Raw genomic sequence first — 72,089 nt, forward strand, 5'->3', positions numbered from 1 at the left:
AAGTACTTTTTTTTTTTTTTAAATTTTTTTTTTTTTTTTTTAATTTGACAGAGAGAGATCGCAAGTAGACAGAGAGGCAGGCAGAGAGAGAGAGAGGGAAGCAGGCTCACCGCCGAGCAGAGAGCCCGATGCGGGACTCGATCCCAGGACCCTGAGATCATGACCTGAGCCGAAGGCAGTGGCTTAACCCACTGAGCCACCCAGGCGCCCTTACTAGTAAGTACTTTCTTTTTTTTTTTTTTTAATATACTAATAATATTTATTTTTTTTTTCAGCGTAACAGTATTCATTCTTTTTGCACAACACCCAGTGCTCCATGCAAAACGTGCCCTCCCCATTACCCACCACCTGTTCCCCCAACCTCCCACCCCTGACCCTTCAAAACCCTCAGGTTGTTTTTCAGAGTCCATAGTCTCTTATGGTTAAGCCATCCTTTTTTATAATGTTTAGCAGATTTGCATATGTGAAACACATTATAGATACTTCTTTTAATGTAAATACTGTATTTGCTTAGGATCCAGCCAATAGAAGATATTTTAACATGGCTGTATATGCAAATAAAATCACTTGCTGCTAAGTTTTATTTTTCCTGGGGCCTGCTTGCTTGACTTGTAATTCTGTATCCCTGCCAGAGGGTGACTTTCTGAAGGGAATTTCTGTCTCTTGTTTCATGGAAAGATTGAGGTAGCAAAATAGTTTGTAATAAGAAAGAAGTCAACCTTTGCCCTGAACACAAAATAAACCTTCAGCTTACTTTCCAAAGCTCAGCAAAACTTGGGTACATTGTTTAAAAGTGTGTGTATAGGTGAAACTCCATAACTCTTAACTCTGTCAGGGTCTGGAGACAATCAGTGTGAAAAATGAGTAGAAAACCTATTCTAAAAGAAATTTTTAGCCTCTTTAGGTGTAAGAATGAATACATGAGCAGTGTCTGAACTCCTCTTTAGATTAAATAAGATTCTTCCAATTTCTTCTGTATTTAATGAGACCAAAATAACTCAGAATGTAATGCCAACTTCTCCTTTCAACCCCAAGATCTATTGAAAAAATGTTACATTCTTTTAAATTTGTTTACTAAACAAGCTTAAATTGAACTGAAATATTCACATCTATTCTTACTTAGCTACTATTAGAAAAATATGTCCAAAGGTAAAAAGAATTATTTTATTATGATATAGAAATAATTTTCCATTTCTCAAATGTAGGTATCATGTAAGCAAATATAACATCTGAGCATAATAGCAAATGGGCAGAAAAATAATATATATGGATTATATCCTTATCACACACATAGAACTATATACAAGGTATAAAGACATATGGGATTAATCTAAATTAATGCTTAATTAAAGCTGAATAATTGAGTTATTTCTTTTTTTTAAATATTTTATTTATTTGACAGAGAGAGATCACAAGTAAATAGAAAGGCAGGCAGAGAAAGAGAGAGAGGGAAGCAGGCTCCCTGCTGAGCAGAGAGCCCGATGCGGGACTCGATCCCAGGACCCTGAGATCACGACCTGAGCTGAAGGCAGCGGCTTAACCCACTGAGCCACCCAGGCGCCCCTTGAGTTATTTCTTAAATACAAAATTCCTCATCATTTGATATATTTTTTCCATGTATGTGACAGTGATTTAACTTATTAAAAAATAGGTCAGTTTCTATAGTTAGAACTTTATATAGAAACAGAAAGAAAAAAAAAACAATCACTGATTGGGAATGGAATGTCATAAGAAAAGTAGGGATATTTTAATGTAAAGAAGTAGATCATAGGTGGGGCACCTGGGTGGCTCAGGGGGTTAAGCCTCTGCTTTGGCTCAGGTTATAATCCCAGTGTCCTGGGATCAAGCATCTCATCTGGCTCTCTGCTCAGCGGGGAACCTGCTTCCTTTCTCTCTGCCTGCCTCTCTGCCTACTTGTGATTTCTGTCTGTCAAATAAATAAATAAAATCCTTAAAAAAATAATAATAATTAAAAAATTTTTAAAAAGAAGTAGATCTTAGGAAGAATAAAAATGTAAACAGGTGAAAAATTAATACAATTTTCATCAATTCACAGATTTTTTTAAATTTTAAGCGAATTTCTAATTACTAAGTTCTGATTTTTTTCTGTGTCATTTCTAAAGTTTCATGTATAAAATCTTAGTATATTCTCATTTGGAGATGACTTCTTTCACTCACTGTACTTGTAGATACACCCATCTTTTTGCATGATTAGTTTGTTCATTTTTATTGCTGGTAGTTTTCTGTATTATGATTGAATTATACTATGTCCATTTAGATGCTGATACTTATAAGAGTTTGTGTGGGATTTATATTACTTATTAGCAGTGTTTACAGAACTCATAAAGGTATGGGGTTTTTGTTTTCTTTACATGCAATTTTCCATTACAAAATCAATATTGGTGATAAATTATACAGCCATTTAGATTTTTAAATTTTGTTTTTGAGTCAGTTTTGGTAATTTATGTCTTGTAAGTAGTTTGTCAGCTTCCTATAGATTGCTGAATCTATTGACATTGTTTATTGCAGTCTTTCATTATCTTGGTAATGTCTATTGGATCTATAAATCTCTCCTTCTAATTTTGATATTAGTAAGTTGTGTCTTGGTTTTTTTCTTGATGATCCTAACTGCAGATATATAAATGTTTTTAATATTTTCAGAGAACTACATTTTGGTTTTAATGATTTTTTTTCTTTGTGTTTTCTGTTTCTCTTTCATTTTCTCTTATTTTAATTTTTTTCTCCTTTCTACTTATTTGGATTTAATTGGCTTATATTCTAGCAAAAAGTTAGAAAAGCAATGGATTTTTGAATTATTGATTTAAAATCTTTCTTATTTTCTGATAGGAGTATTTAAAACAAAACATGTAATTCTAAACACGGTTGTAACTGCCTCCGCAGACTTTGATATGTTGGGTTTTAATTTAACTCAGTTCAAGATATTTTCTAATTAACCATGTGATTTCTTCCTTGATCTATGATTTATTTAGTTTTCTGTTCAAATTTTAAAATATTTGCAATTTTCAAAATGTCTTTCTGTAACTAACTTCTGATTTAATCTTGTAGTCTGAGCAGATTCTCTATATATACAATTGAATATTTTTGGAATTATCAGGACTTTTCAATTTTGTTGAAAGGTCTGTGTTCACTTAGGAAGAATGTGTATTACACTGTCATTGGATGGGTATATTAGTTTCTTAGGGCAGTTGTAATAAATTACCACAAACTGGGTGACAAAACAACAGATTTATTTTCTCACTATTGAGGAGATCAGAACTCTAAAACCAGTTGTTGACAGGAATTGTTCTTGATGGAGAGGCTCTGAGGGAGAATCCATTCCATGACCCTCTTCTAGTCAAAAACTAGACCACCAAAACTAAACCACCAAAAGTGGTTGCCAACACTCTTTGGAATTCTTTGGCTTGTAGAAGCAGCTTTGCATCTCGTGGCCCTGTCTTTATATCATCTTATTCTTTGTGTCTTCTCCTTACAGTTCTTATAAGAACAGTGTCATTGGCTTTAGGCTCGCCCCTGATCCAGGATGATATCAGCTCAAAACCCTTATCTTCATTACATCTGCAGAAGCTCTTATTCCAAATAATTTTACATTTTGAGGTTCTAAGTGGACACGAATTTTATGGTGGGGGGGACACTTTACCACCTGCTGTACTGGGTGGGTGTTTCATAAAGGCAAGTTAGGTTCAGTGGGTGGATGCTATAGTTCATGTTTTCTCTCCCTTTCCTTATTCTTGTCTACTTAATTTTATCAGTATTAAGCTATTGAAAGGAGTATTCATATCTCCAACCACAATTATCGAGTTAATTCTTCTGTCAGTTCTTTCAGTTTTGCTTCATGCGTTTTGAACATTAAGGAGTATAATGTCTTCTGCATGAATTGATCCTGTTTTCATTATGGAATAGCCTTCTCTATTCCTGGTATTATTTCTTGTCTTAAAGTCTATTTTCTGATGTTTATTTCACCACTCAGATTTCTTTTGATTAGTATGTGCATGGTATTCCTTTTTGTTATTTTACTTTTGACTCCTCTTTGTCTTCTTTATTTAAGATGTATCTCTTTTTAGATGACAAAGAGTTCTGTCTTGTCTTTATCGGACCTTACAAGACCTACCTTTCAATTGAAGTATTTAGATTATTTACTTTTCCATCTTAGTCTTTGTTTTCTGTTTGTCTCATTTATTATTTAGTTCTTGTTTCCTCTTTGTCTTCATTCATTATTTCTGTCATTTCTGGATCTCTCTGGTGTTTTCCCCCCGGATGTTTATGGATTATGTCTGTTAATTTGTTTGCTTGTTTTTAACACCCTGTGTTTTTTTTTTAATTGGTGTATTGCCATTGTGTACTTTATATTGTTGAACGTATGGTTTGTTGTTTTCCTTTAAAGAGTTTTAGACTTTGTTTTTGTATTTAGTTTGGTTATTTGTGAGTAAACTTGATCCCTTTAACATTTTTTAAGCTATTAAAAGATGATGCTCTGTTATAACCTTTACACTGGACTAATTTAGTCCCACAGTTAAGGCATGGCCTTCCTGTGGATTCAGCTGCAGTCATCTTGTGTTCAGTGAGGTTTCTCAATGCTGGCTAGTGAGAATTTGGACACTCATCGGCTTTTAGTCTGTTCTGCTAATTTTTCAACTTATAGCTCTCCTACAATTGTTCTTTCCTTGAAAGTTGCTCTTCATTCAGCATAATGGAATTTTACTTTACATATGTACAGATTGATACTGATTCAAGAAGGCTCCTATGCATATCATAGAGGTCTTTCCCTGAAGGAGCCTCCTTAGCAGTATACAGCCTTATAAATTCTACACTTTGAGTGTTACGGTCTTTAATATTTAAATATTTTCCTTTCTCCCCATACCTTCTGCCAGTTATTCTCTTCATTACCAGCTGATGGCTTTGTTTTTTAGATTATTGAGAAAATTCAAACAATAAAAAGTTAACTTTGGTAAGCTTTTATCACCACAATTGTCTGCCCTCAGGCATTGAAGGACATACCCACTGTCTTCCCTATTCTTACCTTGAACAAATGGTCAATGCTATTCACAATGATTTATGCCTGCACGTGTGTAGTAGGAGTCGTCTACTTTCACCTGTTCAAGGACATTGCTCCATTAATTCTTCCATCTTTCTCTTGGTTCAACAGTGCCTCTTCCCTCCAAGCATACAAATATCGTACATTTAAAAAAAAGTTACCCATGCTCCTCTCATCAGCCCCAAAATGTCTCCAGCAATTGCACCCATTTCTCTGCTTCTCTGTGGAGGTAAATTCGTCAAGGGGTAATCTATATTCTCATCTACTTCCTCCTCTCTCATTTTCCTTTGAATTTAGTCTAATCAAACTTTTGTATTTACCATCCCATTGAAACAGTTTTTGCTAAGTCACCAGTAACCTCAAATTGCCACAACAAATCTAATCCAGGCTAGTGTAGTCTAATCCCTGGCCTCATGGTACTCATCAGTTATCAGAATTTGCAGTAAATAATTGATCAGCCTATTTTTTCTTGATATACTTCCTTTACTTGGCCCCCAAGGCATTATTCTATAAACTTTTACTCTACCTTACCATCTGTTCCTACTGGGTCCTCTTTGCTGATCTCTTCTCTCAGACTTTCACTCTTGGAAGGCTTGATGGCTTATTTCTTGGCCTTCTTCCCTATATTTACTCTCTAAATTGTGTCACCCTATTTCATAGCTGTAAATTCTATTTAAAAGCTGATAGCTCCCAAATTTATATCTCAAAGCCAGACAACTCTCTAATTTCCAGGCTTTCTTGAGGCTGACTATCCAAAAGATTCATTTGGATGTATAATAAACATCTCATAATTAATATGTTTAAAACCAATGTCCTGATGTTGTTCCCAGGCCTCCTTCTCTCATCTTATCATCTCAAAAATTGTAATTCAATACTCCTAGCTCCTAGGACCAGAAGCCTTGGAAGTAGCTTTGACTTTCCTCTTTTCCTCATTACCTACTCAATCCATCTACAAATTCTGATGGTTCTACATTCAGAGTACACCTCAAGTCTATTTATTCTTCTCCTTGTGCCGTTACTACTACTCTGGACCAAGCTACCACAATTTCTGCTAGCCCACTCAACTAGACCCTACTTGTTTCCATGCCCCTTTGTCTTATTCTTCCTTTGCTGCTATTTTCCATATTGTAACCAGAGATGCACCTTATAAACGAAGTCATCTTTCTGTTCTATCAGTCCAGTGTCTTCCCTCCTTACTCAGATTAAAAGCCCAATTTGGTATACTTGTTACTCTCATTCTTTACTCTTGTTACTTCTCATCGATTTTGCCCCTCAATCAACAAACTTGCCTCCTTGGTGTTTATCAAACGTATGCTCCCCTTGGAGCACCTGATGCTCAGGGACCCCTGAAGGAAGAAACCGAGGTAGATGGATAACATAACTCGGCTAATAAAATACCCCAAGTTTAAGGTGGAATAAGGACTAAAACCTAATCTCTTTCTATAGTTTTTTTTTCCCTCTAGATAGCTAAAATTTAATATTCAGTAGAAACATGCTGTGTATTGAGACAGACATGGGGTTTATTTTTTGACTTTCTCACTAATTCTACCTTGCAACCATTTTTTTAAAAAAATACTATCAGTATGGTTTTAGTATTTTCAGAAAAATTTCTTATGTAATCATGGATGCTATTGAAGATCTTTCAATAGATTTCTCTTGATTGTAGGGAGAAATTTTAAGTGTGCTAGTTTCTTATTAAAATAATCAGCAACAATAAGACAATCTGGCTGTTGAAATTTTTGCTCAGAAAACTACTCAAAAAGAAAACATGTGTAGTTGATTAACCACATGGGATTGAATTATAAAGAAACACATTCAGCAGGACTAGTATAATTTTGGCACATAAGCTATGAGATGTTTTATTCTTTAACTTCTATAGAGAGTTAGCAGTGAAGTTCTGTCCATTTGGATGGTACCACAATTATTTCATTGAGCAGTTCTTCCTAATTCCATATCACAAGCTGAAAAGAACAAATTGCATTTCAGTAAGAAGGAAATAGCTACACTCTTCCTCAATTCTGCCATAATTCAATTTCCTCTGCTGGCTGCTCCAGTCCACTCCTGACTGATGGTAGGCAGCAGCATATGGCAATACTGAGAGAATTTATAAAATAACTCTGCTAATGGTAACAAACAAATAAACAATCAGGAAGACTCAACAGTCAGGGAGAATTAATAAAGCTGGCCAATGCTTGGTTAATAGAGCTTCTCACAGTGAACAAAGCCAAGTGTCTGCACACATCTTGGTTGAGCTTTCTCTCTTCAGCCAGAGCGTATTAATTTCCAGGCTGCACTGACTTGAATATGGTTAGAAATAGAAATATTTGTTATGAAGGCCTCCATATTTCTTGTGCTCTGAGTGATTTCCCAAAAGTCGAACTTCCAAAAACCAAACAGGTTAACTGTGATAATCTTTGCAAAATTCAAAATCTAATTCTTTCTTCCTTTTTTTTTTTTTAAAGATTTTATTTATTTATTTAAGAGAGAGAGAGACAGAGAAAGCAAGAGTAGGCTCTCTGCTTACAGGCAAGTCTGACATGGGGCTCAATCCCAGGACCCTGAGATCATGATCTGAGCTGGAGACAGCCACCTTAACTGACTGAGCCACCCAGGCTCCCTAATTATTTCTTATTGCAATACAACAAACAAACAACAACAACAAAACCATACGAACCTTGCTAAAATATGTAGAGATGGAATGACTAGAATGTACCTTCTATATGTTATTCACATTGAATCATTTTAAACTTCTAATGGTTTGATGTACAGTAAAAATAAGTGTATCTTTTAAAAATTAATTTGCTTATATCAAACCAGTTGCTAAGTCCCTTTCTGTCTCTTTTAGTGACAAGTACTCTTTTAACAATTCTTTTTCAATTTCTGTTATAATACTTAATAAAAAGATTAGAATTTTCCTAATCAAAAAAATACAAGAAAATAAAGGAAAAATACCATTATTTTAGAAGAACAGATTTTTCTCCTTTGCTTATATGCCTTCACATTTAACTTTGTCTAATTCTTCTAGACTTTACAGGTAAGGAAATTGCTTATCATTTTGTCCCAAATTAGAATTTTCAGTCCAAATACACCAAGTAGGTCTATTTCCTTTTCTAAATTGTGATGCTTATTCTCATGCGGTTCTTTGCAATTTGGAATTGTTTCTTCTGTTTTTTTTCAGTTTTTTGGTTTGTTTCTTTGGGGTTTTTTGTTTGTGTTTGTTTTTTTTAGTTTTTAATGTAGTTTGAGTCTCCTAAAAATTATCAGAGTTTCAGATTTTATACTTCGGTGACTATCCTCATGCTCTTTTTTGTTTGTAAGACATAAACTTTCCTCCTCATCATCAGTTGTTCCCAAACTTAGCTTCCAATGCTGGTCACCCAGGGGAATTTAAAACAACAACAACAACAACCACAAACTAAAATTGAATTCTAGATAAGTAGTAGTAGACTTTAGACAGTGAGCATTGGAGACTTTGAGCCTAAAGTCCAGATAACAGCATTTATTTTGAAGTCTATAGGTGACTCAAGGGTTAAAGCACAGGAGGGTTAAAACCCCTGACTGGGAGGTTGCACCTGGAGATTAACATCCCTTTCCGTGTCCCTGATGAGGAATCTTCAGAGTTTGTGTCTTTTTAAGCTTCTCCCAATAAAAGACATAAAACCCAATGCTTCCTGGCTTTCAGCTTGGACTTCAAGTTAGTTTTTCCCTAATTCCCTTGCAGCTAGGGAGTGGTGTCACCGTTAAGGAAAACAGAGAAAATTCACCAGCATTCAAAGGGATCATTGGACAAATGTTCCAGAGTTTCGATCTTAGCTCATCTGGAGCTTTGAGCTGAGCCATTTGAAGCTTGGAAGGTATTTAATCCTGGGGGGCACTCCATCTCCATTATCTCCTTTACAAATCATACTTTAGACTCCTCCATTCAACAACATTCTCCTGTACTCTTATCTTCATATTGACTTGTATTTCATTATCACCAGGATAAACTGTAAGGCTGTTTTGAGGTGAGAAAGACCTGTGTGTGATTTTTTTTTCTTTTTTTCTGAAATGCACTTTCTAGCATTGTAGAAGAGATAGCAGTACCAATTTCCTGGATTGCTTCAAGGACTTAGCAGTGCCTGTGAGATGCTTGGTCTAGGCTTTAATACCTAAAGACTATTATCCTTTCTGATCTGCATACTCATGCATCCCCAAGAATGCCTCCCCAAGGAGGTCCTTTGTTAACTAATTTCCCCAACCTTTTGTTCCCCCCATAGGCTCTTCATAGCCCCAGCTGCCACTAAATCGTATTCTTCTCTGAAATTGCAGTATCCCTGTGGTCTTCCTAAGTGGAGATACTCAAGTTCCCACGTCTTCTCTATTATTTTTATATTACATCTCCTTGAATAACTATAAAGCATAATAGAAAGTTTATATATTACAAAACAATGCAAGTGAAATCGCTAAACATGGATTGACCACTTACTCTTTCTCTGGGTGCTGTTCTATGGAAAGAGATGTTGCTTGCAGTCTAGAAATTGGCCCACGGACTGAAGTGCTGGAAATGGTCAGCACTCAGATGCAGCTGGTGGTTCCAGTGTTACTGATTATATTCTGCCTAAAACCTAAACATGCTTCTGTTCCACGTCTAGGTTTAAGTGGATTTCCTGGCCAGCCAGATAAACCCTTACTGATACTGCGGATTTATGTACTAATAGGATTTACCACTTACCCCAAATTAAAACAAACAAACACACACAACTGATTCATTCTCAGATCAATAAAGCTCTTATGGGTTGAAAAGGCATGTTTTACCTCATGATATATCCACACAGAAAGGTGGGCCAAAGGGCAGCTGAGGATGCTCAGGGCACATCTTCTCTCTAGGGAGTAATTCTGCAGTGAAGAGAAAAGCTGACTGTACACTGAGTCAGAATCCTTACAATTAGATTTGGTATGCACATTACCTGACTATGAGGACTCAAGTCAGTTAGCGCCCGAGGCTAGACCGTGCTCACCTGTAAGCATTCATGTAATGGATGCCTTGTGCCCTAAATACCATTAAACACTAGAAATGATAGATATAAGCTTAAGGACTTTATGATTTAACTGGAAGGAGATCTTCAGACATGACAAAGGACAAGATAAAATGACATATTTTCATTCTACTTATTGGGTTACAGACTAAGTATTACTGAAAATCTAGGAAGAGAGCAAAATCGTGGCTAGCAGCTATAGGCAGAGACGACCCACAGATCACTGCAAAAGATTGTTGGGAGAATTAAATTGAACAAAGGGTTGCTATGGATTTTAAAGTGGAGATGTTCAAAATGAAGCGTAAGATATTTGTGTAAAGGTAGTTATGTAAGGAGGGCATGTATTGCATGGAGCACTGGGTGTGATGCATTAACAGTGAATCTTGGAACACTGAAAAAAATAAAATTAAATTAAAGAAAAAATAAAGGTAGTTATGTGATTAAATGCTGCTATTTGATGAAACCAGAAATTTATTGCTGAGATTTTTATGTTCAATCCACAGTTATTTCCTTTGATTGAAAATATATAAGAGTAAATTCACCAATGAGTTAGTCTGACTTTTGCTATCTGGTATAATCACCTAGAAAGCAGGTGGCCTTTATGGAGCTTTATGGCTTCTTCTGGTGTTATGTGATGTGCTTTTTCACTGCCTATTGCCACCAATCCATTCAGATTCTGTTTCTTTGGTATAAAAACTTTTATCTTTTCCATTAAACAGCAAAGGTCACTTGACAACAAAATTTTGGACAATGCCCAAATACAGTTCTGGGCAAATTACCAACATTATGGGCAAGGTTCTGAGGGTCTGTAGATCCTCCATAAATGGTCAAAGTCGGATCCGTGATGGAACTGATGATAGTTTGCATTTACATAGGATCTTCCAGGCTATCAATTCACAGACTTTGCCAACTTTGCCTGTCATGAAGGTGAAGAACAAACCTGAAACACAGCAACCGTGTGCTGGTACATAGGGATTTGATAAGACTGAAGTGTTACATTTAATTGAAAATGTAGGCGAATGTTAAGTAAGAAGAGTGCAATTATGTGAACTGGAAGAGTGCCAGGCCTCTTTCTCTGTCCTGGGGGCATTATGGACTCCCAAGAAGTGACCAGATTGTCAGTGCTAAGGCTTACGTGTGAAGGACACCACAGGAGCGACTGGTCACTGGGGAGCATTATAAAGTGAGAGTGGGGATTTTATTTCTTGCAGTGAAATGGCCCTCATCTCGATGACAATACAATCTTAGGGTGGAGTGACCTAGAGGAAAGATCTTTGCATAAGCACTTTTTCTATTTTATCCTTTTGTTAGAAATCTCAGAACCGCATATGAATGTTGGCTTAAATTGTACAAAGTGAAGTATCCCCCAAATAAAAATAATATAATGGAGGATGAAGGACAGAATTCTGGAGTACTAACCACTTCAAATGAACTACACATATTGCCAACTCACTGCATATATTTTAAAGGCTAATTACTCAGGAGAGAGGATAGATAAGTTCACTTTATATTTTGGAGCTGAAGAAAATACATATGAAAGCGTCAGGGAAAAGAGTAAGGCTACAAAGGAATACTTTCATGTAGACCGTAATCCCACAGGCAGTTTTATTGTTAATATTTTGGTGGCATTTTCCCATTTTAACCTTTATTTTTACATATTAATGTTTCCTTTCTCAGCTCTTTGATATGGCAGCTTGACACGAGTTCACATGTTCTGAGTGAAAAATGATTGCGCTGATCTAGTCTTGTATTTTATTTCCATTTCATTCATAAAAAAGCAATGGAAGCAAGAAATGAACTGACTGGTGAGTGGCTGTGGTATGTCACGAACCCTCTGCTAGGCCTAGGTACCTTTCTACTCTGCATGTTCCTTTTAAAATGACCGTGTTGTATTGGGAGGCATTTTCGACTTATGGAAAGATCTTTACATTCTCGGGTATACTTTCAAGATACAGCTTTTCCTCTCCCAACTTCTTGTCTTTATGCTAGAGTCCTGATCTAAGTCCTTCATCAACAGTCTTCTTATTTCTTACGTATGCTTTATTGCCGTTGCAGCCCTAACCCCCATTTTGACTATATTTGGATGTAAGGTGTTTAGGAGGTCCGTCAGGTTATATGAAGTCATAAGGGTGGGGTCCTACTTCAGTAGGACAAGTGCATACTCAGAGGAACAGCCATGTAGGGGTAAAGAGGTCATCTGCAAGCCGGGAAGAGAGTTCTTGCTAGAAACTGATCCCTGCCAGAATCTTGACCTTGGACTTTCCAGCCTCCATAAATTATGAGAAAATAAATGCCTATTGTTTAAGCCACAGGCTGTGGTATTGTGTTATGGCAGTTCGAGCAGACCAGGACACTTGTGTCACACATATTCCTTCCCCACCGTATCCTCAACCCCACCTGTGGCCATTTACAAAATCAGAGATTGCTTTGTTCTGGAAAATGGCTAATTAAAAGCAAAAATCTCAATCAAGGGGTGAACTCAGAATTTTCACGACAGTGTTTACTTCTCAGCTGAACTTAAATGACCACAAAACTTCTCAACATTTTTCTGTGCATGGGGTCATAGGATTTCAGTGTTGGGAAAGAGATAACCCATACTGTGACAGAAATTGGGGTATGTTGCATTATGCATCCCCACTCCCAGAAGATTCCCTTGTGGATCTTGGCCTGCCTTGATGTGGGAGGCATATAGCCTACCTCTCTGTCCCCTCTTAACATCTTGCTTTGTCATTCACTTGTTTGATCAGTGAAACATGAGCGGAAGTCGCAGCATGCAGTTTTTAGAGAAATTTTAATAGCCACTGTTGGTTTTGCCAGTTTTTTCATTCATTTCTCTATGGCAATTACAAGACATGCTTGAGAATTGGAGCTACATGATTCCAACTCCCAGCCATCGGGTTCCCCCCAGCTGCTCAGTCTCTCTGAGACTCTCTCATTGCATATGAAAGAGGAGCCATTTCTGCTTTGCTATGCTGAAATTATTAACACAGAGAATCATAATCATAATCAAATTATTTTTTTAAAACCCTAAGTTGTGATTGGTAAATTGTAAATTTAGCCAAGTTTGCCTGTCAAAGAGTTTTTGTAAAAACCCTTTGTGCCTAATGTGAAGATGTGTCTTTCCTGGGGAGTTTTGCAATTGCAAAAATTGCAAGAAAATTGCAATCTTTGAGATACTCCAAGGGCATATATATAGCTATTTCTTTAATTGATTTTATTTTTTTACATAAAAAGTTCAGGAAAAATTGGGTAATGTAAAGTGATTTTAAGCAGTAAATCAATCTTATCAACAGAGCACCAGACCTATAAGAAACAAAAACAAAACCAAAAACAAACAGAGCACCAGGCTGAGGGAAAGCACAAGGCAGCCTGCTTTGGAATATTTACATGATAACAAGTTAAACCTTGTAGGAGAACTTAAACCATGGGTACAAGAGCCCTTCCTGTGATCTAGCACAAGGAGTCTAAAAGCAAAATGAAAAACAAACAAAACCAGGAAAAAACGAACCAATCGTTTTCAATATATTCATGTATACATTAAAATATAATACAGATCGTCAGCGTGAGTGGTCACGGGAGGGGATGAGCGTGGGTTTGGGCACTGACAGCCACTCCCAGTCAGGGAGGAGACACGGGTTTGGGAATGGGGTTAGGGATCTTAGCAGGATTCTTCCCTAAGCCCTTCTCTCTGATGGCCTCCAACCACACTCCCACAGCTCACAAGCATGGATCAGTTGTTGTACATGGAGTTCGTTTCCATGGTTTTCAATAGAAATATGCAGGTCTCAATTCCGCAGGGCGATGTGTCACCGGTAGCACAGCCCTGATGGAGGGTGGGTGGGTCAGTGGGCCCACAGTGTCTCTTCTCCTGAGTGTATCCTACCTGTTCACCTGTCCTCCTACCCTGGCCCCATGAGTCACTCTAATTCGGTATCTTCTTTGGTTTTGTAAACAGCCCCAGTCTTCTGCATGTACTTTTTAACATACTTGTTGGTTTTGTGTTTCACATTCTCTTTTCACTCTGGGTCCTCAGGTTCTTACAGTATTTCAGCTCCTTATTCATAATACCCTGAGTCAGCTTGTGAACAAGGTGTTTGAAGACTTCAGTTGTAATTCTTTCCATTTTGCAGTCAGGTTTCCGGTAAGGGTGCATGCCCTGGACAATGAACTGGAGCATCTCTTCTCTGAATACTTCTTTGCTTTTCTTAGCCAGCTCACTACAGGTGTCTGCTTCTGCTACCTTAGGCTTTTTTGAGGTCTTCATGGGGTTTTCATGATATGTCAGGGTTCTTAGGTCTATCTCAGCTTCATGCTCAAGGCTGGCATCCTCTCCTGGGCTTTTCCAAGTAGGAGGGTCCCACTGAGTCTGCCTTGTGATCTCATGGTAGTAATAAATATTCCCTTTTGGATCTTGGCCTGTCTTCTAGTTGAGAGATAAGACAACGGCTTTTTGGATTGGGAGGAGAGGGGGGTGGCAGATCCAGAAGATTATTTTTGCTACATTTCAGGAGGCTGTAAGGGCCGAGGCCGCCATGTTGCAACTTGCAGTCATGGCTGCAGTTTTCTGTACCATCACTGCATGGGCTGTGCATGAGCTGTGGAAATCTGTTGTTCCTGGGTGTACTGATGACTTGGCTGGGTATAACTGTACAGCTGGTGGAGCTGTCTGTGAATAGGGTGACGTCACACCAGAGACAGTTGGATAAGTCTGTCCTTGGTAATATATGGTTGCTTGAGACTGCAGCAGGAGACTACTGCTGCTGGACACCAACAGGCTATTATTGGTTTGAATCCCAAACCCTGGATTCTATCCCTGGACTGGGCCTAGGGCTGGCACTGGCAAAATGGTGATGCTGGAAGTCTTGGTGAACCTCATTATCACTTCGGGTCACATACTATGAACTGGAAATTTCCCAGGGGCTGCCACATGCAGAGGGGCAGTGAGGGGTTCCATACAGTGTCCACCAAAGGGCTGAGAATGATCATAAGGAGCAGGAGAACACACAGGGTCCATGCTGGGTGTGGGGAGGAGGACCTTTCCAGCAATGTCCATTGCTAGGATCCATGCTGGCCTGCACGGGATAACCTGGTGAGTAGCCAGCAAAGGGATGATGAGGGGCATTGTAGCCAAGAGAGTCAGAGGGCAATGGAGATGTCATTCCCAGGGTCTCCACCTGTTGCCGTTGTTTCTGAGCCTCCCACTGAGCCGCCTCTTGATCAAACGACATCCAGTGCTGCTCTCTAGAAAAGTGTATTGTGGTCTTTAATTCGTACTTTCTTTCTAGAAGTTGGTGTATCATCTCTGCCATCTGGCCTTTTGATCCCACCCACAGGCAGAAGAAGGCGGTTAGAGGGAGCCCCTTCATCTCCTTTTCCCTTTTTTGAGTTTGCTTGTCCGGGTCTATCTCTCTTGACCTGTCAGGAGTCTTTGGGGTGGCTGTTGATCTCTGAAACCAACAGCGTCCCTTCCTTTTCCAGTTTCTGTGTTCTCCTCAGTTTGACTTTTCTTTGGAATTCAGCCTACCTCCTTTAGGTCTTTTCAACTACCCATGAGCTTGGTGGCCAAATCACTCCTACCTGCGGTTTCATCTGTCTGTTCTTGGCTCCCCCGAGTCTCCACATCAGATAGCCTGCTCTTTGTCTTGGGATGGTGTTTCCTCAGCAATAGTTTCTTCCAGTTCCATGTCCCTGCCCTCCTGGGCCGTATTGCAGCACCAGCCTTGGCTTCAGATGTGGAAAGCTTACTGGATTCCACGGCGATTTCACTGTCAACATCAGATTCAGACACCTGTTGTGTCACTGTTGGTACCTCCTCTGCCTCATGTACAGGGACTTTTTCTAACTGGATATAGGCTCATTTCTGATGTTAGTTTTCAACATGCAGGTTCTCTGAAAATGTAGATATTATAAGTTCATGGTGATGTACATTTTTTCCGCCAGAGACCTCTGTACCAGACACCTTTATAGACCTCAGCTGAAGCAGTTCCAATGTTGGTTGCTGATGTGCAGACCACAGGATTTTTGTTTCTTTGTTTTTAAACTGTTTTAGGTTACCAATGGGTAGAAATGAAAGTCATCACTAAACTTGATAGTTGATTGATTGATTTTTAAAGATTTTATTTATTTATTCATTCATTCATTCATTTGAGAGGGGAGAGAGGGAGAGAGAGTGCATGGGGGAGAAGCAAAAGGAGAGGGACAAGCAGACTCCACGCTGAGCGGAGAGCCTGATGCTGGGCTTAATCTCACAACACTGAGATCATGACCTGAGCCCAAATCAAGGGTCACAGGCTTAGCCAGCTAAGCCACCCAGGCTCCTGGATACTTGATTTATTAAAGAACTTTTGGTTGAAAAGCATTTTCTCTCAGAAATGGTTATTCTCTTGTCGTTGAGCACTAAGTATTGCTGTTGAGAAATCTGGTTATGCTGCAGTTGGGCCTTTTTCTAAAATCGCGCCCTGGCTTGGCTTCTTCCCCATCACTGTTCTACTTCTGCCTTATCCTGTACAATTTTTCTGGGGAGCCTACCCTTAGTAAATCACTTACACACACCTCCAGTTCTCAGGGTTTGCTTCCTGACTTCACAGGTAGGACAGGTGAGAGAATCAGATGTTTTATCCGCCAAGAAATAGGCATTTCAAAGAAGGGTAAAAAGCCATCGAGGTGCAGAGAGGTCACTAAGTAGGCCCTTGATTCTTGAGGTAATTCAAGTAGGGAAGGATAAGAGAGCATGAGAAGTTTCATTTGAGAAGGCCAAAGGTAGTGCATTTTAAATCAAAAACGTTGCAGAGTCTCTACTCTCCTTTCAGACATCTGCTTTTTTGGTGAAATTCTAGCTTCTACCATCTCATAAACACCAGTTGGACACCTTTTGTTCCTGTCTCAACTGCTGGATAGCCTTTGAATTCCGATAGGTTATTGTTAATAAGGTAAATATATTGCAAAGTCTAATCAAATTATTCAATGTCTTGCTTTTTATTTATCAAATAAAAGATCACAAGCTTCAGATACAAGACATTTATTGAAAAGCTTTCATGTGCATCTAAACACCTACTACTTCATTTTCCTCAGGACATTAATCTTTCCATTTATCATCTTTGCTTTTTCATATGTTCCGAGCCTGGCACATTATCACAAATTCATAAGAGCACAGTGAAAACAATACTTGCTTGTGCCTGTGCTGTGACAAATTGTTACCACCTCCCCAAAGAGGAAAACATGTAAAAGTTCCACTTTAAACCACGTTCTCAATAAGATTCTTCATTTGCTGTTATCTCCCTTTCGGTCTCAGTGTCCGTGGTTGCCTATGGAGATACTATTCCCCACTATTCACTAAAGTTCCTGCTGTGCCTGAAAGCTAGTTCCTGACAGTTCACAGTCACCTCTGTGAGAAGAAACTAGGGCTCCCAAACTCAAAAATGCTTGCTCCAGAAGAAAAATGCTCATACGTTTTATTTCTACCGTCTTCTGACATTCCCATCACTGATAAATTATAGAAAGAGGACAAACGAAGGATGAGTTCCATGATTAACATTTCGATGCTGGCGCTGACCTCCCACTGGGATGTATTTCCCACCTGACAGGTGGTCTATTCTGCTGAAGTACTACTGAGCTGGTGAACTTAAGCAAGAAATATGACCCACCTCTCAGACCTCAGAGCAGCAGGGTTCACATAACCATCTGAAAATCTCATGTTGAAAATCTCTTCAGTAATATCTTTATTAACTGGCATCTCTGATCTGCCCACTTGGAAATTTCTGTGGTTGGTGGAAAAGGAGATAATAGAACAAGTGCCTTGTTCCTCAAATCTTCTAGGAAAATCTCTCACGAGTGTCTGAAAGACTTCTAATGGGCTTTGATTATAAACTTAAGAAAACTATACTTACATCATGAAATAGCATATGTAGTCTTTCTTTAGATTAGAGTCCTTTTTAGTTTTAGTTTCCTTTGAGATTTGATAATAAATACATGCTAAGGCTTCTTATTATAAGAGAAACAGAGTTATTGGCAAATTTCCAGAGTATTAGGAAAAGTGAGAATCTCTTCTTTGTAATAATTACATATAACAGTAATTAATGGTCTGGGACTTGTGTGATTAAATAGATCTCATACCTAGATTTTTCTGTAAGTCAATACACCTGAGTATTTTCAGCTTCTAAACATATCTACTTTCTTAATTCATATCGACCCCATTTCTTTTAAATTGTACCTCCAAGTATTTGAAGTTTTCTAAAGCGTATCTATTTTATCCTCTTTCTAACTCACAACAGAAGCCATGTCAAGGTAATTAACTTTGATAACCTATTTAGCATAAAGTTATTGTAAGTGAACAAAGAGCACAAAAACTTTCCAGAAAATCCCCCAAATTCTTAAGATTTTTATTTAGAGAACATGTTGCCATCTTTAAACCTTAAATAATATCTATTGTGAGAAAACAAATTAAGTTTTACAAAAAATTTTTTTTGAATTTTTTAATGAAGAAATATTTTGAATAAATTATAATGAAGAAAAAATCCAGAGGTGGGCTTAATCACCAGGTTTCAATCGCATAGATCATAGATAAATATTTTTAGCCAAAGATCATCTGTCATCAAATCTAGTACAATTTCAAAAAGTATTAGCATAGTTGAGATTATAGATGATCTTCTAATAGAAGAAATCTACTCATTTTTGAGAAAGCCCTCAAACTTCTGGTTACATGACAACTTGTTATCTGCCTGTCTGTCTATCGCCATCTATCTTAAAATTTTAATTCTGGTAGAGTTAACGTATAGTGTTATGAGTTTCCTGTGTACAATATACTGATTCAATAATTCTATACATTACTCAGTGTTCATCCTGTTAAGTGTGCTCTTTTTTTTTTAAGTTTTTATTTGAATTCCAGTTAGTTAACATAGAGAGGAATGTTAGTTTCAAATACATGATACAGTGATTCAACACTTCCATACAACACCTGGTGTTCATCACAAGCGCACTCCTTAATCCCCATCACCTATTTAACCAATCCCCACACCCACCTCCATTCTAGTAACCACCAGTTTGTTCTCTAGTTAAGAGTCTGTTTCTAGGTTTGCCCCTCTCTCTCTTTTTATCCCTTTTTGCTCTCTGTTTTCTTTCTTAAATTCCACATAAAGGGAAATCAAATGGTATTTGTCTTTCTCTAACTTACTTACTTTCTCTAACTTACTTACTTACTTAGCACAGTACCCTCTAGATCCATCCATGTTGTTTCAAATGGAAAGATTTCATTTTTTATGGCTGAATAATATTCCATGTTTTATATATATATATGTTATTTATATATATATAAAGAAGTGGTATAAGTATATATAATATATATATACTTATACCACTTCTTTATCCACTCATCTGTTGATGGATCCTTAGGCTGATTACATAATTTAGCTATTATAAATAATGCCGTAATAAACATAGGGATGCATATATCATTTCAAATTAGTGTTTTTATATGCTTTTGGTAAATACCCCATAGTGGAATTCCTGGGTCATATGGTTGTACCATTTTTAACTTTTTAAGAAACCTCTATACTTTTTTCCACAGTGTCTGCACCAGTTTGCGTTCTTACCTGCAGTGCCTAAGGGTTCTTTTTTCTCCACATCCTCACCAACATTTGTTGTTTCTTGTGTTTGTGTTTTAATATAAGCTGCTCTGACAGTTGTGAGATGTTATCTCACTGTGGTTTTGATTTACATTTAATAATGAGTGATATTGAACATCTTTCATGTGTCTGTTGGCCACTTGTATGTCTTCCTTGGAAAAATGTCTATTCGTGTCTTCTGCCCATTTTTTAATTAGATTATTTGGGGGGTGGCATTGAATTGTGTAAGTTTTTTATATATTTTGGATACTAACCCTTTATAAGATGTGTCATTTGCAAATATTTTCTCCCATTCTGTAGGTTTCTTTTAGTTTTATTGTTTCCTTAGCTATGCAGAAACTTTTCTTTTTTTAAAGATTTTATTTATTTGACAGAGAGAGCACAAGAGTACAATTAGGAGGAGTGGCAGGCTTCCTACTGAGCAAGGACCTTGGGATCATGATCTGAGCCAAAGGCAGATGCTTAACTGACTGAGCCACCCAGGCATTCCACTACGCAGAAGTTTTTTATTTTGATATAGTCCCAATAGTTTATTTTTGCTTTTGTTTCCTTTGCTTCAGGAGACATATCTAGAGAAATGTTGCTATGGTCAATGTCAGATAAATTAATGCTAATGCTCTTTTCTAGGATTTTTATGGTTTCAGGTCTCACATGTAAATCCATAATCCATTTTAAGCTTATTTTTGTGTATTTTGTGTATAGTACAAGACAGTGGACCAGTTTCATTCTTTTCCATGTATTTTTCCAATTTTCCCAACACCGTTTGTTGAAGAGACTATCTTTTTCCCATTGTATATTCTTGCCTCCTTTGTCAAAGATCAATCAATTATATAATGGTAGGTTTCTTTCAGAGCTTTCTATTCTGTTCCATTGGTCTATTTGTCTGTTTATGTACCATTACTATTCTGTTCTGATTGCTACAGCTTTGTAGTATATCTTGAAGTCAGGGATTGTGAACCTCCAGTTTTCTTCTTCATTCTCAAGATTGCTTTGACTACTAGGGATCTTTTGTGATTCCATACAGATTTTAGGATTATTTGTTCTAGTTCTGTGGAAAATACTGTTGGTATTTTGATAGGGATTGCATTAAATCTGCAGATTGCTTTGGGTAGTAGAGACATTTTTGCAAAATTTGTTCTTCCAATCTGTGAGCATGGGATAGGTTTCCATTTGTTTGTGTCATCTTCAATTTCTGTCATCAGTATTTTATAGTTGTCAGAGTATAGGTCTTTCACCTCCTCAGTTAAGTATATTTCTATTTTATTATTATTATTATTATTATTATTATTATTATTTTAAAGATTTTATTTATTATTTGACAGAGAGAGACACAGCGAGACAGGGAACATAAGCAGGGGGAGTGGGAGAGGAAGAAGCAGGCTTCCCGCTGAGCGGAGAGCCTGATGCAGGGCTCCTCCCAGGACTCTGGGATCATGACCTGAGGCAAAGGCAGATGCTTAATGACTGAACCACCCGGTGCCCCAGTATTTTATTATTTTTGGTATAATCATAAATGGATTATTTTCTAATTTCTCTTTCTGCTACTTCATATTACTGTATAGATATACAAAGGATTTTAGTATGTTTAGTATGTTTACTTATACTCTGTGACCTTACTGAATTCATTTATCAGTTCCAGTAATTTTTTTGAAGTACTCTTTTGAGTTTTCTATATATAATATCATGTCATCTGCAAATAGAGAAAGTTTCACTTCTTCCTTATCAATTTGGATGCCTTTTATTTCTTTTTCTTATCTGATTGCTGTGGCTGGGACTTCCAATAATATGTTGAATAAAGGTAGTGAGAACCAATATCCTTGTCTTGTTCCTGACCTTAGGGGAAGAGCTCTTATATTTTCCCCATTGAGTATGATGTTGGCTGTGTGCTTTTTAAATATGGCCTTTATTATGTTGCAGTATATTCCTTGTAAACCTACTATTTTGAGGGGTTTTATCATGAATGAATGTTGTACTTTGTCACATGCCTTTTCTGCATCTATTGAAATGATCAGATGGTTTTTATCCTTCCTCTTTTTAATGTGATCTATGATGTTGATTGATTTACAATTGTTTAACCCCTCTTGCATCCCAGGGATAATCCCACTTGATTGTGGTGATTGATTTTTTAATGTATTGTTGGATTCGGTTTGCTAATGTTTTGTTGAGGACTTTTTCATCTATATTCATCAGAGATATTGTTCTGTAGTTCTTGTGTGTGTGTGTGTGTGTGGTTTTTTCTTTATCAGGTTTTGTTTCAGGGTAATGGTGGCTTCTCAGAATGAGTTTGGAAGTTTTCTTTCCTCTTCTATTTTTTGGAATAGCTTGACAATTGGTATTAACGTTTCTTTAAATATTTGGAGGAATTCACCTGTGAAGCCATCTAGTCCTGGACTTTCATTCATTGGGAGTTTTTTGATTACTGATTCAATGTCATTGCTGGTAATCAGCCCATTAAAATTTTCTAGGTCTTCCTGATTTAGTTTTGGGAGATTATATGTTTCTAGGAATTTATCTATTTCTTCTAGTTTGTCCAGTTTGCTAGTATGTAATTTTTTATAATATTCTTTTATCATCCTTTGTATTTCTTTGGTGTCACTTATTACCTCTCTCTCATTTCTGTTTTGGGATTGTTTAGCTCCAGCCATGTTTCTGTCCTTCCTATTCTCTTTGATGTGGCCTCCTCTCTACATTTAGCTGTGAAAGTCCATCCTGCCAGTCTTTAGGTCTTCTTCTGGGTTATTTGCCCTGCTGTGTGTGTTACCTACCTATATCCATGGGACAAAGTAAGCCTTGCGTTCTCCTACTCTGCCATCTTCCATGGAAGTCCTACTACATGAGAATGTAGTTTAGGTTTTTATTCCATAGGTTTGCTTCTTGCTACATTGATTTGGTATTGGTTTGTCCTTCTAGCAGTATATTAATTTGCTTTGGAAATCCTAGTTACTGACTTCCAGATATTAGAAGGAAAATAATAGGTTTCTTCTTTAAGCACATTTTAAACAGACATCAGTATTTAGAGATTCTCACAAAGGTGTAGTAAAGAAGATAACTGGGAGGACTGTCAGATAATAACTAGCCATATGTGTTTATACTGTGATTTATGTCATCTGTGCAGGATAACTTCAAATATCAGCACATTCTTCTTGGATTGGGAAAAGTGAATAGAAAACTAACCAACTTTCTATGACAGCACAAGTCAAATGAAAGTAAAACCTTTTCTTTGCTTGTTTGTCTTTTATTTTCTGTGTTTAAAACATTGCTAAGAGTTTTAGGTAAGATGAGGAAGATTCCAAGTGGGAACAGAAAGATTGATTAGAAAATTCAGTCCAGATTTTCTTATCTCAGAGCTTAAAAGAGGCAAGGGAAATTGATACTTTATAATGAAACCCTTGAGGGTTCCTTCAATCCTCTCAAATGCTAGACCTATTTTCTAGAGAAGAAAAGAAATATCTGGCAATGTTTTTTATGCATTTACTAAAACTAAAATATGCACAACTTTTTAAAATTTTGGATGAATATTGTTGTTGGCTATTCTTTTAGATCTGTACCTTAATGTACTAAAACTTAATATGATACTAGAAAATTTCCTTCTTAAAAAAGTTTTAGTTTACAAAAGAAAACTATAAACGTAATCTAAATATGAGGTATTTGAGTTATTCAGACTACATTAAAATGATAATTAAAATTATCAAATGTTGGCTTTAAAATCTAAGGATGAATATTTACATGTGTGCAGCTAATTCTACCAATTTGAATGTTTTTGAAGTTATAAAAAGCCAATTGTTTGAGATACAGTGTTTGAAGATCTAACTTTGAAAGGGAAATTTGATATTTTCTGTTAGCATGAAATGCTGCCATTTGTCAGAGGAAAGGAGAGAAATATACAGAATTTGTTGCTAGCATGTACCAAAACTGAGACCTAATTTCCTTGCATTTTTGTTTAATGCTGTTCCAATCGGAGGCATGAAATGAGCTGGACACATCATCTGAGGATGGCAGCTTCACAGGGAATCACTAACCTGCTAAAAGGCTTTGCATGTGTTTGTTTATTTTGGGGATTGTATTTCTCAGTTTATGGATGCTTATCCAGAACCAGCTTTCTACACTGGCAAGCAAAAATGAATGTACTTCGAATGTGTGTGTGTGTGTGTGTGTGTGTGTTCTAGTAATATTGACCTACTTCATTGGGAAACTAATAACTATTTGTTGATGAAAGTGAGGTGGGGGAGTCTGGAGATTTTAAAAGAATAAAGATTAATCAGATATACTTGCATAAAATCTGGCTACTGCCTGATAGGTAACTGAGTGAAATAACTTTGAGTGGTGGAGACTTATTACATAATACATAAGCAATTTGTTAAGGGAAAGATAATGTTTACATGTTAACAATGTCAATATGCAAATGGAAGCAAACATGGTTTTCCTCTCCTAATCGCTGGCAGGCATGCACATCATAGTGAATTTTCTCCCTTGATTCCTTTTGGTTCATTTATGTTATTGTATAGACATTGTACTGTGTGTGTGTGGGTGTGTGCGTGTAGTGTGTTGATGGCGTGTTGTTATATTAGTAGCTGTTGCTGTCATATCAATCTAACATGCCCTTAGAAGCTTAAAACAGCACTAATTTGTCATTGCATAATTTGGTAGTACATGGTTGTGGTGATGGTTGGGTGGTGCATACTTATTCCCAAAATGTTGAGTCATATACATTAAATATGTATAGCTTCCTATATGTCAATTAGACCTCAATAAAATGGTTTTTGTTTTAAAAATAAGTTTAGGCACAGAATGACTCAGCTGGTTCTCCACCTCAAGTCTCCCAAGACCAATGTCAAGGTGTCAGCGGGGTTGCATTCCTTTCAGGAAGCTCTGGGGGAATGACACTTCCAAGTTCATGCAAGTTGCTCACAGAAGACAGGTCCTTGCAGTGGTTTTGGACTAAGGTTTACTTACTTGCCAGTTGATGGCCTGAAGTCCTTTCTCAGCTTCTAGGGGCCCCTATGTTCCCTGGTGAGTGTCTTCATTCCTCCATCTTCAAAGCCGCACCAACAGGTTGAGTCCTTATGCTTTGAATATTTTTGACTTCCCCTTTTGGAGAATATATTCTGCCTCTAGCCAGAGAATTTTCTTTGCTTTAATAGGTTTATATGATTACATTGGGTTCACCTGAATAATTCAGGATAATTTATTTTAAGGACTATAATCTTACTTCCATATCTTGGCTGTTGCAAATAATGCTGTAATAAATGCAAGAGTGCCTCTATTTCTTTGAAATCCTATTTTCTTTTTTGGGGGGAGTGGTTATATATCCAGAAATCAAATTGCTAGATCACATGGTAGATCTATTTTTTATTTTTTTAGGAGCCTCCATACTGTTTTCTATAGTGGTTGGATCCATATCAGTGCATAAGTGGATAAAGAAAATATGGTATATATATCTATATCTCCACATATAGATTCACACACACACACACGCTAGAATTTATTCAGTCATAAGAAAGGAGGATATCCTGTCATTTGTGACAACATGAATAGACCTTGAGCCCATTACGCTAGGTGAGATAAGTAAGACAGAGAAAGACACATGCTATATGTTATCACTTATAGGTAGAATCTAAAATAGCTGAACTCATAAAAACAGAGAGTAAAATGGTGGTTACCAGGAGATGGGCAGTGGAGGGATAGAACAGATGTTGTTTAAGGTAAAAACTTGCAATGAGTAGTAACTAACCGCTAGAGAGCTAATGCATAGTATCATGAGTATAGACAAAAATATTTTACTATAATCATCAAACGTGCAAAGAAACTAGAACTTAGTTATCCAACCACTAGACAGGATAATTATGTAATGTGATAGAGGTGCTAATTATTGCTATAAGAGCAATCATATTATAATATATAAATATACCAAATTAACATGTTGTATACCTTAAATTTACATAAAGTTATATATCAAATATATTCAGTAAATAATTTTTAAAGACCATAATCTTAATCACATCTGCAAAATTCCATTTCAGCAACAATACCTTGATTAGCATTTGATGGAAAAACTAGGGAACAGGCATCTTCAGAATTCTGTCTGCCACAGCCATTATCACACAGTTGACCTCTATACTTTATTACCTTGCTTTGGCCATGGTAATATCTTTTTGAATTGGCTTTCCACACTCCTTTGGAGTTAGTGTTCTTGGTGTGAATTAAATTGTGCAAAAGAAATCTTTCATGCAGATTTGAAAAGTACAAGTTAGAGAGAGGCCACCCTCCTGTAGCCTCTTGCATATCCTCTAGGGAGGTAGTAATTTTTCTGAAGCTGTTTCCAGTATTCATTTCTAGCTTCCTATGAGTCAGGAAACAGTGGGGTTTGCATTGGCTTCTTGATTTGACTCCTTATTCCATGACTTATGGATTCAGTTAACCAGTCTTTAGCTTCATCTTGTCCAGGATACTATGGCAGTGGTGGTCCCAGTGGTGGACCCAGGGCTGGTCCCAAAGGAAGGAGCTATCCTGCCGAACTGTTTGCTCAGGCAAAGCATACTTTTAAATTTTGTTATTGGCTTTTGTAAGAGCCTATTCTCTTGTATTCTTCTTTGTGCTCAAAAACATAGCGATAGTTTATGGTTCCTCTACTGAACCTTGCCTGACGTAATATTTGATTCCAGGAATAAGTGCAATGTAGGAGATGTGGCTTTGGTTTAGTGGTCAGGTAACAGGTGTAGAGCATCTGACGCTACATGTTAGGGCCTTGTGAGTCCATGGCCAAACATTTGTTAAAATTGCCCTATATAGTAACCTGGAAGGAAAATGTTCCACAGTGCCTATAGCTTTGAGGGAAGTAGTTCTATAGAAAAATAATATTTATATATCGTTTCTGCTTCTGACTGTTCTTAACAAAGTATTATATACAACAGAGGATCTGTCACAGGCAAGAATTCTTGAGCGTGTTGGCAGAGATAGATATGGAAAGATCTAGAAATCTGGGGCTTCACAAGACTGAAAAAATCTATGGCTCCCTCTTTACCCCAAGAACCAGACGTTAATGCCATGCAAGGAAGCCAGTAAATAAGACAGAGTTAAATGTAATCACCAAGTTCAGAAGAAAAGTTTAGATATGATTATTGGCACATGGAATCAGCTGTAAGCAAATAGACCAAATGCCCAATATATTCTGAGGTAGTTCTATTACGGAAGAAATTACAATTCTCTGTTGAAAAACCCCTGTCTTTTCAATCCCAAAAGTAACCCTTGAATTTCGATTCACGAGCAAGCAGAAAATGGACAGGCAATGAGATGAACAGCCTCTGCTCTCTAACATCCATTGCATTTTTGGCCACAAGAGATGATAGAGAAGCAGTGACCTCTAAGAGAGCAAAATCCCAAGAGGGCAACAGAAGATCCTGGAACTGTGAGACTCCCAGAATGCTGAGGCAGGGTCTGTATGAAGAATATACTTCATTTCCAGGAAAGGAGTTTGGCCCTTCTAGTCCACCAGAATTATTCTTCACCAGTGACCAGTTGTCCCCAAGGGTCTTTACCAGTCTTCCTTTTTTGAATGGTCATTTCAAAGATGTTTATCTTGCTCTTATTCCCTCGGGTACCTCTCAGGTAAAGAACTTATTCTGGAATCACATAGGTAAAATGAATTATTATAAATCTGTCTTTGTATAGGCATATTTTTTAATGCATAAGGAGCAAGGAAAGTGATCAGCTTTATGTCTGTTTTGTTTCTGTTTTAGAAACATAGCAATTTTATACTCAATTGCATAACTTATACAAGAGTTAAATTATCCATTTCGTAATGTAACCAACTTAGTGTTATGAATAAATTTTAATGAATGCCTTGAATTATTCTATGATTTTCATATTCTGTCAAATTTCTGTAGTTTGTGTAAATCATGATGGATGTTTCCTCCTTATTTCCTAAGTAATTGAGAAATAGTGATAAAGAGATCTAACCTTTAGGTGAATCCAAACACCATTATAATAAAACAGAACTTTCAGCTCTTTGCATATTAAATAAAACTACCTTGATTATTTGGTGGTTTCCGCAGTTAATTTTTGTCACAAACTATGGGAATTAGTATGCAACCTTTGTTACAGTAGGAATAAATTAATATGAGTTTTTATTTTATGATACCCATTACTTTTGGGAACTTGAAAGAACTTTTTTGAAATTTAAATTATGATGATGTCTTATTCATTTCTTCTTTAAACATCCTTTAAAACAATTATTGCAGTTATTAAGAAAAGTTATATATAAGATATTTATCAACTACAAAGTTCTAGGCATTTTGTTATTTATAATCCACTAATACTTTGATATTATTTCAAATAAAATCGTTGAACACAACTTAATTTCTAGAGGTATGTTATGAATCTTTTTTTTTTTAAGATTTTATTTATCTATTTGACAGAGATCACAAGTAGGCAGAGAGGCAGGCAGAGAGAGAGAAGGGGAAGCAGGTTGCCTGCTGAGCAGAGAGCCCGATGTGTGGCTTGATCCCAGGACCCTGAGATCATGACCTGAGCCGAAGGCAGAGGCTTAACCCACTGAGCCACGCGGGTGCCCCTGTTATGACTTTTTAAAATAAAACAGACTTAAAGAATGACAGTAAATAGGAATGCAAAATCATTAGGAAAGATAAGAAAGGCATTAACCTGTATATAGTGAGAATATACTCTGTTTATGTTTTCTTGTAAGACTACCCCATACACAGAACATAATACAATGGACATCCCCATGAGTTAGAAAAAAAATTATCACTATTTTGTCAACGATGATTTATTTATCCCCTCCAGCTTTCCCTATACCATTTATTTTTTTTAAGATTTTATTTATTTATTTAATTTTTTGAGAGGAGAGGGGGGAGAGAGAGAGAGTGTACAAGCAGCAGGGAGGGGTAGAGGGAGAGAAAGAAGCAGACTCCCCACTGAGCAGGAAGCCAGAGGCGGGGCTGGATCCCAGGACCCCAAGATGATTACTTCAGCCAAAGGCAGATTCTTAACTGACTGAGTCACCCAGGTATCCCACCGTATCCCTTATATGAGAAAGAAATCTAGACATCTGGATCAATCAGTAAGCCAAGTTTAGTATAGTAGTATTTTATGGAAGGACTTACTTACGTGTGTTTTTTATATACACATTTTGCAAATATTTTGAGAAGATACTTTTTAAAAGTTATATGCCCTTGAAATTTATTCTTTACTTCTTGCCTAGTAATTTTACAGTTAATTGTAGTCCGTATCTTTCTTTATTGTTTACATTTGAATATTTATTTCTCATTGCTGTGGAATGTGGAATGAGGAAGAAAAGTCTCATTCCATCTCCAGTCCCATGCCTCTAGAACCCCAGGAAGAGGAAAAGTGCACTTAAGTTAAAGGTATCCTACTCATTTCTTAGGAATGGGGAAGGTCTTATCACTTGGGCAGGATCAAGAGGTCCATGTAAAAGGAGTGATCAGAAACCAAATTATGTATTTATTTTTGATTTGTATTCTAATAATTATGGCATAAAAGAAAGATGTTACTTCAGTTTACAAAGTCCATGGTTAATAAATATCAGTGATTCATTCATTCATTCCAAAAATATTTATTAAGTCCCTGTTATGGTTCATGTATTATGTAATATAATAGATAATATAATATGTATATTATATTGTAATATGTATGTATGTAATATAATAGATATATTGTCTTAAAAGTCATATTTACTCATTGTTTCCCTTGGCAAACCCTGGAACACAGGATTGAATAAGGCCCTGGTACTGTTCTAGAACAAATGGAACCAAGAATAACAGAACCAATTAGATGCTGTATTAAAGAGAGAGCCACAGTGCTAGGGACCACACAAAAGGTGAAGAGAGCCGTTGATTGCAAAGTGGAAAGGGAGTGATTTTAGCCATTCTGACAGGTGTGAGGTGATATCTCATTATAGTTTTGATTTGCATTTCCCTGATGATAAGTGATGTTGAGCATCTTTTCATGTATCTCTTGGCCATTTTTATGTCTTTAGAAATGTTCTGTTCAGAACCTCTATCCATTTTATTAGAAAATTATTTATTTAGGGGCACCTGGGTGGCTCAGTGGGTTAAGCCTCTGCCTTCGGCTCAGGTCATGATCCGAGGGTTCTGGGATCGAGCCCCGCATCAGGCTCTCTGTTCAGCGGGGAGCCTGCCTCCTCCTCTTTCTCTGCCTGCCTCTCTGCCTGCTTGTGATCTCTCTGTCAAATAAATAAATAAAATCTTTTAAAAAAATTATTTATTTATTTTAGAGAGAGACAGAAATAGAGAGAGAGAGAGAGCATACACACATGGAAGAGAGAGAGAAACAGACCCCTCACTGAGCACAGAGTTCAAGGCCAGGTTCGACAGGGACTTGATACGGGACTGCATCTCAAGACCCTGAGATCATGACTTGAGCTGAAACCAAGAGTCAGAGGCTAACTGACTGAGCCACCAAGGTGGCCCTCCTCTATCCATTTTTTAATCTGATTTTTATGGTTGTTGTTGTTGTAATTGAATTGCATGAGTTCTTTTCATATTTTGGATATTAACCTATCATATATATGATTTACAAATATCTTCTCCCATTCAGTAGCTTTCCTTTTAAAATTTTTAAGACATTTTTTAAAAAGATTTTATTTATTTATTTGAGACAGAGAGAGCACAGCCAGAGAGAATGGCAGGCAGAGGGAGAGGGAGAAGCAGACTCCCCGCTGAGCAGGGAGTCTGGTGTGGGACTTGATCCCATGACCCTGGGATCATGACCTGAGCCGAAGGCAGATGCTTACAACTCAGCCACCCCGGCACCCCACCTTTCTATTTTGTTGATAGTTTTCTTCATTGTGCAAAAGATTTTAATTTGATAAATTTGCTTGTTTTTGCTCATTGCCATTGCCTTTAGAATCAGATTTTTTAAAAAAATCATTGTCAAGACTATTTTCAAGGAGCTTATCACCGATGTTTTCTTCTAGGAGTTTTTTATTTCTGGCCTTACATTCAAGTCTTGAATCTTTCTGAGTTAATTTTTGTGTATTGTATAAGGCTGTTGTCAAGTTACATTCTTTTGCATGTAGCTGTCCTGCTTTCCTAATGCCATTTATTAAAAGGACTGTTCTTTCCCCCATAGTATATACTTGCTTCCTTTGTTGTAAATTAATAATAAGTGTTGGTGAGGATGTGGAGAAAAGTGGATCCTTATACACTATTGGTGGGAATGTAAGCTGATGCAGCCGCTATGGAAGACAGTAAGGAGCTTCCTCAAAAAATTGAGAGTTAAACTGCCATATGATTCAGCATTCCAGTCCTGGGTATTTGCCTAAAGAAAGTGAAAATGCTAATTTGTAAAGATATATGTACCCCAATGTTCATTGCAGCATTATTTATAATAGCCAAGATATGGGAACAACCCAAGTGTCCGTCCATCCATGGATGAACGGGCAAATAAGATGTAGTGTGTGTTTGTGTGTTTGTGTTTGAATACTACTCAGCCATAAAAAAGAATGAAATCTTGAGATCTGTGATATCGTGGATAGATCTTGAAGGCAGCAAGATAAGTGAAATAAGTCAGAGGGAGAATGACAGCTACCATATGATTTCACTTACAAAACTATAGATAGAGGGAACAGATTGGGGGTTTCTAGAAAGGAGGGGGGCTGGGAAGTAGGCAAATTGGTGAAGGGATCAAGGAATACAAACTTCCAGTTATAAAATAAATGAGTCATGGAGATGTAATATATGGCATGGTTGTTATTGTCGATAGTATCGTGGAGCAAACTTGAAAGATTCAAGAAAGTAAATGTTAAAACTTTCCATTACTAGAAAAATATTTTTTGTAACTTTGTATGGTGACTAGACTTATTGTGGCGATCACTTCACAATGTGTACAAATGTGAAATCATTATGTTACATATCCGAGACTCCTATAACATTATATGCCAGTTACACTTCAATAAGAAATAAATGGAGAGGGAGTGGAGGAGGTGGTGATGTGTAAAAGTTTTAAAGAGGAAATAAAAAGTGATCTACGTGGTTTGAGAAGTAGAGGATAGCGTGGGAGGAGAACATGGGGTACAGAGAAACTGGAGAAAACACAGTGTTAGTATGATAAAAATATTTTGGATCATAAAGACTTTGGAATTACATGCTGAGGAAGCTGAACTTCAATGTATAGAAATGTATTTTATTTTTTAAAGATTTTATTTATTTGAGAGAGAGCGAGAGCAAGAGAGTGAGCATGAGCAGGCAGAGGGGCAGATGGAGAGGGAGAAGCAGATTCTTCACTGAGCAGGGAGCTCCACGTGGGGCTGGGATCATGACCTGAGCCGAAGGCAGACGCTTAACCGACTGAGCCACCCAGGCGCCCCTAGAAACATACTTTAAGAAAAGGAATTGCATGATCAAATCTAGTTAATTGAACCATTGTTCATATGCCCCATAGTGCCAGATATCTGCATTCTAAGATGTCTATCATTTGCTAAGCCAGATGACTCAATTAAGCTCAGAGTGAAAACGACATATATTCCACTCTACTTTAGCTTGATTTTGCCACGTTTTTGCTATTGAAGCCTGACCGCAGCTGAAACCTTGATGGAGAAGGGACATTTTCCTCTTTCCCTCCTCGAGTCTCTGCTCAATTCAGGTTTATTCTTTAGTGGAGGAAAGAATTGCTGATCAACATCCCGCAGACTTGGGCACAGCTGGCATCTGCAATACTTTGGTACGTGTCCAAAAGCCATGCAGAGAAGTGACATACCAGGGGGAGGGAGAGCTTCGAAGTGATTTCTCCACTCCCTGGAGAAGTCTCTACTCAATACAGTGGCAGAGGGTTTCACAAGCGAGCTAAGGAAAGTCATATCTGCACAGACATATAAACCTGCACCAAGGTTTCCATCCAAAGATTGAAGTTAGTCTAGTGTGTGATTTCTTGGGTCAAAGTATCTGGTAAATTTTTTCCCCCTATAAATACTATTGTGACCATAGTATTTGTTGCAAGGCTTGCATTTACATCACTCTCCTTAGGCAAAACTATGGATTTGTTTATCGATGAGTGTTTAGAGAGAGAAAAAATATCCCTATGCATTCAGGATTGTGGCTTATAAATGCTGTACCAGTGTAACTCATTGCTCTGGAGTTTCCCTGGTGAGGAAGAAATTTCATTTGGGTGTAATTTTGTCAGAGCTCTGGGAAGTGCTTACCACTTTTGACATGTGAGACATCACAGCTCTGGGAAAGAGCTGATTACCAAGTCATATTTGTTATGGCTTTCCAGGTGGCTGGGTATTTCTAAAGCATCTTGCATCTCATACAGCTGTACTCACACTGTTCCTTTAGAACGCTGAGTCTATATGATACAGCAGCAGGAGAAAAAGGACTGCCATTTATGCAGATGATTTATGCTTCGTAATTAGGAGAATCAGAAAGGCAGTAGATGCAGTGGTTCCACACAGTGGCTATATCGGATTATCCTTGGACCAGTCATTCTTCAACCATATTATTGTGGACAATTTACTAAGCATTTAAAATCTAATTTCCATAATCTGTAAAATGGGGTTAGCAAGAGCTCCCTCACAGGCATTCCTTTATGTTGTTCAAAGTTTTTTCACTGTGTGTAAAGATTTATCAGTATCTATCAGGTAATTACCTCTAAATAACTAATGGCTCTTACTAATGTATTAGCAAAGTCTGAATAACTTTCAGATAGCATAAAACCTGGGTATGTGTGCTGAAAAATAAGAAATTTATGAGTTATTGGAACACTTATTCCCGTCCTTTGTAAAGCCAGCTTCTATTCATTTGCATTCTTCATTTTTTGGAAGAGAGACATATCGTATCTGTAGTCTTTATGGAGAGTCAATCAATGCATTCCATTCATTGGTCTTTTTCAAGTAAAAACCTTTCAGACAAGTGGAAAATTTTTGTTTATTTCTTTTGCTCGAAAGGCAGTCCACAATTAGTTTTAAATTACTTATTTTCCTAAATGGAAGAGCAGATTGCTAAAATTTTAGCAAAGAAATGCACCAATTCTAACCCATTAAAAGAAGTTGGAGCTTTATTGAAATAATCCTTTAAAGACCACAGCAAAACATTTGTTAAATTGCTGTCATTACTATTAATTTTGATATCATTTTGACATATAGCATAGGGTATCTGGAACTTGACTTTATTGATGGAGTTAGTGGTAATTTACTTTCTGTAGTGCCTTCCTTGATCAATGAATTTAGAACTAGAGAGTTTACATTTAATTCTGTAAGCCTGTAAATCTGTGTGAGTGTTTAAGCGTTGAGCATTTAAATACAATTAACTGGCTGGAAAGAATTTGGCAGGCTTTGATTTCAACAACCATTTATTTGTTTGTGTGTTTCCAGCTGGGATTGTACTGTATCATACTGAATGGTATCGATCAAGTCAGTTGGGTGACTGGTATGAACCATCTGAAAATAACTTATCTCATACCCAGCACTGCTCAGCGCTAGATCATTTATCACTGTGCACAGAGCATGAATGTCTGGGACTATTTTGTTTCCTTTCTGAGTGATAGTACTTTGCTTAAAAGAATAGAACAGTTAGAGAAAATTATCAGAATTTCCTCTATGAAAATCTAGGTAGTCATTACAAAAATGACTGATCAGCCCTGAAAAAGGATTCAGGAAATCTAATGAAAATCATGATTAAAATGCTATTTCAGATTTGAAATCTAATGTACATGTAATATCAAAGAACAAGAGCAAGCAAGGGTCAGAATTATAAAAAAAAAAAAAACCTAATCAAATGAGCTACCTCAAAGTGATTATTTTATTAGTATTTATTACTTAAATATCCCAATATTATATTTCACCAAGCTGTCATGTAGCCTATGGATATTTGGGGGGAAATTCAGAGGGCATAATCATTAATCTTTTTTGAAGGAAGAAAATATCCTTGAGCTTGAATTCTCATCTTCAACATAGGTATCATAATACCTACCTCATAGGACTGTTGAGTATTGAGTGGGAAAACATGTCACTGGTTCCTGAGAGACAAGCACAGAGAACCTTACTTCCTTCTTTGTTCTTACACTCTTTCCTTGAAACACTGGGATTTCGTTTCTTTTTTAATACTGACCTGATCACTCAAAATGTACACTACGGCAAGAAACAAAAACACAAAGGAACAAAAATGACATAGTGAATGATTAAAGTCTACTTGTTGCTTATGGCCAAGCAGAGAAATGCAAATGAGATATAACTGGACTTTGTTCTGCTTGAAACATTTCCATGAATGTACTTATATTTTACATGAAAACAAGCGGAGGAAGGGAAAAGTTAAATTCAATGCTGGAAGAGCATCCATCAGACTGAACCTGATGTCAAGGCCAGAATGTGTCTGTGCTCCAAATGAGTTCTCAGATTTTAAGAATCTGCTCTCCAGGGTGCCTGTAAAATGGCTCAGCAGGTTTTGCATTGGACTCTGGATTTGGGCTCAGGTCATGATCTCAGGGTTGTGAGATGGAACCCTGCATGGGGCTCTGCACTGGATGTGGAGTCTACTTAAGATTCTCTCTCTTCCCCTCTCTATGCCCCCCCCATTATGTATTTATACATCTTTACCTCTCTCTCTCTGTAAGAAAAAAATAAAAAAGAATCTTGTCTCCCCTCAACTGTGATTATTTGATATAGGAGTTAATGAAATTTTAAGATAGCCCTGCCAGTTTTCAACAGAAGATTGAGTAGGGAATAGACTAAGAATATTTTAAAGACTAGAGGACATCAATGATGATTTATTCTACTAATTAAGTAATTTTTAGACCTTTTTAAAGGAAACACTATAGAATTTAAAGTCTTAGACTCTAAGGGTCTGTCAAAAAATTCTGGGCAACCCAGGACCACCTATGATGTTCAAGATAGAGGAGACCAAAACTGGGTTTGGAATACAGGAATTCCCAGGTGAGACTGGCAGGCAGAACAAAGTCAGATAAACTTAAAAAGCTGACCCACGTCATTTTTGTTACTGGTTTATTTCATTTAGGGACTTCTTAGGGCTTTAAAATGCAGATAGGTACTGTGAATTTCCAGGAAGGGAATCTAAGATGCCATGGTCACTAAGGTTGACCACAAAATGATTTTACTTTCTGGATGCCTATAAATGTCTTATAGAATTAAGTATTCTTCTATGGGACATAATTGATAAAATATCTATATACAATGCCTCTTGAGATAAATTCTTTCTACATCTCCTCTGCGTCTTGATACTCCTAACACTGGTGGAGATTTTGCACCTACTTGGAGAACATGTTGAATTATTAGCCATATTTGAATGAAAATAAATATAAATTTGTTAAAATATCTAACACGAATATCAGAGTAGTTGTACATTATCTTTTCCCATTCCTATGACCGAATTCAAGTGAAATTACGTTATGAGTCAATCAAATCAGTTTTACAAATTTGACTAAGTACTGGAAATAGATTTAACTGGTGGTTGAATTATGTTCTAATGAAAATGAGAAGTAAGTTGAAATATGCCTTAATTGTCCAATTACATCCTTTTAAAGTTATATATTCTTCATGAATATATAAATAAAAGTAAGGATAACAAAAATGTTCTGAAATAAGTACATATTTCCTCTAAGAAAATCTTGTATCTATACGTAACTCCCTCTGTAGCTCTCATTTTAACTATAACATTTTAAGGAAAAATTAAGGACATGACAAGTTTTATTAAAGGGCATTTAAACTAAAATATGTGCAGCTGTTTCAAAGATTAAAACAAACAAACAAAAAAAAGATTCAGAATTTCACTTCAAAATGTGGGCAGTTGTTTTCATTGTAAAAGAATGCTCTGGAAGGCTGAGTGGTCCTGCCAGAACCCAGTACATTTGAGAAGTCTCAGGGGAAGATTCATCCTCCAGGGATTTTCCGTTTGCTCTTCACTTCAAAGCAGTCAGGCTCAGCATCTTGATAATAAGCCAATGTGAACATCCAAACATCTGTAGTTTCTCCCTTCACACACTTGGTCCTTTTGTGCGTGTGTCAGACTATGGCAATGTAAATCATAGAGAAGATGTTGCCCTTGTACTTGCGTTTTAACTTAAGCCCATCTCTCACCGTGTCAGGTAATTGTATTTGTATTGCTTATTCATGGAATTAAATAAGTCACTCTGTAAAGCCAGACAGGGTCAGAGATTCTGGATTCTGCTGGTTTATGGAGAATAAATGGTAGCTCAGAAGTGACTTGCCTCATGGCACACAGTAGGGAAACCTTCCAGCTCTGGTCGTCTTCTGAGACTCTCTTTGCACCTTGAACTCTTCTCCACGTGCAGTTCAAGAGCTGTTTCCTGGCCAGCAACACTGTGCCAGGCTCGGTAGGGACGCTAAATCTGAATGTGCTACAAGTGTCTTTGGTACTAGAGTACCAAATGGTGTAGGTTTTTTTGTTTTTGTTTTTGTTTTTTTAACCAAAGATTTTTGAGAAACAGTGTAAGATAATTTATTTCTAATGATTATAATTCAAAGAGCTTTGGATGTATGTTTGCTTATGAAAGAATGCAAAGAACATAAAATTGAAATAATTTCATTAGTACATAATGTCTAACAAGCAAAATGACGTCAGGATGATTTTTTAAATTTATTTTTTCATTGAGGCATAAATGACACACAAATGGGTTTATACCTATGTTTGTAACTAGATGTATATCTACACATGCACATAAACTTACATCTATATCTACATCTGTATCCACCCATTATCATTAGTTTCTCAAGCACTTGAAAGCAAGTTATACACATAATGCTTCTTTACTCTAAATACTCGTGTGAATTTCCCCCAAGGTAAGGAGATATTTTTTCATTATTTCCATGTAACCCTCTGAATAGGATAGCCAACTTGCTATTTTTATTCTTTATTTTTTTGAAAAGACTTTATTTATTTATTTGAGAGAGAGAAACTGAGCAAGTGAGAGAGAGAGAGAGAGAGAGAGAGAAGGGGCAGTGGGGGGTGGGTTTCAGGACAGAGGGAGATGGAGAAGCAGACGCCCTGTTGAGCAGGGAGCTGAATGTGGAGCTCCATCCCTGGACTCTGGGAGCAGGGATCATGATCTGAGCCTAAGGCAGGCACTTAACTGACTGAGCCACCCATGCACCCTAGGATAGCTAACTTTTTAGAAGGCCAACTGAGGACACAAACATACCACACCAGTACTATGTGTGTGTGTGTGTATATATATATGTATATATATACATATATATATGTATACATATATATATACACACACACACACATATTGCACAAACACATGTACATATATATGTTATATATGTGTAACACAGGTGTATACATGTTACTTTATAATATGTTTATTTATATTTACACTTATACAATATACAATAAATATATAATATTTATTTAATAGATAATATATTATTTACACAGTATTTATATTATATATAATATATTATATTATTTATTCTATGTTCTATATTTATTTATTTATTATTATTAATATATAATATGTATATATGTTACTTTTAAATATATATGTTACTTTAACATAAACATATGGAAAAATTGTTTATTCAAAAATACATATATTATTCTGTCTTTTCTCTTACATCAATGCTATTATTTAAATAGGCCTAGCTAACAGTCTCAACTAGTAGTAATTAATATTGCTAATTAAAATAACATATGTGGGGGCACCTGGGTGGCTCAGTGGGTTGAGCCTCTGCCTTCTGCTCAGGTCATGATCTCAGGGTCCTGGGATTGAGCCCCGCATTGGGCTCTCTGCTTGGTGGGGAGACTGCTTCCCTCTCTCTCTGCCTGCCTCTCTGCCTACTTGTGATCTCTGTGTCAAATAAATAAATAAAATCTTAAAAAATAATAATAACATATGTGAAAATATAACAATATTTTATAATTTTTTTTCTGTCCTGTCAAATAGAAATTTATTTAACCTGCTTTTAAAAATTATTTATTTGGTATTTATATTTGATAGGCTATATTATTATATATTCTTAAAATAAATGGATTAAAGCATTTTTAAAAGGAGACCATTAAAACAGTAAGACTAATTAAATAGGTATTATTGATTCGTAACAAAATTAACAATGATGTGTTTCCTCCCCATGATACAGTAGGATACTTTTTCTCTTCTTTTAAATATTAGACTTCCGAACTGCCCACAGACTTTATAGCCTTCATAACCTTTCAAAGGTATTTTATCCTCTTTTCTTCTCTTTTCTTTTCTTTTTTCTTTTGATGTAGTAGTAAAACAATACCATCAAACAGAACATTCATTTTGACTCACAGATCTGCTTTTGTCAAGTGCATGTTACATGCATTCCCAGTATCAACTGAATGTGATGACTTCAGCCTAAATATACACTCAACAAAAGCTTTTTAGCATGAAATACTTAGATGTTTTTAATAAGGTGTTAATTTTTTAAAAGACGTTTACTGAGGTATAACTCCCATAACATAGAAGAGCAACAGTATTTGTTAACTATTTTAAAGTGTATATTTGTAAGGCTATGCAATAGTCATCTCTCTCTGGTTCCAAAATATCTTTAAGACCTCAAAAGGAAACCCTGCCCCACCAAGCAGTTCTTCATCATTTCTTCTTCCCCCAGGCACTCATCACTAAAAAGCAGATGCTTTTTGTCCCTATGGATTTACCTATTCAGGGATATATCATATCAATGAAGTTATATAATATGTGACCTTTCTGTCTGATTTCTTTTACTTAACAAAATGTTTCAGGGCTCATCTATATTGTAGTAGGTGTCTGTATTTCATTCATTTTTTATGATTGAATAATATTCCATTGTAGATATTGCCAAATTCTGTTTATCTATTCATCTGTTAATGGATATGGATTATTTCCACTTTGGGTTTATTGTAAATAGTACTCCTATATAGATTTAGGTATTTCTTTTTGTTTGAATACCTATTTTTAACTTTTCCCCATATATCTAGGAATGTATTTGCTAGATCATATGGTAATTCCATATTTAACTTTTGAGGAGCCACTAAACTGTTTTCCACATTAGCTGAAGCATTTTACATTTCTACCAGAATGTACAGTGTCCACTGTCCACTGTCACTTGTTATTTTCAGTGTTGTTATTTGTATTATTATTATTGTTATTACAGCTACAGTGGGTGTGAAGTTGGTATCTCATTGTCATTTTGATTTGTACTTTCCTAAGGACTATGGTTTTACACTTCTTTTCATGTACTTTTGGGGCATTTTTGTAACTTTCTTTGGAAAAATATCTATTCAGATCCTTTGCTCATTTCTAGATCAGATTATTTGTCTTTCTGTTGTTCAGTTATAGACTTATTTATAGGGTCGCCATCAAGAAGATAAGAGGCAATAGTTGTTGGTAAGGATGTGGTGAGAAGGAAACTATTACACATTGTTAGTGGGAATGTAAATTGCTCCAACTACTGTGGCAAACAACTGGTGTTTTCTAAACAATTGGTGGTGGTTCCTCAAAAACTTAAAAATAGATTTAGCATATGATCCAGCAATTCCACTTCTTGGTATATATCCAAAAGAAATGAACACAGGATTTCGAGGAGATGTCTGCATTCCTATGTTTGTCACAGAATTATCCACAATAGTCAAAATATGGAAATTACCCAAATGCCCATAGATGGATGAGTGCCTGGGTGGCTCAGTGGATTAAGCCGCTGCCTTCGGCTCAGGTCATGATCTCAGGGTCCTGGGATCGAGCCCCGCATCAGGCTCTCTGCTCTGCGGGGAGCCTGCTTCCTCCTCTCTCTCTGCCTGCCTCTCTGACTACTTGTGATCTCTCTCTGTGTCAAATAAATAAATAAAATCTTTAAAAAAAAAAAAAAGATGTGGTACATATACACAATGGAATATTATTCAGCTACAGGAAAGGAGAATATCATTCCATTTTCAATAACATGGATGGACCGTAACACATTATGCTAAACAAAATAATTCAGACAGTGAAAGCCAAGTACTGTATGATATAATTTTTGTGTGCAACCTAAAAAAGTGAACTTATAAAAATGGTACAATGGTAGTTATAGGAGATGGGGTAGGGTATAAGCATGATAGGGTTTAAAAGTACAAACTCGTAATAAGTAGTAAATAAGCCATAGAGATATAATGCATAGTGTAACAAATACAGACTCTGATAAATACTGCTACATTAGCAATCATATTACATACTAGTAATCATATTACATATATAAATATATCAAAGCAACACACTGTATATATTAAATATATACAATGTTACATTTTTCAGTAAAAGAAGACATATATTCTGGATACTAGACCTTATCAGGTGTATAATTTGCAAATGTTCCATTCTTATGAGTTTTCTTTTTACTTTCTTGATAATATCCTTTGATGCACAAAATTTAAAATTTCTGAAGTCAAATTTATCTGTTTTTCTATTTGTTTCTGTGCTTTAGGTGTTGTATCTAGGTCCATTGCCAAATTAAAGATCATGAATATATACTATTATGTTTTCTCTCAGAGTTTTTTAAATAGTTTTAGCTTTTATATTTAGATCTTTGATAGCTCTTGCAATGATTTTTGTATATGGGGTGAGGTAGGAGTAATACTTAGAAGTTCACTACTAGTGACAGCAGATTTTTAGGCTTGTAGGAATTAGTTCTCCAAAATATGTCCAATCTGCACATCTCAGGGTTGTTCTGGTGAACCAGCTGTTTTTCTCTCAGGTCCTTTGCCTCCATAAATCCATCATATGAACTATCCATTTCTACACTGAAGCACATGAGGTAAACTTCTTTCTCAGGAAAAAAAAATGGCTTTTAAGCACAGCAATAATTTGCACTTGTGAAATTAAAGGTGGGTTTCAAATAAATTCTATTTTTTAGTAAAGAAATTGAGAAATTCTTTAAGTTGGCTGCACTGTTTTGGTGACTTATTTGTGTTCTGAAACAATCTTATTTCCAAAAAGTGAATCTTTTTGGCTATATAGTTTTGTCATAACCTATAACCTACACATAACATTGAATAACTTAATATTCAGTCAGTTCATCATTTTCTAGCCTCCTTATGATCTTTTCAAATAATACCAAAATTTTTGAGAAACTAAACATATTTTTTACTGTAATCCTTTTAATAATTCTCATCCGCAGTGTATTTCTAGATTAGAAAAGGGCAGTTGCATTGCATGCATTTGAATGTTGCTGAGAGTAAAATTGAAAATTTCTCATCACAAGAAAAAATTGTAACTATATATGGTGAGAGATAGTAATGATACTTCCTGTGGTGATCATTTTGCAATGTTTACAAGTATCGAATCATGTTGTTCACCTGAAACTAATGTAATGTTATGTATCATTTACACCTGAATGAAAAAAATGAATTAGAGAAGGACATTCTTTACTGTTCAACATCTTGAAAATATGATGGTTCATCAGGTCAACATTTTAACTTAAAAAAGTATTTCTGGCAACAGTCATAGCCATCTTATAGGCACATGTCTGAGGAGATTATCTCCTTCAATTTCTATAAAGTCAAAAGTCCCATTACGTGCTTTCACATGTTTTGACGAAATTGAAAGTGACCCCCCAAATTGTAAAATCTTCAGTAACACAAGCAGGAAAATCACATGTATTTTAGCAGCACTATCTACAAGATATGCAAAACATTTAGAAGGAAATACATTCTCTTTGGTAAGAAGGATATAGGCTGAATAGAATTTGCCAAAATGTACATTTGCATTGTCTGCTGAATATACAAGTACATGAACAAAACCTAATTTTTAAAAAGATTATATATATATATTTTTTTTTTGAAAGAGAGTGAGAGAAAGACAGAGGGAGAAGCAGATCTCCTGCTGAACAGGCAGCCTGGTTCTGGACTTGATCCCAGGACCCTGGGATCATGACCTAAACCAAAGGCAGACACCAACTCAGCCATCCAGGTGCCTGAACAAAACCCAATTTTTATTTGGGTATGACACTAACAATTATTTGTTTAATGTTTTCTGAAAATCCTTATAGAATTTGAGACTATAATTTGAAATTTCTATTTAAAATCAAAATACTTAAGAGCTCAGGAGCATTATATTTTTTGCTGTTGCTATCATTCGATGCATCACTTGATAGAAAGTGTGATCCTTGCCATGATCTTAGAGAATCAGCTCTTCACTGTAGAGGTCTAATGCATCTATCATCAAAATCTCTCCTTTTGTTCACCCACATGTCAGTTTAGTTGCAACTTCTGGTACAGGGGATGTAAATGCACTCAGTTTCACAGATCACTTACAGGAACAATACAATAATGTGTTCCTGTGGTACGCTCAAATTAATTCAGTGCTCCTTTTTCCAGTTAAGCCATCATGTTCTTTTGGGAGATGAAAAGTTTTGATTGATTTAGGAAAATGTGCTACTTATCCTATACTCATTAGATTCATTCTTCATATTTGCTTTCACAGATCTTTCTGTACTATCCCCAGTCCCAATTTATTTTCTACATATTGTACTGTAGTCTCTCCTTTCCTTATTCACCTCCCTACTCCATTTGTGTGTGTCAATCTTAAAATAACACAATAGGTTAGTCTTCTTTCTCAGCAGTATTTGTGTCATGCTGACACAAATACTGTAATCATTCTCATTTTCCTTACTGGAGCACTTAGAAAAATAATCCTAAGACCCACAATGATGAAAACTAAACTAAAGCGATCCGGATACAAAATGCAACAGTTATTCCACAGGAAATGTCAAAGCTGAACTGTTGACTTCATGATTCTAACTCACGTACATGGCACACTTGTCACAACATTCAGAGTGAAACAACAAGGGGCACTCCAGAATCAAGACTCACAGAACATTCTCATTATCAATGGCAAAGTATGAAAACAACACGAGCAACTATGGGTAATCTATGTTGTGATGCAGTTGCTTTCTTCCTCCATTTTTGGGCCCATGGCCTGGGTTTTTTTTAATCCCCTCCAACCTCCTATACCTATCCTAAAGAGCACGTGGACTTTTTCAGAGACTTTTTGTGGCTGGGGAGAAGCTTCCTATAATGCTGCACTTCCTGTGGTAATATCTCCATAGTCCTGGGCGTATTAGGACAGGTAGTTGCACTGTCTTCAAATCAGGTCAAGCTTGATATGACACCACCATTCAATTCACATACCTCATCCACATTTTCTCTGTTTCTGTTGACATCCATGTGGACAATGTTTCTTTTTCCTTTCTGGTCCTAGGTCCAATCCAGGATCATGTGTAGTGTTTATTTGTTATGCCATTCCAGTGTTCTTAATGTGGAACTCTTTCCAGTTGCCCTCTTCTTTCAAGACCTTGACAGTGTCTTTTCTATTTATAAAAGGAATTTATTTGATGTTTTCCTCATGATTAAATTTAAGCCATGTATGTTTTGCAGGAATCCCACAGGACTGGTGATGTGTTAGTCTCAGTGCATCACACCAGGAGGCACACACTGTGAACCTCTCCTGCTAATGGTGGTGGTGACCTGATCATAAAGTCAATTTTGTGTATGCGAAAAATTCCACTGGAAAGGCATTTTCCAATTTGTAGTTGCTAAGTATTTTACCGAAAGATACTCAGAACCTAGGCCAATATTCTGCTCTTCATAAAACTTCCCCCACCAGCCTAAAAATCCATTGACCATTCTTGTGTGAATCAACAGCCACCATGCATCTTATCTAATCGTGAATTTGTATTTCCACCATTTCCTTTGTAGCTATTAGTTTTCTTTCTTCTATAAGGAGATCCTTTCTCTTTTCTTGAAACTTTTAAAAAAATTTGTATCTGTATGGCTCATGGATTCTTGTTTTAATCCATGAGTTGAATTTTGTTACTATCATTATTAATTTTGATGCTGAAATTGTTTTATTTTAGCACTTGAGCCCTTTCTTCATCCTTTTGACATATGGCCATAATTTTTTTGGCACTTACTTTTTTTGTTTGCTTAAAATTGTGCACGCTCATCTTGTGTTTTTCCTAACTCAGCCATGAAATCAGGCATTTCTCTCATAAGCAGTAGATTCTTTTAATTAAAAAAAAAGTCATTTAGAAACACTTGTGCTTCTTTTAGCAAGGAGAGATTTAGGAAATAAATATATACATATGTATGTATCTGTATCTATTTCTCTATCTATATATTTATTTATGATTAACAACCTGAATTTCATACTGATACTATAAATTCCAGTGCAGTATCTCAGAATTTTCCCCAGTATGTGAACATGCCATATTTGTAAATCCTTCTCTGACATAGAAGAACCAGGCTTCTGGTACCCTCAGTTTACTTACAGTATTTGCTCAATTCCTCCTCACAACTTTGGTTGTTGGATACTTCATCACTTCCACTCACTTGTTACCCACTCCCACTTCTACCTTCTTATATGTTATATATATCACCTCTTCATGTCACCCCCATCATCATTCTTTCTCAGATGCCAAGAAAATGGCTGCCTTCACATGTCACCATCAACTCTTTGGTACTTGCTCATGCTCATCCCTCAGCCTTCTGCTCTCCTGCCTCCACTTAGACGTTAGGAGGATAGCACCTCTGCAAAGTTACTTTGCTGCACCATGGAGATACTTTTAAAAATTGCGTGAATATTTTGCTTATCATCACTTATTCAATTCATCTAATACTCTTTTTTTGTTTTAGGGATTGGGATATATCCTGAAAGTAGTCAGGTAACATTTATTCAGAATTACTCAAATTGTATCTGAGATTCAGTGAATAACAATGGGAGGGCTTTTGCTATTATACATTTTTATTACTTGTGATGTATTAAATTACTCATTCATTCATTCACTCATTCATTCATTTAATTTTACCTAAGAAGATATTCTTTCCTTTCAAATTGGGAGGTGACAGAAAAGTGATAGTACTAACCTTTTAAAGTCCTATTTTACACTTCCTTCTGAGCCTTTTGTAAAAGGAAAAATAGTTTTCTGTTAAACATGGGCCACATAGAATCAAAACTAATAAAACTATTTTCTGAAAGGATCTTCTAGCTTTCTCAACACTTGGTCCACTCATAAACAACTGGAGAGAACCAGATTTGAAAAGAATACTCATGTTGGAATATTGGATTTAGAGAATAAAAAAAAATATTTTATATGTTGAATGATATTTGTATGTTAAAAGTTTGACAGGATTTCAGTTTCTTATGAGAATTATGGGTAAGTTATTTTTGACAGTATCTTTTCCACAGTTATTGGCTTAAACTGATTCATATTAATCATTTTATTTTTAATTTGTGAAAAAATATTTTTTCCTTGATCAGGCTTGAAAAATGTCTATTATTTTTGAAATTTTTCAATTTAAATTCAATTTAGTTAACAAATAGTGTATTATTTGTTTCAGGGGTAGAAGTTCGTGATTCATCAGTTGCATACAACACCCAGTGCTTATTAGTTCAAGTGCCTTCCTTAATGCCCATCACCCAGTTACCTCATCCCCCCTACAACTTACCTCCCCTCCACCAACCTTCAGCTTGTTTCCTATAATTAAGCATCTCTTATGGTTTGTCTCCTTCTGTTTTTATCTTATTTTATTTTTTTCTTCCTCTCCCCTATATTCATCTGTTTTCTTTCTTAAATTCCACATATGAGTGAAATCATGATATTTATCTTTCACTGACTGACTTATTTGTATTAGCATAATATTCTCTAGTTCCATTCACATCATTGCAAATAGCAAGATTTCATTCTTTTTGATGGCTGAGTAACATGCGCGCGCGTGTGTGTGTATGTGTGTGTGTGTGTGTACATCTTCTTTATCCATTCATCTTTCCATGGAAATCTGGGCTTTACTCATATTTTGGTTATTGTGGACATTGATGCTATAAACATTGGGGTCCATGTGCCCCTTGGAAGCACTATTTTTTTATTCCTTGGATAAAAATGTAATAGTGCAATTGTTATGTCATAGAGTAGTTCTATTTTTAACTTTCTGAGGAACTTCCATATTATTTTTGAGTGGCTGCTCCAGTTTGCATTCCACCAACAGTGTAAGAGGGTTCCCATTTCTCCACATCCCCACCAACATCTGTTGTTTCTTGAGTTATTAATTTTAGCCATTCTGACAAGTGTGAGGTGGTATCTCATTGTGGTTTTTATTTGTATCTCCTTGATGCCCAGTGGTGTTGAATATTTTTTCATGTGTGTGTTAGCCATTTGTTTGTTTTCTTTGAAGAAATGTCTGTTCATGTCTTCTGCCCATTTTTTTTAATTGTATTATGTTGTTTTTTGGGTGTTGAGTTTGATAAGATCTTTATAGAATTTGGATACTAGCCCTTTTTCTGATACATCATTTGTGAATATCTTCTCCCATCCTGTAGCCTGCCTTTTAATTTTGTTGATTGTTTCCTTCACTGTGCAGGTTTTTATCCTGATGAAGTTCTAACAGTTCATTTTTGCTTTCGTTTCCCTTGCCTCTGGAGACGTGTCTAGTAAGAAGTTGCTGTGGCTGAGGTTGAAGAGGTTGCTCTTTGTTCCCTTCCAGGATTTTGATGGATTCCTGTCTCACATTAGGTCTTTCATCCATTTTGAGTTTATTTTTGTGTATGGCTTAAGAGGGTAGTCCAGTTTCAATCTTCTACATGTGGCTGTCCAATTTTCCCAGCACCATATGTTGAATAGACTGTCCTTTTCCCCCTGAATATTCTTTCCTGCTTTGTTGAAGATTAGTTGACTATAGAGTTTAAGGTCCATTTCTGAGTTCTGTATTCTGTTCCATTGATCTATGTGTCTGTTTTTGTGCCAGTACTGTCTTGTCTTGATGATTACAGCTTTGTAATACAGCTTGAAGTCTGGAATTGTGGTGCCACCAGCTTTGGTTTTCTTTTTCAATATTCCTGTGACTATTCAGGGTTTTTCTGGTTCCATACAAATTTTAGAATTATTTGTTCCAGCTCTGTGAAAATGCTGATGGTAGTATGATAGGGATTGCATTGAATGTGTAGATTGCTTTGGGTAGCACAGACATTTTAACAATATTTGTTCTTCCAATCCATGAGCATGGAATATTTTTCCATTTCTTTGTGTCTTCCTTAATTTTTTCCATGAGTTGTTCTATAGTTTTCTGAATATAGATCCTTTACCCATTTGGTTAGGTTTATTCCTAGGGATCTTGTGTTTTTGGTGCAATTGTACATGGGATTGATTCTTTAAATTCTCTTTCTTCTGCTTTGCTGTTAGTGTATAGAAATATAACTGACTTCTGTGCATTGATTTTATATCTTGCCACTTTGCTAAATTCCTGCATCAGTTCTAGCAATTTTTGGGTGGAATCTTTTGGCTTTTCCATATAGAATATCATGTCATCCACAAAGAGTGAAAGTTTGACTTCTTTGCTGATTGGATGTCTTTTATTTCTTTTTATTGTCTGATTGCTGAGGCTAGGACTTCCAGTGCTATGTAGAACAACAGTGGTGAGAATGGCCATCCCTGTCATGTTCCTGACCTTAAGAGAAAAACTAAGAGACGATGATATTTGTTGTGGGTCTTTTGTATATGGCTTTTATGATGTTGTGGTATGTTCTCCCTTTTCTTACATTGTGGAGGTTGTTTATCAAGAAAGGATGCTGTGTTTTGTCAGGTGCTTTTTCTATGTCTATTAAGAGGATCATATGGTTCTTTTACTTATTTTTATTATTATTAATGTTGTGTATCACATTGAATGATTTACAGATGTTGAACCACCCCTGTAGCTCAGGAATAAATCTCACTCGGTAATGGTGAATAATCCTTTAAATGTACTGTTGGATCCTATTAGCTAGATTCTTTGAGATAATTTTTGCATCCATGTTCATCAGGAATATTGGTCTGTAATTCTCCTTTTTGGTGGGGTCCTTGTTTTTGGGATCAAGGTAATGTGAGTCTCATAGGATGAGTTTGGAACTTTTCCTTCCATTTCTATTTTATGGGACAGTTTGAGAAGAATAGGTATTATGATTTTTTTTTAAAGATTTTATTTATTTATTTAACAGACAGAGATCAGAAGCAGGCAGAGAGAGAGGAGGAAGCAGGCTCCCTACTGAGCAGAGAGCCTGATGCAGGGCTCAATCCCAGGACCCTGGGCTCATGACCTGAGCCGAAGGCAGAGGCTTTAACCCACTGAGCCACCCCCAGGTATTATGATTTTTAAATGTTTGGTAGAATTCCTCTGGGAAGCCAACTGGCCCTGGACTTCATTTTGTTGGGAGATTTTTGATTACTGATTCAGTTTCTTTGGTGGTTATGGGTATGTTCAGAATTCTGTTTCTTCTTGTTTCAGTTTTGGTAGTTCATATATTTCTAGGGATTTATCCATTTCTTCCAGAGTGTCTAATTTTTTGACATGTAATTGCTCATGATATTCTTTTATAATTGTTTGTATTTCTGCATTGTTCGTTGTGATCTCTCTTTTATCCATGATTTTATTTAGGTCCTTTCTTTTTTCTTTTTGATAAGTCTGAATAGGGGTTTAGCAATCTTGTTAATTCTTTCAAAGAATCAGCTCCTAGTTTTGTTCATCTGTTCTATTTTTTTTATTACTGTATCATTGATTTTTTTGTTCTCAGCTTTAATATTTCCCTTCTTCTGCTAGATTTAGGCTTCATTTGCTGTTTTTTTATCCAGCTCCTTTATGTGTAAGGTTAAATTGTGTATTTGAGCCTTCTGTTGCTTCTTGAGGAAAGCCTATACTGTTATATACTTCCCTCTTAGGATAGCCTTTGCTGCATTCCAAAGGTTTTGAACTGTTGTGTTTTCACTTTTATTGCATCGATGGATTTTTTAAATACCTTTTAAATATCCTGGTTGACCCATTCATTCTTTAGTAAGATGTTCTTTTACTTTCATGTATTTTTGGTTCTTCCAAATTTTTTCTTGTGGTTGACTTCAAGTTTCATAGCATTGTGGTCAGAGAGTATGTATGGTATGATTTCAGTCTGTACCCATTGAGTCCTGTTTTGTGACCCAGTATGTGATTTAGTCTGAAGAATGTTCCATGTGCCCTCAAAAAGAATGTGTATTCTGCTGCTTTAAGTTGAAATGCTCTGAATATATCTGTTAAGTCCATCTGGTCCAGGGTGTCATTCAAAGCCCCTGTTTCTTTTGTGATCTGCTGCATAGAAGATCTGTTAATGGTTTGAGTGAGGTGTTAAAGTCCCCTACTATTATTATATTATTAATAAATTTCCTTAAGTTTGTTATTGATTGATTTATGTATTTGGCTTCTCCCAAGTTAGAGACATAAATATCCACAACTGTTAGATCTTCTTGTTGGATAGACCTCTTTATTATAATATAGTGCCTTTATTTATCTCTTATCACAGTCTTTGGTATAAAATCTAGTTTGTCTGATAGAAGGATTGCTAGTCCAACTTTCTTTGATGTCCATTAGCATGATAAATTGTTCTCCAACCTTTTACTTTCAATTCAAAGATGTCTTTGGATCTAAAGTGAGTCTCTTATAAGCAGCATGTTGATGGGTCTTATTTTTTTTTATTCATACCCTTTGTCTTTTATTCATACCCTTTGTCTTTTGATTGGAACATTGAGTCCATTTACATTCAGAGTGATTATTGAAAGGTATGATTTTAGTGCCGTTGTATTACCTGTAACATCATTGTTCCTGTAGGTTGTCTTTTCCTTTCTGGTCTTTGCTACTTTTGGTCCCCCTTTACACTCAAAGGGTCCCCTTTAATATTTCTTGAAGGGCTGCTTTAGTGTTCATGACTTCCTTTAATTTTTGCCTGTCTTTGAAACTCTTTATCTCTCCTTCTATTCTGAATAACAGTCTTGCTGGATAAAGCCATTCTTGCTGCATATTTTCCCCATTTATCACACTGAATATATCATACCAGTCCTTCTGGCCTGCCCAGTCTCTCGACAGGTCTGCTTCCAGCTTTATGTGTCTGCCCTTATAGGTTAAGGACCTCTTGTCTCAAGCTGCTTTCAGGATTTTCTTTTTATCTTTGTAATTTTTGAAGTTTCTCTATAATATGTCATGGTACTGACCTATTTTTGTAATGTTGAGGGGAGTTCTCTGTGCCTCTCGGACTTGAATGCCTGTTTCCTTCCCCAAATTAGAGAAGTTCTCAGCTGATTTGTTCAACTAAACCTTCTGCCCCTTGCTTTTGCTCTTCTGGGATTCCTTTAATATAGGTATTATTTTGCTTTATGGAATCACTGAGTTCCTTAAGTCTACTTTCATTTCTTTCCCTCTTCTTTTCAGCTTTACTATTTTCATAATTTTATCTACTATATCACTGATTTGCACTTTTGCTCTCTCCATCCTCGTTTTGTGGTCTTCAGTTGGGACTGGATCTCAGTTGTAGCATTTTTAATTTCAGCCTGACTAGATTTTAGTTCTTTTCTCTATGTGTTATCTATGCTTTTTTTTTTTAATCTATCTAGAGTGTTATCTATGCTTTTTTCAACCTTATAATGGTTGTTGTAAATTCTAATTCAGATGTCTTATTTATATCCATATTGATGAAATCACTGGCTGTGACTACTTCCTCCTGTTCTTTCTTCTGGGGTAAATTTCTCCATCTCATCATTTTGTCCAGAAAAAAAAAAAAAAGAAGAATGGAAAGAAAAATCAATAACAACAAAAACAACAATAACAACCACCACAACAACAAAAACTTCAGAAAGTGTTCCTGGTGTATGCTGTGTACACTCTGCTATTGAATTTTGTCTTCTTTATCCCTCTGCTCCATCCTCTACAGTTCCTCCTTGCTTGTAGTGGGTAGTGTTTGGACGTTTAACTAGGTGTGCTTTTTTTGTTTGTTTATTAAGATAAGCCTGGAAAAAAAAAAAAGACAAGAAAAAAAAAAAAAGAGCCTGGTCCAAGACAGGAAAAAAGGAAAAGGAACAAAAGTGCAAACAAACAGAAAAAAAACAAAACAAAACAAAACAACAACCCAAAACCTATAAGCCTGATTCCAAGGATAAGAAAGAAAGAAAAGAGAGTAAGGAAAGACAAAAAGAAAACAGAAGGCTGATCCAAAAAATAAGAGAAGGAAACAAGCAAACCAAGAAATGAACAAAACATTATAAGCCTGATACTAACAAAAAAAAAAGAGAAAAGATAAAGAGAAAAAAGGAAAATATGTATGTATATGTACACACATACACACATATAAGATAAGAAATAGCTAAAAATTGGAAAATTAAAAAAAAAAAAAAAAGGCACAAGCCTGGTCCTATTTTCACCAGAGCCTGAGGTTTTGGAGCGCGGTTTAATCAGTCGAGTTGGTATATGCAGGGGGCCTGCATTGATCTTCTGAGGGAGAGTTATGCTGGGCTGGTTCACAAGCAGAGTTGCCCTTGGAAAGATGCCCCTGCTAGGCTCAGGGTGGCAGGGTTATTGTAAGGGACTCCAGCCTCCACTGGAGGTGCTATGCTTCTCTCTAAGTCCTACTGTGCTGTGAGAGGGGCAGAGTGTGGGGTGGTGGCAGAGGAAGGTGGCTTCACCCTGCCATTTCCTCCCTAGGGAGGGCAACTCCTGGCTAACACTGTTCATGAGACCCTCACTGAAAAGCAAACAGTCTCCTGTGTCCTGCACTTTCATCAGATCCCTGCCCTTAACCTGTCTGTTCCCACGCTGTTGGAACCACAGATCTTTTGTATTGTACATCTGGCCAGTACCTGGGATTCAAAACTCTAAGTTTTAAAGGACCTGGCAGGGTGCAGACCTCCTCCCTTCTGCCAGAGGAGAACCTTGAGTCATGCCCAGCACCGTCCTGTCCCAGAAAAGCAATCACACAGAGGCCGGAGTCTTTTGTGGCAGACAGGGAAAAGCCGCGACTGGGTTATCTGCATTCTGCCAGTGTCTCTGTACTCTGCTCAGCTCTGTCCCAGAACAGCAGCTGCTCAGTTTGCACGTGGTGGTTTAAGGCTGTTGTGACTCACAGCGAAAAGCTGCTACAAGGTTATCTGTCCTTTGCGCACACCTCTGTCCCCACTGCTGAGGGTCCCTCATTGGGTCCCAGCTGGCCCCTTGTCCTTGGAGAGACAAAATACACTCTTCCAAATGTACTCCAGGAAGGGGAGTGAACTCTTCCAGTACAACCCGGCGATCCCCTCACAGCAGCTGACTGTGCGATCCCTGTCCCTGACACGCTCTTTCGCTCTATCCCTCGCCCTGACTGCTCCGCCAAAAGGGTTCCTTTCCCTTTGTGGTCCCATGGCTCTCCTCTCCTCCAGTTCATGGCTCTGAACCTTGAATCTGCTATAAGGTTGCAGATTGTTTTCTTTATCCTCAGATAACCAACAAGATTACCCAAGTGACAATGCAAGTGTCTAGATGGTGTTCCTAATTGGATGGGTGCACATACCTCAAAATTGGATATGCCATCAGAAAAGCTTTTCATTTCTCCACAGTATAGGTACAATCTGCCCCTACTTATCATGTTACTATATATAATTTTTATTCCTGGGTTGATGGAAATGAAAAGACTGGAATAAGTTGGATAATAATATACTTGTTGGTACCTTTGAATTAGTTTTCAAAATGACATGTTTTCATCTTTTTACATCTTATTCTATAAATAGCAAGACATTAGGCTAGCCAGCTGTTAATGATTGTACAAATAAAATTTCCATCTATAAGAGGAACAAAATTAATTTTGATTGTGTAATAAATGCACTTTGCTAACATTCCCTTCCTCATGAAAACTCTATACACTAAGACAATACTAATTTAAAGGTGAGAAACTGAAGACCATTTGCCCATTCTTCTATGATCCATAAGTGGTGAGCCTGGGAGATTTACTCTGTGTTGGCTTTGATGCCAGCATCCTAGATCTTCCCGACAATTAGTTAAAAGTTCAAAAGTAAATGAATAGTCTATCATTTGTCTATATGATTCTCATTAGAGAAGGCATCCGAATTTTTTGTGAAATAGTAGGTTATAAAGTTCTGTTGAAACTTTGCCTTTTAGGGAAAATGTGATTATTTTAAACAGGAATAGTTGTGATTCAGACTAAGCCAGGAATTCTGATACTGCCATTGTGCGAAGTTAATTATGATTTAAAGATGAATGAGATTTAAAGCTGAGTGAACTTTACCAGTGAGGTGTGTGGCAGTACTCATTTGGCTTTATATTCTGAATCAAAAAAAGTTAGAAATTTTTGCTCAACTAGAACATGTAGATGTTCTTTGTCTGAGAAAAGTTTTAGTGAAGTTACTTTTATGTAGAAATACAATACAGAAATAGTTTCATATTGGTATTTGAAAACGACAGTATATGGAAGCATGTGCTTTTATGTACATACATAAAATAATATATAAATTCATGTGTGGAAGTTTCTTATTTAGCTAATTCATAGTAGCAAGGAGAAATAGAAGGACATTTACTAATATTGCTGAATGCTTACTTACTTGCTCTCAAATTTGTATTGACAAAAGCATAATCAGAGGCAATTACACACAGATAAAATTCCATGGATTTAAAACCAAAGTCCTTTTTGATGTGTGCATAAGAATAACTTAAGCAAAAAAAAAAAAAAATGTCAGATATTCTTTTAGAACAGAATGACCAATTTCAACACTATTAAAATAAATCAATGTTGGCTTTACAACCTCTTACACGGTCATTAATTATTATAAGAAAAAAGAAACAGAACCTTTGAAAATCAGAACAAACATTTTTGTTGAGGAGGCAAAGACTTCTCAAAACATAGACCATTTTCAAAACCACATATATCGTCAATAAGTGCTGCATATGGGAATTTTGGCCTTGGTATATTGATCATTCTAGCAAGTCCAGGATGACAGCACACGTGAGATTTAGGACAGCTGGAAACTGGTTCCTTTTCCACCTGTAGTTCTTAGTTACCTGCCAGGGCTTCCCAAAACACAGCTGTCTGAGTCTTTGTTTGAAGAAGAAAATAAAAATACAATCTCATCTCTTCTCTCATTAAAACACTTTAATGTTTTTTAATTGTTTTATAATCTGAAATCTGAAGTCTGAAACATGACCTCAAAACAACCAGCACGATCTGCAGTACTTCTGCCCTACTCTTTGCCTCTCCCACTGTATTTGACACATTTGGGTTTTCTGAGATTCATCACATACTGTCACGTGTATGATTCTTTCTGCCTGGAGTGGTCCCATCCCCCCTACTCTACGACTTCAAATTTAGCTATTCTTTTGAGTCTCAAATTGAATTATTTTGTCTCTAGAAACCCTCTCCTAAACCTAGAGTTTAGACTAAAGTATTCTCATAGTACAGGATACTTTTCATAAAGAGTGCTTTGCACAATTGAAGTTGGTTAGATATGTGTTGACAAGTAATTGTTTAATGACTGTTCTGTCCATTGGAGTCTACAGCCCTTAGACACAGAAGCTCCTGTGTCCAGCCCTGTATGCCCAGAGCCTGGCATTTAGTAAGAACACAGAAGGTGATTGTGGATTAACTACTGTGTGATAGCAGTTTCATATAAAAAGTGTATGAACAGGGACGCCTGGGTGGCTCAGTGGGTTAAGCCTCTGCCTTCAGCTCAGGTCATGATCCCTGGGTCCTGGGATCGAGCCCCTCATCGAGCTCTCTGCTTGGCAGGGAGCCTGCTTCCTCCTCTCTCTCTCTGCCTGCCTCTCTGCCTACTTGTGATCTCTCTTTCTCTGTCAAATAGATAAATAAAATCTTAAAAAAAAAAGTGTATGAACAGCTTTACAACACATGTAAGTAGGCTTATAATTTCAAGAAGTAACTCAGCAAATTTTGTAAGTGGAAATGTAGTACTCAAGTCACATTCTGTTTTAAAATGTTGTAAAAAATACGAACAATTTTTTTTTTTTAAAGAAGATTTTAAGTAGTTTGGGAAGCTTTTTTTTTTTCCCCCCTAGACAAACCCATTATAAGAACATTAAAGGAACCCATTAAAAGAACAATGAAAAAACATTCCTCTTTTGACATGTGTATGAAGTCCTCTGCCATTTTTGTTCTTATCTATTAATGTCTGTTTTTAAGAGTGATATCAAAGTGGGCTGATGTACTTATATGCCAGTGGTTCTCAACCAGGGTCACTGAACTCTTTGTGGGATGTCTGGCAATGTGTGGAAAGATTTTGGGTTGACACACTGAAGGGTGGGACTGGTCGCTAAAATCCTACAATGCACAGTGAAGGCACTTGAAGAATTATTTAGTCCGAATGTCAATAGTGCCGAGGTTGAAAAACCCTGGAACTCTGAATTACTCTGTCCTGGATAAATATAGTTTGTATAATACAGCCTGAAAGAATGTTACTTTAAGTTAATTAATTTATGTTTGGTACCCATTAGACATAAATAATATTCTTATTTCATAATGTGTAACTAACTGGCTTATTTAGAGTTCAGTACAAATAGCTTTTTATACTAAACACAATATCTTGCACATTCTTGACATTCAATAAATCTTTGTTGAATTGAATTTTATTTGGCACATCATTTCAGCTTGTCATGATCATTTTGTATCCAAAATCTAACATCTAAATTATACCTAACTTCGTAGTTTCATGTCAAGCACAAAGTTAATCAGTATGGGATCTATGCCATTGATAGAAGTAGTAAATAAGACAAGACCATACATAAAGATGAAATTCTGGAGATTCGTTATGGAACATAAGCATTTTTAAAATTACCATTTCATCATAGTGGTGTGTACTTTCCCCTGTGACACCTGCTTTGTATAAGTTTGGCATTCATTGGGGCGCCTGGGTGGCTCAGTGGTTAAAGCTGCTGCCTTCGGCTCAGGTCATGATCTCAGGGTCCTGGGATCGAGTCCCGCATCGGGCTCTCTGCTCAGCAGCAAGCCTGCTTCCCTCTCTCTCTGCCTGCCTCTCTGCCTGCCTCTCTGCCTACTTGTGATCTCTCTCTGTCAAATAAATAAATAAAAAATCTTTAAAAAAAAAAAAAAAAAAAAAAGTTTGGCATTCATTGACGGAAATAATGTGATTATACTTTACAGATTTCATGTACAGAAGGGAATGTGAAAAAATAATATTTTAGTGTAATTATGAAAAAATGGGTCAGTATCTTAAATGTATTGAAACATTCATACAGATTGATAAAAGAATATTATGCCTGCTATAGACAAATAGATAGACCAAGGAAAAAATACACAAGAGAGAATCATTTTAAAATATTATTAGCTTAAACACTAAAAGTCAAAATTTATTGAACTCTATTTTTCAGGCACTAAGCTAAGTGCTCTACATGACTTTACTCTGAAGTATGTATTCTTTTTATCTCTATTTGATGGTCTCATCAAGGTTAAGTAATTTGTCAAAGTCCCCTATCTATAAAGAGATATAAGAAAATATATTCAAATTTACGAATGGTTAGACACTTAAATATTAAGCAACCACATGAGAGACTTTTGCATTGTAGATTAGGGAAAATTAAAAATATAATAATACTATAAATCTTAGAACAAAGTATATATATACACATTGGTCTAGGCGAGGTCTTTAACTCAATGGAAATGAAGTTGACAGTGTTTCTCAAGCATCATAATACTTTTTACAATAAAAATACATAAATACCTAAAACTTTAGCTTACAATCTCATGTATAACTTATCCTAAGCAAAAAAATAAAAAGTTAAAATAACTATATATATATATGTATACATACATATATAAATACAAATTTGCTTATGTATAAACTTATCATTTAGAATGGTAAAGTTAATTAAATATCTAGAATCAAGTGGATTAAATTGGACAAGAGCAGATAAATGAAATATTATGAATATTATTAAGACCTATTTTTAAATTTGAAGATTATATAGCAGCTTAGAAACATTTTATTATAATTTTGAGAAAAGAATGACAGATGCAAGTATATTTATTGTCAATCAATCAAAATCTGGCTACGTAAGAAATGAAAATAAGTCGGTAATGTAGTGGCAGAACAATTAAATCAATGGAAACAGAGTTAATTCAATATATATACGCTATTCAAGTCTATGGGTACGAAAAATAAATTAATTAAAGTAATGCATTCTTAAGTTGTATTTTAGAATCGATTATATAGCCAGAACAGAATAATTCGGAGTCATGCTCCCTATATCAGGGTTTCTCAACCTCGTACTATTGATATTTTGGGTTGGTTAATTTTTTTTTGTGAGGGACCGTCCTGTGTGTCGTAAGGGGCTTAGAAGCATCCCTGGCCTCTATCTGCCATCTCACCATCCTCTAGTATGATAGTCAAAAAATTGTGAACTATTGTTTTATAGAGGACTATTTGCAAAACTCGCTACAAGCCTTCCTTTATCTTTAGCAGTGCATTTTGTAATGTGCCTGCAAATCTTCTCAAGTGGATTATATTTTTCTACCCCCTTCATCCAGCCTGGCTTTGTGACCTACTTTGGCCAATACATCAAGCACAGTTCCAAGCACAGGCCTTGTAAGGCCACATGCATTTCCACTTGCTTTTTTTGCCTCCTTGCCTTTCATCTGAGTAAGCCCACACTAGGGAATTGGAGGAAGAAAGAGAGTGTGGACTAGAGTTGAGTTAGAAGTTTCAGCTGAGATTCTATGTACATACATCTGAGAGAGCCCAGACAAGGTAGCAAAACACAACTCATAGGCAACACTTAGCTAACCATGAATCATAAGGGATCCCACTCTTTAGCAGAAGAACATCCCTGCTGAATTTAGCCTAAATTCCTAAACCACAGAATTGTAGGCCAAGGAGATAGCTGTTTTAAGTAAGAAACATTTGTGTGCCTTGTAATGTAGTAGTAGGTAACCAACATACTGTGTGATACTTAACTTTATAGCTTCTGGAAAATGTGTGTTGATGCCAAACCTCTGCAAAATAAAGTTCTATACCCTAGAGTTTACCATTCTCCCCAAGATCATTCACTAATACTTCTAGTTGAAATATACCTGGGTTTCCTACAGGATGTGTAATTTCCAGTCAAGTAGTAGAGGCCATCATATCTTGTGGATTATAACTACATAAATAGCTAGATTTACTGTAAGATATAATTTGTTTTTACTTGATTAGAACCAATTAGGTTTTATACAATTTATTTTACACTTTTTTTCCCCCCACTTAATGTATGCTTTAAGGGAGTAATGAAGTTGCAAGGAAAAAGCAACTATTACTTTAAGGTATAAATATTTACAAGAATTAGGTTGAAACTGCTGGGATATTTTGTGAAAATAATTAGGTTTGCAGATTAATGAAGTAAAAATTATTATAATTGTATTCTAGCAGTAGGACACTGCTGATACTGATATTGTTTGTACTGAAGTCCTTTTCTTCTATATAATTTCCACTCTTCTAGTAACCTATATGATAACTTTTCTGATGGAGGAGTTGTTTTTTTTTTTAATCTTATCTCACACTGTGGTGCTAACAATAATTTGATATAGGACCTTATTTTATTCTGTTTTGGCAAGTGATACTAGGTTTTGTTTAAATAATTTTTGAGGACATGTTATAATCTTAGATATGTAATATTTTAATACAGAAAATCAGAACTCGGAACGCCTGGGTGGCTCAGTCTGTTGAGTGTCTGCCTTGGGCTCAGGTCATGGTCCCAGGATCCTGAGACTGAGTCCTGCATCAGGCTCCTTGCTCAGCCAGGAGCCTGCCTCTCCCCTGCCTGCTCTGCCTGCCACTTCTCCTGCTTCTGCATGCCACTTTCTCTCTCTGACAAGTGAATAAATAAAATCTTTAAAAAAAAAAAAAAGAAAGAAAATCAGAACACTTAGGTTGAAGTTGAAAATTTTTACTATTGACATTTTTCATATTTCTACATTTCATGCAGTTTCCTTATTTGAATTTACACATTGTGAGCAAATGACTGTTAAAGTGGCCTCAATTCTTTCCCCTACCTATAAATATGGTTCTTGCAATGTGACCTTACAGCTCCTTCCATCAAGTGTGTGGGGGGGGATTCCTTCTCCCATTCTGAATTGAACTGAGTTATAACTGACTTTGGCCACTAGAGTATGGCAGAAGAGAGTGCACCAGGTCTGGGACTAGGTCTTGAGACAGTGCTTTGGTTCACTGTCTTGGATTCTTTCCTCTATAAGAAAACTAGTTTGGCCAAGCCCACTGGAAAAAGGGAGACCACATGAAACAGAGCCATTGAATCATCCATGTGAGGCCAAGCCAACCCCAGCTGACCCACTGGCTGATTGCAGATATTTGTGTGAGCAAACCCAACTGGGATCAGCTTCACCCAGAGCAGATAAGCCGAACCACCAAGCTGACCTGTAGTCTCATGGACAATAATGAATCTTTTTGTTTTAAGCTACTATATTTTGCTGTGGTTTGCTAGGCAGTGATGACAAACTATACTATATAAAATAATTACCACAATTTTTATACCTCTTGTACTATTGTGCAATTTAAGTGGCATTATTTGTGTGAAAAAACAAGCACATACATTTGGCCAATATTATTTTATATAATGATGCCATAAATCATTTTATAAATTAAATTGTATTACATTTTCTAAATAAACAAATTGTATAAACTATTTTATACATATATTTTTTGTTTATCTGAATCTTAGTTTATTGATTTTTAAAAAATTAACCATACTAATGGGAACACACTAAAGTTTATTTTGCATGTACCTAAAAACATTATTTTCCAAATTGTGTTTATAATTTGAGAAAATATCTATGCTATAAAATTATTTTAAAATAGAAAAATTGATTGAAATGTGCTTTTCCAACACTTCTAAAAATCTAATTTGATGTGTCTTAAGTATATAGATGTTTCTTATTTAAATATGAAGCAAAGACAAGTTAAAGAAAACAAACCAATTGTATTAGAGTGTTTTAAGATTTTTTTAGATTAGAGATATAAATATCTAGTTATTTAAAACATTTAATGAAAAATTTAGAAAGGGGAAAATCATAGACCCTTAACAATGATTCTTACTTGAGTGGGATAACCATGGACAGTTTAAGCACTGTTAAATGATAGCATTTTCTCTGATGGGACATGTTTATACCATCCTGATAAAGATAGCTATTACTGTAATTTTCTTCCCTGAAAGGGCACATATGGGAAAATAACATTTACTGTGAGTTTATTGACTTGGCTCAGGAATTGTCTGATTAGTACTGACTGCTGCTAGGAAAAAAAAAAAAGCCCAATAATTGTTTCAAAATTCTATTGGAATTCTGTGCTGAACTGGTGTTTATGTTAACTTTTTTGCAGGTGCTGTGCTGTTCAGGGCCTTCTACGAACCACTGGTTTTCATTCATTTGTCCTTGTTTCAGCTGACATTGTCATTTGTGACTGCACAAGACTATAAATGATGGTCTAATGTCACTTATCTAATTACTTGGCATCCTGCACTAAAGTTTAAGCCTCCTGGGTCAATAACAGCTCTCAGCTTAGCATTCAGCAAAAAACATAGATATGTGTATGGATATATCTACAGGGGACAAATGTGTAGCTTGTGTTTTTTTTTATTATCAATCCATGACTGACATACAAAACTGTTGTACATGTTTAATGTATATATCTTATGAGTTTGAAGATAAGTATACACCAATGAAACAGTCCCCATAAACAATGCTATAAACTTAGCCATTCTGGCCAAAAGTTTTCCCTCCAGGGACACCGACACTTAATTTTGGCTCAGATCATGATCTCAGGGTCCTGGGATAGGGCTCCCTATGGGCTTTTAACTCAGCAAGAGTCTGCTTGAGGATTTCTTTCCCTCTCCCTTTGTCTCTCTCCCCTGCTCATGCTCTCTCTCTTTCCCTCTCTCTTTCTTTCTCTTTGTCTCTCTCTCTCTCAAATAAATAGACCTTTAAAAAGTAAAATAAAATAAAAATTCCCCTTCCTTGTGTGTGTGTGTGTGTGAGAGAGAGAGAGATAAGGACATTTAGCAATAGATCTATCCTCTTAACAAAGTTTGCCGTGTGTAGTATTGTAATCTATATGCACTATGCTTTACAGCAGAACTCTGGGACTTATTTATCCTGTATAACAAACTATATACCCTTTTACCAGTATCTCCCCAGTTAGTTCTTCCTCCTCTGAGCCCTGGTAACTACCACTGGATTTTGTGTCTATGAGCTTTGCTGTTAGATTCCTGCTATAAGTGGGAGTGTGGAGTATTTGTTCTTTTGTGTCTGTCTTACTTCACTTACCCTACCAGCCTCTAGGTTTGTCCACTTTGTAGCAAATGGCAGAATTTCTGTTTCTTTTGTGTGTGTGTGTGATGAAATGTAGTAATATTTATTTATTTATATTTTTTTATTATGTTATGTCAGTCACCATACTGTACATCATTAGTTTTTGATGTAGTGTTCCATGATTCAATATGTGCCCAGAATTTCTTTCTTTTTTTAAAGCTGAATAATATCCTGTTGTATGTATATACCACATTTTCTTTATACATTTATTTATTGATATTTAGTTTTTTTCTCCCCAAATCTTGGCTATTAAAAATAAGGCTGCAATGAACATGTGAGTGTTAACAACCCTCTGACATCCCGATTTCAATCCTTTTGGAGAAATATGCAGAAGTAGGGTTGCTGGATCATATGGTAGCTCTATTTTTACTAATTTGTGGAACTTCAAACCTCTGCTCTCTTTTGGTTTTCCATAGTGGCTGTACCAATTTATAGTCCCACTACAAGTGTACAAGGGTTCCTTTTTCTGTATATCCTTGACAGCATTTGTTATCTTTTGTTTTTGATAATAGCCATCCTAAGAGGTGTGAAGTGATATCTCACTGTGGTTTTGATTTGATTTCTCTGACGCCTAGTGAAATTGAGCATCTTTTCATATACTTGTTGCCCATTTGTATGTTTTCTTTGGAGAAATATCTATTCAAGTACTTCATCCATTCTTTAATTAGGGTTTTGCCATTTTGCTATGGGTTCTAGGAGTTCCTTATCTATTTTGAATATTAAGTCTTTTTTTAAGGTTAATTTTTTATTCAGCACTTAAAACACAAGGCTTAAGTGTCTATAGCGTTTGGAAATCAGCTAAAATTTTCAAAATCCCTATAACTGAAATTTAATAAATCACAATGGTTATGTTTAGAACTATCCCATATTCTCCATCTCCTGAATTTCTTTCTCCTACCTTTTCCCTCTTCACATCCTCTATCTCTAGTCTCGTATATTTAAAAGAATTTTTTGAGAATAGTTGTATCAGATGTACAGCATAGTGATTTAACTTCTCTATATATCGTTATGCTCACAAGTGTAGCTACCATCATCACCATACAAGGCTATTACAGTGTCATTAACCATATTTCCTATACTATAACTTGTATTCCTATTATTTTCTCATTCCATAACTGGAAACTTCTATTTTCTACTCCTCTTCACCCATTTTGCCCATTCTTCCAGCTCCCTCCTCTCTGGTAACCACCAGTTCATTCTCTGTATTTATAGGTCTGATTTTGCTTTTTGTTTATTTGTTTACTCATTTGTTTTGGTTTTTAGATTCTATGTATGTGAAATCATACGGTATTTGCCTTTTTCAGTCTGACTTATTTCACTTAGCATTATGTCCTCTAGGTTCATTCATGTTGTCCCAAATGACAAGATCTTGTCCTTTTTATGGTTACATAATATTCCATTGGATATAGATATACCACTTCTTTATCCATTCATCTGATCAGTGGACACTTAGGTTGCTTTTATATCTTGGCTAATATAAATGATGCTGCAATAAACACAGAAGTGAATATATATATTTTCGAATTAGTGTTTTCATTGTCTTTGGATAAATACCTAGTACTAGAATTATTGGATCATATTGTATTTCTGTTTTTTAATTTTTGGAGAAATTGCCATACTATTTTCCACACAGCTGTAGAAGTGTATATTCCCACCAATGGTGCCTAAGGAAGGGTTCCTTTTTTTGCCACATCCTTGCCATATTTCTTATCTTTTTTTGTTTTAGCCATTCTGACTGGTGTAAGGAGATATCTCATTGTGGTTTTGATTTCCATTTCCTTGTTAGTGATGTTAAACATTTTTTTCATGTGGATATTAAGCCTTTTTGAGACGTATCATTTGCAAGATTTTTCTTATAACCATAGGTTAGCTTTACACTCTTGGTGTTTTACTTTGCTGTGTAGAAGAACTTCAGTTTGGTTTAGTCCCATTTGTCTATTTTTGCTTTTGCTCCCTATGCATAGGTTTATATATAAGAAATCATTGCTATGACCAAGAAGATTTTTACCTATGTTTTCTTCCAGGAATTTCACATTTTCAGGTCATACATTTAAGTTGTTAAATGTACTTTGAGTTGATTTTTGTGTATGGCATAATACGGAGTTACAGTTTCATTCTTTGGCATGTAAATATGCAGGTTTCCTAATACCATTTATTGAAGGGACTGTTCTTTTCCATTTTGTATTCTTGCTCTCCCACCATTGTGAAAGATCGGTTCATCGTAAATGTGTGGTGGTTTAAGATTACTAAGTGTACATTTGTATTTTAAGACCTTACTAAAAGTTTGTGTTCTGAGACCTTTCTACGGGTACATTTCTGATGAATCTTGAATGGACAAAAATGTTGATTTATTAAAGGCAAGCTTTAAAGAAATCTCACTTGAATTCTTCTAAGTCTGAAACAGAAGAGGCCTTCTTTCATGAACATGATTTATGAAAATGTGTTTATCTAATACTTTAACATATTTGATTAGTTGAACCACACCCAATTCTTTCAGGAGAAGTGCTTTATTGTTTCCTTTTAGTAGATGAGAAAATTGAGATGTGAGGCAGTTTGCCCAGTTTCACACCATAAATCACCAGCAGGGCTGGGATTAGTATTCAGTGAACTTGGCCTCTATTCATACATCCACATTCCTAAACCCATAGATCTGATGAAACATTTTATAAGGTGAATTGTCTTTCATTTGCAAAGATCACATATCCTTAAAATTACTTGGATTTGAGTAGTCAAATTATAAAAAAATAAACAACTTCAGCCTCATGCCTTATTGTGTTAGGAGAACATTGTTAATATTCTATTCATCTAGTCTATTAGTGAAGGATGTGCAGAAGAAAGACAGAGATAAGAAAGACAGAGACTTAGGTCACCAGAATTCATATTAGAATGTTTTTGCTTTGAATGTCAACTTAGTTCTAGCTTTATTTCAACGAATTTTGAGAACTTGTTTTGTATTCCAGGAAAAGGACATCTCTGTGATTTTTTTTTGAGTTGAAGTGATTATCATAAGAGTTAATATATCCTTTTATGCCTCTGTACTTCATTTCAAAATATGATCAAGTTGATGATGTTAGTGTTGATGTAAAAGATAGTTTACCACATAGGATATGTTGGAGGATATAGAAGTCTCCATGGAAAATTTAGTTTAAGTATAGGTTTCTTGTAATAATATTCCTTTTCTACATAAGTCACCTGCTGGGGGGATGGGAGGGATGGGTGGCTGGGTGATGGCCACTGGGGAGTGTATGTGCTATGGTGAGTGCTATGAATTATGTAAGACTGGTAGATCACAGACCTGTACCCCTGAAACAAATAATACATTATATGTTAATAAAAAATAGTCATCTTCTGGCCATTGACAACATATATATTAGAGATTTTTAATACATTTTTTTTCATAAATAAGAAATCTCCTGAATTTTGTCCCTAAATAAACTTCCTTTTTACTTTTATAAATTTAACATTCATTTGGACATGTCTATTCTTTATCATAGAAGAATCAAAAGGAAACCAGGCTGTTTTGAGAAAACCCTTCTTCTACATCCTTAACCACCTCAGATTACTTATTTCCATTTGGAGTCATGTTTCTCATCAAAACTCAAGACAATGGAGAGTCAATTCAAGTTTTTTGTTGTTGTTTTTTTCATTGTTAATAATTTATGCTCCACTATGAACTGAATGGTGGAGACATAGCTTCTGAGACTAGTTAAAAGATGATAAATAGATTTCTCTGTAAATTCAGAAACAATTCAGTTTTCTGAGGTGGGGGTGATAGCATTAGGATTGTGTTGCTCAGTATTTTCCAGTCCTTTCTGTGGAATTTAGGGGCCTCAGTGTCTGTATCTATGTTAGTGTTTTTACCTGATGCCAAACAGTCTTTTACAGATTACTGTTTCCATCAGAATTCTTTTAGCTTTATTAGCAAAATAGTCAAAGCCTATCAACAGGGATATAAAAAACTAAGGATGTCTCTACCTTTCATTCTCCAGAAACACTACAGTATAAGAAATTCAATGTACTGAAATGTAAAGCAGTCATTGTCTCCCTTAGGACCATAGCGGTATCGAATACGATGTAGAGACTGAAGAATCAATGTATAAAAAAATACAATTAAAATATATTAGAGCACATTAGGTGTTTTGTTCCTGGTAGTAAAACTTTAGTAAAGTCATAAAAAAAAGAATCTGCAAATATTTCTTACCAAGTTACTTTATTGCCCTAATTTCCTTATGTCCTCATATGCAAAAAGGTGCTAGGTTTCTAAAGGGAGAAATAATGTATTAAAGTTCCAAATCTGTTACTTAAAATCATGTCTCAATACATCTACATAACTGTTTTTTCCCAGTTTAGCTAAATTTAGTGTTTGCAAATCAATATAACAAAGATAAGTAGAAAATATATCTCAATTATCTACTTCTCTGAAAAGAATGGATAATAACATTAAGATAGCTCACTCGGGAGTTCTCTGCTTACAAACTGAGTGAATTAGGGTAGGATGTATAGACTGGAGACAGTTTTACTTCAACTTAACTATGAATTAGAACACAACATCAAGTAAGATCTGAAAAAAATATGGATTATTATCTTCTTGTGTGTGTGTGTACGTTTGTATGAGTATGTGTGTGTATGAGACATATGTTAAATATTATTGAGTATTTATTATATAGCAAGTGGTGGCACCAGATACTGGGAATTTAACTGCAGAGTGATCATTTTTTCTGAACTGTTGAAGAATAGAATTGAGCTCAGGGTGAGAACAGCAGCCATTTTTAGACTTGAAGTGTCATTCGAAAATAACTATCTGTTTTATTAGAGACAGAAGTTTGAATTAATTTTGAAAGGTTCCTTCATTTCAGAAAAAAAAATACTTTAATAGTGGTATGGTGGTAAGGCAATGGTACTATTCTTTTTTTTTTTTTCTTTTTATTTATTTTTTCAGCGTAACAGTATTCATTCTTTTTGCACAACACCCAGTGCTCCATGCAAAACGTGCCCTCCCCATCACCCACCACCTGTTCCCCCAACCTCCTATTCTTAAAGAGGAAAGGGTTAGGCAATGGGCAGATAAAATGAACTTCATAATAATTTATAAAGCTTTCATTACTGGCAAGAGTTGTAACCTGAAGATTCTAATGATACTGCTCACTAGTGGAACTTGTTTTGTGGAGCAAGCTGGAGTCTGTTTTGAGTGAGCAGAAAGCAACTCGTTTATTTGTTTTTTTCATACCTCCTTCAAATTTGCTTTTGTTGGATCACTCTTTCTTTCCTCTAGATTCGATAAAAGTATGCACAGATGCCACAGTTTATGTTTGGACCTTCTCAGGTACAACCAAATAGCCATAATTTAGAGGTATTCAAAATTCTAGTTTCACCAAATTAAAGCTTTTCTCTCTCTTATCTCCCTGCACCCAGTTTTGTTTGGATTCAGGTTTTAAAACCCACACAATGGGTTTAATAACAAGAGTTTCAAGTTAGAAAAAGACACAAGCTATTACTATTCTAATCCTGACTCTAATATATTATTTTAGAAATGATGGACAATATTCTTTGTAGAAATTCTAAACATTTGCCCCTTAAAATTGGAGAAGTCATAACAATGTAAGAAGGAAGCCACAGGTTTGTGTACTTATATTAGACACCAGTCTTAAATGGTTTGACAAGAACTTAGTGTCTAAATATTAGACATTAATATTGGGAACAGATAATTTCCAAAAAGAGTAAAAATACTCTAGATTACAAAAGAGAATGAAAGCTATTTAGTGTATTTAATGAGAGTAATACCCCCATAATCAAAATGAGATAAGGGCAGTGTAAAATACAAAAATAAAGGAAAACACATAGGTTAACTTTAAATCAAGCAAGCAAACAAACAATAAAAAAAAAAAAATCCAACACCCAGAGTCAATCTCATATATCTATGTGGAGGTATACATCTTAAATAAAACATTATTTAACTAAGTATATTGATATACTAATACAATAATGTATTAGAGCCAAGTGAATTTCCCACTCATGACTTGCAAAAGCAAAGTGATTCACATTACAAATAATATTGAAGTGAAAGTATTCTAAATGTATTTGAATACATTTATTCATTTATTATTATTGATCTCAGTTGAAAATCTAAATATATTTGTGAAAATTCCATATCCATCTGATGTGTTTGTATTTCTCTAGAAAGAGAAGAGAGATTTTGTATTTCTCTAGAAAGAAAAGAGAGATTTTCAACAAAACTCATACTCAGTAAAACAGAACAAAACAAAACAAATATATATATGTATTATTGGTAGTGATCTAAATTAAGTAACATAGGCAACATGACTGCCCTCATTAATACTATTTAATACTAAAAAGCCACTAGATTTCTAGTTAAAAAAATAGTACAGAAGAGAAATAAAAGTATAAACACTACATTGTGTGTAAACACAATCTTTTATTATATTCAGAGAATATGATAATCAATCTAGAAAATATAATAAAATCAATTGAGAAACATTAAAATAAGAGAATAACAATATGAGGAGATATGAGATTAACATAAAAATTAATAGGTTTATTATGCATCAGCAAAAACCAATTTAAAATAAAAGAGAAAGTTGTCATCCATAATAGTAGCAAAATTATAAAATAAATTGGAATAGAACTAATCAGAATATATAATAACCATATAAAGAGAAATATAAAACTTTCCTAATAAGTAGAAACTCCGACCAAATAGAGAAACATACCACGTTTCTGTATAGAAATCTTCAGTATTGTAATATGTCATTTCTACCTTAGTTATACATAAATTTGGTGCAATGTTATTAAGAGATTGGTACTGTGTTTCAATGTAACCTGATGAACTGGTTCTAAAACTCAGTGAAAGCAAAAAATAGTTATGAGGTTGCCAAGATAATTTTGTAAAAATTGTAAAACAAAATAGTGGGCCTAGAAAAAGTTCAGTGTGAAAATTAACTGTAACAGTTGCATTTTGAGACTTTAGAGAAAGATAAATAGGTCAATAAACTGTTTTGAGATCATTGGCTATTTGAAAAATAACAGAAATCTTTAAAATACTATTTACCAAAATAAATTAAGTTCCTGATAAATTTAAGACAAAATAGATAAAAATATTTCATTAGAAGAAAATAGAGGAAAATAAGTTTATGACATTTCGTTAGCAAATGTCATCTTAGACACAATATGAGATGCACAACAAAAGTTAGATTACATTGATGGATTGTGAACTTCTGACCCAGGAAGATGTATCATTTAAAAAGTGGGAAACCAAGAGATTGATAGGGAATATTTCAAATATTTATAACAAGTCAAAAAGAAAAAGACAAACATCTGAATAAGAAGTGAAGTAAAGAATAAAAACTGACAATTTACTGATCAGGACATTCTAATTTTTGGTAATAGATAAAAATGCGTAATTTTGATGGAAATCAAAGAAATCATAACTAAAATAAAAAATGCTGTATTTACCAATCAGAAAAAAAGTTTGAAAGAATATATCCAATATATGTTAGAGGACTATTTAACAATACTTATCGAAATTCCACATATTTCCATCTCTACACTTCAGCATATATATTCAAAGCAGCTTTCACAAGAATTATGATGACAGAGAGATTTTAAATAGTAAGAAATAAATAAATAATAAATATGTAAATAAAACAACTATAAAAGCTCATCCATGAGAATTATTTGAATAAACCACATAGATACACATTCTATGGAATCCAATGCAGTGGTTAAAAAATCCTAGATTTTATGATATTTATAAAAATATTGTTAGTGTATATAAAAAATTTCTAGATGATTCTATATTGCTAGACACTGACCTAAGAAAAAATTAGATTAACAGGAGTAATCCTCCCCCAAATTTACAAGGTAGTAATGTTGTTATACCCATTTCACAAATGGGAAGAGTAAGTCACAGAGAAATTATATAAAATTAAAAAAAGAAACAATAGTATGTTTTTCTTTGATTCTTATGTAAGTATGTAATTATACCAATAAACTGGTAATGGTGATAATATTTACAGAGCAGAGCTGGATTTGGGTTTAGTATTTGTGGAAAATCAGCTTTTCCTTTATTGAATGACTATTATTTTAACAAAACTAATTTTGTTTTAACAAGTATTTATTATTTGTTTTATTTTAAAATGTTTTTAATAGGAGGGGTGTAAATCCATGAAGTTTAATATACTAAATTGTATCTTGGAAACAAAAATCTTTATCTGAGAAGTAATTCTTAATATCTCAGGTATCTTATTGTGGGACCAACATATATCTATCTATATCTATAGCTATATCTATATCTATCTATCTATCTCTCTATATATTTTATTTCCATGGTTAAAAGCATTGGAAAATACGTAGCAAATATCATATATGTGCATGCTATATATTCAAAAATTGCTAAAATTCATACTTTGTAAATAAAATTAAAATTATTTCTGAAATAATGTAAATGTCAAAAAGCATAGTAATATCTCAGTACAGGTCTCAGTACTTTCAGATATCAAGATCTGCATGCACTATGCACAAACAAATAAAATATAAATTTAAGTTAATCATAATGTATAGGGAATAGCAACTTCTGCTTAATTAGAACTTTCTGGTGTTAAGAATTGTGTCCATTTTCTATTTATTGAACATAACTGGATATTTAAGAAATGATTGGGGAAATGTTCAAAAACACAAAATGATGAAGTTATGTCAAAGGGACCAAACTGAAAAAGTTCCTAATAACCAAAGTTGCCACAGAATACACAATATAGTATCAGATTATAATCCAAAGTATAATAGAAACATGTGTGACTTTCTATTGAAATGAATAAATGCTGGAATAATTTAAAAATGAAGAAGACAATCTCAAGTATAGGAGGATTCCAAATGAATTATATTACCCACTCCTCAAGAAGGTAAACTTTAATTCTCCATCCTTTAAATGTGGGGACAGCTTAGTGATTTGCTTCCAAAGAGCAAAGTAGGGAAAGGAGAAAACAAACAAAAACTTCAGAGTGGAGAGATGTGGACAACACCATCTCAGCCAGGTGGTCACGCTAACATCATCAGTGTTAAATCATGTTGAAGTATGCATAAGTGACCTGATAGGATGAGAATGGCACTTCAACTCTGATCTTATTCTTCAAAAGCCATTAATTATTTTATTTCTAACCACCAGACAAACATCAGATAAACTCATATTGAGGAACATTCTGTAAAATATTTGTGCAGTACTCCTCAAAACTCTCAGTGATGGAAAGCAAGGAAAGTCTGAGAAACTCTCTTGGTCTAGGGGAGGTTAAGGGCATATGACGACGGAACATTATATGGTAACCTGTACTGGATGCTGAAACAGAGAAAGAACATTAGGGCAAAACTTAAAGAATCCAAATAAAATATGGCACTTAGTTAAGAACGTAGCGATGTTGGCTCATTACTTAGGATAAATGTACCGTAATAAAGTACTATGTTAATGACAGGGCAAGCTGGTATGGAGTAAACTCTCCATATGTCCTTACAACTTTTCTATAAATCCCAAACTATTCTAAAATATAAAGTTTATTTATAAAATTATTGAAAAAATAGTCATATTTGGGGGTCAGCCACCATCTGACCTTGTGAAGTCAAGGTCACTTGTGAAGAGTGAACAGGCAGCCCACCTCATGGTGGATACATGACTAGAAATGGAAATGCTTACAACAGAAAATAATGTGGTGTCTTATTTTTATAGAAAATAATGTGGTCTCTTATTTTTAAAATCTATCACTCAGGTTTGTTTTAAAGCTGGCTTGTATATTTATGATAAAATATAAGTGGAGTGAAAAGAGTTGTTTAATTGACGGTTTGATCATCAGAGATCTGTTTTTAATTAATACCATGACACATTTTGGAGTCTACAAGCATTTACTCCTACTGTAGCCATAGTTTAATCTCCCACTAAAATTTGATGAGTCTAGGAATTAAATTGATGGGTGTCAAATGCCTCACATCAGACTTCCATGAAGTTGAATACCTCATTAACCTGCATAATTGTTCTGGCTGCTGAGACTGTTGGAGTCTTTAGACATATTTGTCCATGTATTTGTTATCCACTTCTGAGGGTCATAACACAGATCTACTCACTCTTATTAAAAATTCTAAGAAGACAAAGAAAAGAGAGATAAAAAATATTGTTAGGAGAAATTTGCTATAAAATAATTATTATCTGAATGTGTAAACAGAAAACATGAAATCTTCCACTGGAGTGTATAATGGATGTTTTCACAG

The 72,089-nt window shown here is 35.6% G+C and overlaps 1 pseudogene; it reads right to left on the reverse strand.

The window, feature by feature from the left end:
- Window positions 1-13,985: 13,985 nt before the first annotated feature.
- Window positions 13,986-43,855, reverse strand: LOC123939304 (annotated as a pseudogene).
- Between the last annotated feature and the right edge of the window lie 28,234 nt (window positions 43,856-72,089).

Source organism: Meles meles, chromosome 3, assembly GCF_922984935.1.
Source record: "Meles meles chromosome 3, mMelMel3.1 paternal haplotype, whole genome shotgun sequence".
In the NCBI taxonomy this organism is placed as follows: domain Eukaryota; kingdom Metazoa; phylum Chordata; class Mammalia; order Carnivora; family Mustelidae; genus Meles; species Meles meles.